The 72,089-nt window shown below is 37.6% G+C and overlaps 3 protein-coding genes and 2 long non-coding RNA genes across 6 annotated transcripts; 1 reads left to right on the forward strand and 4 right to left on the reverse strand.

The window, feature by feature from the left end:
* Positions 1-5,729: 5,729 nt before the first annotated feature.
* On the reverse strand, positions 5,730-11,575 carry LOC147486700 (transcription factor LHW-like). Of its 2 annotated transcripts, none has more exons than XM_086575159.1 (10): positions 11,134-11,575; positions 10,278-10,484; positions 9,670-9,748; positions 9,480-9,521; positions 9,331-9,390; positions 7,016-8,269; positions 6,810-6,911; positions 6,557-6,700; positions 6,012-6,137; positions 5,730-5,917 (listed from the first exon to the last, which is right to left on the reverse strand). In XM_086575159.1, exons 1-10 carry the CDS (start codon positions 11,229-11,231, stop codon positions 5,831-5,833), a joined length of 2,199 nt encoding a protein of 732 aa, XP_086431285.1. In that variant the 5' UTR covers positions 11,232-11,575; the 3' UTR covers positions 5,730-5,830. The 2 variants fall into 2 exon arrangements, with proteins under 2 accessions (XP_086431285.1, XP_086431286.1); XM_086575160.1 differs by lacking the exon at positions 11,134-11,575 and adding an exon at positions 10,555-10,924.
* Positions 11,576-17,676: 6,101 nt separating this feature from the next.
* On the reverse strand, positions 17,677-18,683 carry LOC147486701 (uncharacterized). The gene is made up of 3 exons (XR_015202039.1): positions 18,419-18,683; positions 18,224-18,328; positions 17,677-18,065 (listed from the first exon to the last, which is right to left on the reverse strand). It is a non-coding gene; the product is annotated as an uncharacterized LOC147486701 (long non-coding RNA).
* Positions 18,684-20,885: 2,202 nt separating this feature from the next.
* On the forward strand, positions 20,886-22,976 carry LOC147486702 (uncharacterized). Its single transcript, XM_086573821.1, has one exon. The coding sequence runs from the start codon at positions 20,886-20,888 to the stop codon at positions 22,974-22,976; it is 2,091 nt and encodes a 696-aa protein (XP_086429947.1).
* A 25,198-nt stretch (positions 22,977-48,174) lies between these two features.
* LOC147486703 (uncharacterized) lies at positions 48,175-48,552 on the reverse strand. Its single transcript, XM_086573822.1, has one exon. It carries the CDS (start codon positions 48,550-48,552, stop codon positions 48,175-48,177), a length of 378 nt encoding a protein of 125 aa, XP_086429948.1.
* Positions 48,553-66,569: 18,017 nt separating this feature from the next.
* On the reverse strand, positions 66,570-69,255 carry LOC147486704 (uncharacterized). Its single transcript, XR_015201867.1, has 2 exons — positions 69,036-69,255; positions 66,570-66,912 (listed from the first exon to the last, which is right to left on the reverse strand). It is a non-coding gene; the product is annotated as an uncharacterized LOC147486704 (long non-coding RNA).
* Positions 69,256-72,089: the final 2,834 nt, after the last annotated feature.

A 72,089-nucleotide genomic window follows, 5' to 3' on the forward strand; every position in this document is an offset into this window, starting at 1 on the left:
AGGTCTATTTTCTAACCATCTTTGAATTAATTCTCTACCAAAAGTTATAGTGGCAACACTTCATCAAAGAGTTCCATTGACTAATTCTTCTTTTTCTCAGATGCCAAAGTATAATTTTTGTCAGGTAATAATAAAAGTTCTTAGATTTTTTGGTTTTATTTGATTGGGCATTTTTTATTTTGATGTTTAAGTCAGTATAACTAAGATTTCATTTTATTAATGCCAATGAATTTCTTGGTTTTGTATCTCTTCAATTAATTGATATTGCCTTAGCCCTTCGAGAAATTACATATTTTAGTTTGTAGATTTACTTATCATTATTCTCATGATCAGGTACCTGTTGCCTTCTTGGGTCTGGAGAATTAATAACTCAACACCTGCCAAGCAAATAGCTACACTGAATATGAAGGTAAGAATTTTTAATCTCTTGCCTTTTAATTTTGCTATTTAATATCTTGATTTTTAACCTTATCTTTGTTGTGACAACTCGCGTCCCGCTATTGAGAGGCATTTTGTTGTTCTTATAGCCAGGTTAGTTCATCTTACCTACATCTCTCAGTCGATTTCTTTCTCGGAGTGTCCACTTCTTGCCACGAGCGATGTTGATAGCAATGACTTCTCAGATCTCCTGCTGATCCTTATACGATCCAAAAGTAGGTTGTTCTGCTACGACTTGAGGTGCAAGGAGTTAAAGAAAATTTCATTTTCACGCCTAAGCAAGGAGCATAAGCTAGGTAGGTATTACTTCTATTCAGAAAGTCCTATCAGTTAGCAATGAGGATCCTCCAATTCTTCATTTACTTTCAGTTCTAGGAATCTAGCTACTTTGAACTGGTTTCTACTTTGCATTATACATTTAACTTAAATTGATAATTGTTATCTTTATGTCTTCTCTTTAAGTTTTGAAAATAATGTTCATTCGCATTGATGGTTGATGGATTAGAGTTTGATGGATATGATTTTATTTATTTATTTTGAAGGTTAAACTAGACCCTTACTTGTTTTTATTAGTAAAAAGTTTTAGTGTACGTCCTACCAGATGCCTCCTCTTTTACAATTCTGTGTGTTTCAATATCAAGAGGAGGCACAAAGTACACTGCGTTTGATGGATATGATGATAGTAGAGCTAGCATGTGTTCTCACAAGAACCGAAGTTGCGGTATGATCAATACAAATACCTATGTATCTCTACTTCTAATTTTATAGGTAAAATGACTTTTAATTATAGTCTTTTGGGGAGCGAAAATACTAAGGTAATTAAGAAGGGTTAATTAAGCTAAGGAGGGCCTTAAATAAATCGATGTATGTATTGCCTTTGGTTTCAAAGTCAACGCCCATGGATATACTCAGAATTACTCCTAGCTATTGAAGAGTATGTACTCCAGGTTATTCATAGAGAATTAAACTTTTTTTTTTTAACAGTTGTTTATGCCTTTGTTGTAATTATTCTTCTCCTTCTTAATTATTTCTATAAGCTTCAAGAACCAGATTTTAACTGTTTATTTAATTTTCTTATCGAAAAAATAAAATAAAAGACTCCACTAGAAGAAGTCTTTCGTTGTTAAGGTTTTGGAAATGGGGACTTATGATGGGGTCATCGGTCCTGAAGTCAGAACCTCTCGAGATGAAGCCTATTTTATACAAAGTAATTCATGAAAGATATGAAGGATATCTATCTACAATAATAACACAAAGATCTTACAACTTTACTGCCTAATACTCTGTTTGGGTTACTAATTGGCAAGCTAAATTGTTTTGTTTAGATAGTATCGACCACTTGGGGTCTTCCTATAAGCTTTATCAACACAATCTTGCAACCCATTGGCCATTGCTGGAAGTGCTACTGAACATGTTGCACCAATTCTATTTGCTTTCAAAATCAATTTGGTATGCAATGCTAAAGTTTTGTACCCCCAGGAGCCAACTTAGGTAGTACAAATATTTCATATGTGTGTCCTTTTCAAAATTTTACACTTCAGTCATTTGCACTGATTGATTTATCTGTATCGCCAGGGGTTTAACAGACAAGAAAGGATGTTAGCGACGCAAATGCATTATAGGATGTGGAATGGAAGATTTATGTATCACCAAGCAGATTAGATTGTTCAACTTCTAATATGAGCTCTGTATGATTTGACTTTAATTAGGTTATTAAGTTTCGTATAGACTTCGTTTAAAGCAAGATATTCACTTAACATCTTGATAAACTATACATGGTCATTGGAATTAAAACATGACAATGTTTATATCCAATGGCATGTTTGAGTTTTTTCAACCACCTACTTATTAACAGACATCGGTCTACTATCTTCTCTAAATACTCTCTCAAATTTAGACACAGACCATGGGTCTTAGTGAGCAGTAGAATATGCCAATAGTTCTCTCTTTTGCCCTATTAAACCACTTATGTGCTTTTACATGACGTCGAGTTAAGGAAGAAGCGAAAGCATTTCATAGGAGTGAATAAAGAAAACTTGATTTCTTCAATAATATTGTGGATAGCATTGCACTGACTTTATTTACGTTGTTGGGTGGTGTCCACAAGAACACTCATGAAGGCACTAACCCATGACGAGATATTTGTTTTTGTATTGTTGGAGATCCCTGCTGGGCAACTCTCAGTTTCTCAAGTATGAGACTTATTATTTACATATATGATTTATTTCCTTTGAAGGAAACCAATATTCTTAAAAGCTAACCTATATGTTCTATAACAGCCTATATTTTGTATGTAGACAACAACATTGGTTTCACGATCCGTTTACACTCTACACCTCTGGAAACTCGCCATATCATGTATTACAGGTTTAACTACATTTGTGGCCAAACAACAGGAAACTAGAGAGCTTTGTATTAAGGTAGTTTTTTTGTTTCATTCCATCACTATCTTGATGTACTCCAATTGTACTTCTCAATTGTTCTTTTTAGTTTCTGCCTGAAATATTTTTTTAGTACATTGCTCTTCTAAACTTTATATTTTCGGTTTAATGTACAAATACAATGTAATGGGGTTTGCAGTTAGCAATTTACTGATTTACTAATTTTGTCTCCCTTCTCTCACAGGTTCAAAATGCAAGCTAATTATAGTTTGGTAAAATCATGAGCATTTGCCCGTTTCACCAAGGCTTATCTTAGACTATTAAGAAAAATTCAAGAAGCAAGAACTACTACATCAAAAGATTCTAATTGTGTTGAGATATTTTGGTTAATGTATCGATGCATACTGGAATCATATATCGTTAAAGATGCATTGTTTTGTTATTGGCATTAATTTTTAATATGATGTGTGTCACAATTCTTCTTCTCAATGAAATTGTGCAATTACATATGGATGTGTATAATAAGATTTGGTTTATTCTATCTATAAAGGAGGCTTATATAAATAACCATCTCAACCAAGAAAACTATGATTTAAAGGTGAGATGCAAACCTTTATGGCGACAAAGATATCAATATTTAGACTCATCAATGAGTAACATAATATTGATTAGTTGGTTTTTCTTATCGTGTTTAATATTTAGTGATTTTAGGTTGTTTTAAAACACATGTTCTTTAGGGAGTCGTGACCTCTTCAAAAATATGATACGATTGTTTAGTGTATGCTATGGATAATTAGTTAACAATGGTGTTTATCTACGCTATTATAAATAATTAAAATAAAATATAAAATTGTACTATCATATAATTAAAAATGTCGATGATTATTATCGGACAATACTATGTTTGTATTCTTTTGGATGATATTCAATTATTTTTTGTATGCAGTGTTATGACTCCGTACTATAGTGAGGAAATTGTCTTCTCCTTGGCCTAGCATAGTAACAGGTTATAATCCGTGTGATTCTTAGGTATTTTCACTTACCTCCGTGTATGGGATATTCTTTTGTGAAGAAAGAAGAAATTAAACAAAATTAGTATTTGTAGTGTATTTGAAAGTAGTGAATTGTTGAAATAGTTTGATTATTAACTTTTAATTGAAAAATGATCCATATCCATGTCTGCACTCTCTTTGAATGGATTAATGACTACATTATTTAGTAAACCGTACACAATCCAACTGTTATGAGTGTTATGTAGAAAAGACAATATGCAAGAATAGTTAGGTGTACATAATGATATTTATTTGTTTTGTTACCAAGTACAATTCTTAAGATTAAATTATTTTATGAGATGTGGATCACGGTTTGACAGTTGAAGAGAAGAATTACTTTGTGCATACGGGAAAGACTTGATAGCAGTTGGATATTATTAAGATAATCCAATGTAGACAACATCTAAATTGTATTATACGACCTATAACCCTTCAAATAGCTTATTCATATTTATCGTATTGGCAGACATGTAGTACTTAATGTAGTACGTCTTATTTTATTTCTTGAGAACCTACCTCTAGGTGAGCTCTATTTGACTATTGTACTCTTTTGAAATTGAAATTGAATTTGTATGTGTCTATTGCCTTACAATTATAATGGCGGTTATTCTTTCAAAATCTTTCTGTATGGACTTAAGCAGCAGGGCAATAACATCCCTTCAAGGTCACTGGCAAGGCACTATCAGGTCAAATTTCCAACTGAAGCCGGGGATTAATGGAGGTGTAAAGGCAAGGCAGTAACATCCTACCACATTTCATTCATGTTTAGATAAAAATAGCATAATAGTGTACCATTTGGAGTAATCTCAGCCAATGTAATTATACACTTTACATGTATTTTAGTTTATGAAGGAAACATGTAATTTATCATGTAAACTTGAGATTTTTTCATTTGAATTTTGTTGTAATTTTGAGAGATACACAAAAAAAATTGATTAATTTCTTTATACTATTTGTCCCTAGGTTGTGATTGCGCTTACATGAATTCACCTACAACTCACTTACTCATTCCACTTCTCAGCTATACACAATTAGTTTTTAATAATCTCTTTCAACAATATATCATCTGGAATATTATTTATATTTTTTAATGTATATAATATCCATTTCTACTTCATAATAATAATAATAATAAACTAAAAAAAATGTAGGCAAACCTAAAGTCAACTTTAAAAAATGGCATGTCCGGCCATAGGCCGGGCCAAATAGCTAGTTTGGCACAAGCCCAAAATATCGAATTTAGAGAATATTTCGGTGTACCAAAAAACTGATATATATCAGATATATCCATTTTTTTGTGACCAGTCCAAACTATCTAAAATATCGGTAAAAAATATTGTAAAATATCGGATATTTATATTAAAAAATGGTCAAAAAGTCAAATGATATATATCGTAAATATCACATATATCGATTATATCGGCGATATAAAATTTTATATCAGAAATTCCGATATATATTAGAAAAAAAAAATTCAATATTCGGTGGATATATATCGATATACCAAAAAAACAATATATATTGGATATATCGGTGATATTTTGGGCCTTGGTTTGGCACATAACAACTCCATGTCTCCATGTGTGTGATTGATTGTATCGGACAGAGAAAAAAAAGAGATTGTATCGGAAAATCAATTAAAAGTGCACAATAAAGAGACGAGAAGATCAAATAGAATCAATTCGAGGAGATTCCGGTCTCCAAATAGGTTCATTATTTATATCCCAGTTCATGAGATTCAGGCTACAGACAACCAGTTGCTGGTACTAGTGGTAGGAGTCACTTTTAATTCATCAGTACAAATTTTGATCATTTAGAGTAAACAAGATTTGGGCTACTGTTTACTGCAGTTGCACACTTGCATCGAAAATATTCTGCATTATTAAGCATGTTTCTGGTTACATTCTTTTATGCACAAGGGAAACACAACATATCTAACATTACAAGTGGCGAAAAGGATCAAATCATGACTGAGACAGAACTATTCCTCTGTAGTAGCTGCATTAAGGGCCAGAATATGTCCAGTCTGCGAAATCCTGTTGAAGCCTGACCAACATGAATGAGATTATTCAGTTATCAATAATGGGATATATATACCACGGAAAAGAAAGGAAACGAGCACAGAGAGTGTGTTTAGTACCTCAACGATGAAGTGAGCCCACGATTTATCCACACGATTTTCCATTACCCCTTTCACAATAGTCAGCTCCAAGCGCCTAATGACTTGGGCAATTTCCAAAAAAACTTCATTTTCTTCACATAGCATCTGCAATAGAAGACCAATGAGGAACTTCTGAGTATCCCTAAACTATATAGTAAATATGGTTTCCAAGTGGAAATTTGTATATCCAGTCAAGGATCAAGGCAGCAAACACGAAGTAACAGTGAATCTGAGATATGTTTTGATTGACTAAACGTCTGCATGTCTACATTGTCGACCAGGATATCTTGAATATCTTTAGCAGACTGTCCAATAAAAAATATATAACTATTTTGGATAAACCTGAAACGAGAATCATCAGCCTGTGGTAGCACAAATGTGCCACAGACAGTAATCAAGCCATCGCTAAACGCTAAGGGTTATGACGTCCGACGTCAAGGTCACTTTTCTGATTATCTGACAGTGACATTATTTTCTTTACAGAAATGCACTCATGGCTGAAAGAGACAGCACATAATACAGACCTCTATAAGCATGTGCCCTGGCTGCTCAAGGTCCTTGACGACAATTGGACAAACTTCCAATTGACTCCCCATTTCAACAGCCCAGCTTGCACCATTTTCCTTGCCCTGATCTTCAAATAACTCCAAGTTTTTTTTGTCAACAGCCTGCAGAGATTGTTGTTTTCAGATTTGGAGTTGATACGTAGTTAATAAATTACATTCCACCTAGGTGGGAAAAAAAGAAGAATGCTTCTTTAGACAGACAGCAACTTACATCTGTATATACACACTGCTTTAACTTCTCAGCTCGGTTAGTAACACTTCTTAGAAACAGCATGTGCTTTATGGTTTGATCCAACAAAGAATCAATGCTACACTGTTTCATCACAGAAGAAAAAATGTGAATTACTTGAAAGCAAAAGGCAATTTAAAAACCACAGCAGAGAACAGAGGATATACTACTATAAAACAAATATACACCTTTCCACCATTTGGGACAAGCTCTCGTAGCTCCTTAACTCGATCTTGGATCAACTGTCTGTCCCTCGGTCTTGGCTTTTGAACATCACTATTCCTGGCCTTCTTTTGGCCAATGTGACATGGCTTGGTATCCTTCCTAGATAGAATACACCCAAAACCCATTTCTTGTTCTTCGGCAATCAAATTAGCTCTCGATCTTTTCAGTGAAGATTTAGATGGACACTTTGTAAGATCTTTCCCCTGTCTGGAAACAAAACCAGTTCTTACTGAGCTCCATGGACCTGAATCATTTTCTCCCAACTGACTGCATCCGGATTGACTCTGCTGCGTTTGGCAAGAAGCAGCAATCTGTCCTGAGGAGCTTGTAGGTGATCTGATACTATTGGATCTAACTGATGCAATATCCCCAGAAGCATCACACATATATGAAACCATTGCATCCAATAGATTATCTGCATCTCCTTTGGATACCCCAGCTGATGGCTCCCTACTTCCAGTGAAATCTGTATTGCAAATTGAGCTGCTACGCACATCATCACCTGAGCCATTTGGGATCCACAGATAATCATTGCAACTTTGCTGGAGAGATGGACCAAGTGCTTTGTGTAACTCGCACTCTGTGGGAAAGTTTAAAAATCCATGCAAACTTTTCTGATCAGTCACCTGACCAGACTCCGCTTCAAATTGGTGATCCACCATCTCATAATAAGGGGAAATGTTCATACCCATGTTAGTGAGAGCAGAAAAACTATGTTCATTGAAGTTACAGTGTGAAAAAACCCGTAGATTTTCCTCTAGACCAGCAAGGTCAGGTGCATCAAGTCCCATCATATCCAAATGGTTTTCATTCCACAACTGGTTTTGATTATACGATACTGCAGTAGTATCCATGGTTAGATCTCCAAATCCAAATGCCATTATGCTATCAATATTGTTACTTTGAACCTGAAGATAATCTTGACCAATAAACTGGAATTTAACATCAGTGTTATATTTTGCGAGTTCATTTTGTGTTATTTCAACACCATCAAGTGCAATTTGATCTTTTGCCTCTCTCATTTCTGAGTGGATTGAATTCAGTACGTCAAAGCTACTGGAAGACGTTGATTTCTCCAAGAGAGAAGACCTTAGTGACAATGCTGATGGAGCTGGGAGATCTCTGCTCGGAGTTGAAAGCATGGTTGGCCCGGAATTACATTGAAAGGTGTTGAACATGTCCTTGATACGAGCCACAGTTGTCCGGTCTTCAGTGACCTGAAGTTTTTATAATTCCAAAAACATCATATATAAGACATTTAGATAGCTGATCAGACACATGTTTCTCCATTCTTTCAATTGTGAGTGAAGGAAAGTAAAAGGATTGATCAAGTGCTGTAGGCCATTACAGTACGCAAAGAGAACATATTTTACATAGTCGACACACATACTTCACAAAGGTTTAATTTATATAACGATTTCTGTCTAGAGTCCAAATTTTCGATGGTTACAATCTGATAGGATTGACTTTAATATTTACAGATTCGATGCTGTGTTTTAGTTTGACCACCTTGCTTGAATCTATATCACATGTGCTGCCTTTTTAGAACATATAAGCATTGGAAGATGCTGAGGATGGATCCTTTATATCTTCCAAATGGTTCAAATATTCCTGTAAAATGTATGTTACCTCAACCTGAAATTCTTAACCCCTTTGAAATAGAACTAAGTAATTGAAAAGTAGTGACTATTTATTTTCTCATAAGCTTGAAAACAATATTGATGATGTTAAAAATGTTAGAAATAGCCATTTGGTCCGAGGAAAAGAAAGTGTCTACCAAACATCCTATATGGCTATATGTGCTTCACAAAACCAATTTATATACAATACAACATAAGATCTGCCAAGTACTTGAGAATAAAGTATTGTTCTTGTATATGCAAAATATGAAAAGTATAATTACCATTATCGAAAAAAAGAGAAGTATAACTACCAACTTCTTCCCAGTGATGAGAATATGTATTAAAACAAATAATTGTTCTTAATTATAAATCATGAGGGTTTCAATTAGTCGCATGGATTCCAAAAATTATGTGGATATTGAATTACAACGATCAGCTGTGTTTCTTATCAGCATAGATCACCGGAGATCACATTCAGCCCCAAGCAGAGTTCGAAACATTGATAATACTTTCCATATCAGTGAAGAAGTGTTAAGTTATTGAAATGTCGCTTCCTAATTATATGATGTTCCACAAAAAGCTATATCTTAGATATTTGGAACCATGGCTCAAAATATGTATAACAATCATTTCATGCAGTTCAATTACTTGCTCACCTGTAGCAATGAACCAAGCTGCACAACTCCATGCGGAATTACAGGTACATGTAAAACAGTCTGTAAGACAAGGTATATACAGTCAATGTAATGTCCTCAAAAGCAATATAGATATATAAGGAGGGAGGGGGAAGAAAGAAAATTGTTACCTTGATACCTACTGCAATCTGGAGTTGCAAATCTTCTGGACACTGGAATTTGGGAGAAATTAATCAAACTCATCCGTTAACTATATGAAAAATTACAACAACAACAACAGCACCAACAACAACAACAACAACAACAACAACAACAACAAAAAAACTTTTAAAATTAAATAGCTTTAAATTATGTCCTCACCTCAGGAAACAACTTGGACTCAAACTCATCAGCATAAATCCAGCAATCCTTTCCTGTAGACGCGGCTCTTCCAACAAATCTATTGAAAGAAAGTAAATAGACTAAGTTCCTTTCTTTTTATTTTATTAATATATTATTTATTTATTAAAAATTTATACCAAGACAGTTAACACTCTTACAACATCCTCTGACATATTTGTTTCTAAACAACTTTGGTTTCAAGTACATTTTCCTGATCTACTTTTGCAACTAACAAAAAAAAAAAAAAATTGTTTGTTGTTTCAGAGGAATCCTTGATTCTTATCAGTTGATGCAATTAATCTTTACACCGAATCTCGACAAGTGTAAGTGCAACATATGTGATGGACATACATAATTAAATTGCAGAGTACAAAACTCCAGCAAAATGCAAAGAAAGATAATAAACTGATCAATTATCCTTGTTTGTTATATATATATATATATATATTTATCGGTTAGAACCTTGTTCAGTAGCATATATGTTTATTAATTTAACAATTTTATGAAACACGTAATTATGTATCCATTTCTGTACAGATTAACAAAGCATTCAATTTGCAGTTCTAGAAGTACAGAAAATAACATACCCTTCTCCAAGTGAGTATAGAAGACATGACATACTTGCCACTGCTAATCCGACTGGGTACCCCGCAGAGATTCCATCAGATACATCATTCTCACAGTCAAAAGAAGTAAGACCATTGGTTTCAATGTTGTGAAGAATGTCTGACATGCTTTCCACAAAATCTCTTGGTTTTGAATAATTACAGTATCCATCTTCCCAGTTCAAAAGCCTAAAATAACAGAAGCATAAGTTGTAAGAAGCACAAAGCTCTTTGTCAGGATTTCTGATTGACAGATTACCTTTGGCTTGCTTCTTTGTTCAGCAAAAATCATATTTGATTAAAGTGGTGACACAACGATAATGCAATCTGGTTCTTGTATTCCTAGCCAATATGCTAGCTAGATACACCATTGACTCAATAGATAGACCAAAGTAACAGAAGTCTCAACTTACGAGTTTTATCTATTGCTTTAGATGATAAGCCCAGAAAACCGGGAAATGTTTGCTATACTAAACTGCTTAGGATCTTAGGAGTCTTAGACTATGCATGAATTTTGTAGAATCACACTCTCACTTGATCAGTAAGCTAGGCAGGTAGCCACATTCATGCCAAATGATCAATGGAGACAGAAACTTGAACAAAAATCTATATTTGGAGTCATTGTGTATAAAACAACCTGTTGGCAAATGGTTGCAGTTCAGACAACAATAGCTTTTAGAATTATTCTTGACCAGTGTTAGGTATTTAATCATAAATATGCAATTCCCACCACAAAGTCATCAACTAGAACACTGTTGTAAGAGATAAAGTAGTGGCACTTGAGTGCTTCTACTTTATATTTGACTAAAAAAAGTAATTCAATTATCTCTAAACTTACATTCGGCTCCGGTGCTTAAGCTTCCAAAAAACAGCATATTCCCACGGCGAATCATTACAAAGACTCCTTAACAAGTGCCTCAACGGTGTAATCTCCATCTTAAAACCAATATAAACTCGATATGAATATGATCAAATTAAATCTAGCTACCTCGATAAGATCCTCGTCCAGCTTGTTCTCTTCGTAAACCAGCTCGTGGTTTTATCGGCGGTCCCGTTGACCCCAATAAAAACAGCCCATCTCTTCCCCTTCCCTCCCCCGGCCTCTCTAACTTAAACAATCTTCTTCTTCAAGTCTACACTCAAAAGTGAACTGATCTGCCATGGAATACCAAATGGAACTCAGATGATTCCATCTTAATTATAAACAAATAAACTTTGATTATTTTTTTTTTTTTATTTTTTTTTTTTTTGTGTGTGTGTCCACTAAATGCCTTCTCCACTAGTAGCCAACCCAGGCCACCTTTATATACTTTCTAGTACCCACCCCCGCTGCTTTTTCGTATTTTGTCTTCTTCCTCTTTTCCGGATTTCAAATTTGTTCATAATCGTATTTCATTGTTTCAGTTCCGGGGTCAAAAAGTTTTCTTTTTTATTATATATATATTTTGTCCAAATTCACAATGCTGGTGAACTTCTTCTATCTTCCATCTCCTTAATGATACCTGTTGGGTCTTGTAAATTGTAATAATTCAAAACAGTCTATTTTTTCCCACGTCGCTTTGAAACTTTCCTCTTCCTCCAACAACGTCTACCCCATGTGATATCATACCAATTCTTATATAAGCTGATATTAAGTCGGCCGCCGACTTAAAAATAACAAGGTAGATTTTTGGTAGGTTGTATATAAGTGATAACCAGCTCAAAATTTCATAATATTTTAACTTGACAAAAGAAGGTTTGAAAGGGATGGACACAAAGTCAGCTTCATTATATTGTACCGAATATCAACTTCACTGGAGGTCTAAACCATTGGATCATCTTTGAAACAGTACAGTGTATTTTATATATGTCTTCCATTTCATTTTCATTTGACATATGTAAACTGATCCGGCCACCACCCCCCTACCGCAACCAAAAGACATAAAAAAATGTATATGAATTGAATAAGAATAACGACAGATATTTCCTCGTTAGTATATTAGAATGAAAATGACCTTCATGAGATGGATGCAATGTACATGGCATTTAGTCCAGATGAATAAAATTAAAACAAACTTCGTTTTCAGTTAAGATTTTTGTTTTAATTTTTTATAGGACCTCCTGTCCTCTTAAGTATCTAAATATTGTTTAAAACTATCTTTTCAAGATATATTTAAGAAATCAAAGTTGAAAACTAATAACAATTAGTCATATAGCATGATAGAAAGAAAAGACGACACATAAACCAACCAACAATGCTTAGAGATGCATTTTGATTAATTTTGATGAAATGGGGAATAGAAAATAAATCTCAATAAACATTGAAATGTATTAATTATTTAGCAACAGCATGAAGATGGAATGCGATAATGATGATGAAGTTATGAGTAAGCAAAATTTTGCATCCACTCTTAACTAATAACAATTACACATCAGGTAATCGATTCCATTCTATTTACTAATCCTTAGGTGGAAGGAGTATTGGATTAAAGTTCCTGATTGTGAAATTAACATTATTGATGAATTCACAGTTTCTTTTTCTTCGAGCAATGAGCATTGAGCATTGAGCATTGAGCATTGAGCAACCAACCGTACCCAACTGGGAGGGGCTCCCTAAAACAACACAAGCTTGGACAACTCTAGTTTATCTAATAGGCCAGGTCCAAATAGGTGTGTCCCCAGCTAATCCCAGCTATCTCTAAAAGATGATGCTGCTAATAACATTTTAACTATTCACCTCATTTAACTGTTTAACCACCAAAACGATAACTAGACTACCTAGCTAATAATCAAAGGTCCAACTCCCAAGGTTCATTCTGTAAACAAATCAGGCTAGGGATTGAAACGGAAAGAAAGGTAAAACAATGCTCAACAAATTAACTCAGAAGTCAGAACTTACACCATAGGCTCCGACAACGTAGTCAGACCGTATGCAAATTAGGCCAATTGTTGCCGACATATTAGAGATGGCAGGCCTAGAATGTCGACCTACTAAAATTCTTACGTCACTGTAGAGACATGTGCAGCACTGACAAAAGCTATATTTGTTCTTCTCTTTCTTTCCTTCCTTCTTTCTTTTCTTTTGTCAAGTTCAAACTCATATTCAAAACTATTCATGTGTGAGTCACTGCCAATCTCCCAAACACGATAATAAATTTGGATATTGGCATATTTTGGGTCTTTAAGCAAATCCTAACCCTGTTAGCAATTTGAGATACGCAAAAATTTGGTATAAATTTGGTATGGGAATATTTCAAGAATGATGTAGCTACTAAAAAAATGGTACAGTCAAATATTCACTAAAAGTTTCGCAATACAGTTATACGGTGTTTAATTAATGTATGTTTTAAACGTTTTGTTACAAAAATTTGAAAGTAAAAAATTCATAATATTATGTTAAAAAATATTAATAATAGCTGTCATTCTTTACAACATAACAAACATATCTAAACAATTTAGCTATGAAAATATTGAAACCAATTGAGCGGTCTACATAAGTACCTTTATTTATTTGTTCTTGGATTGAAATTACAGTTCAAACTTCAAAATACACACACCATGACATGACAATTTAAATATTGCCCAAAAAATATAAAAACAAAGTTTTTGGATTAATTTATTATTAAAAATATAAGAATGAGACTTAAAGTAAGAGTGATGATATAAAATACATAAAAAATAACAAAAACGTTTCAAAACCAAACATCACGAATTATTCCGAATCTTTGAAACATTAGGAAGTATTATACGTATTGCCCTTTCAAAAATTCGATATTCTGCGAATTGCTAACAAGGAATCCTAGTGTATGCTATTGATTTAATAGAAACTCGCACCCTAAACCATAGCTAGTAAATTTGCGGACGGCAAAAAATCGATACGGAAATTATTCGCCAAAAATTTGAAATTTTGAATAATAATACGTTTAAAAATTCGGCAAAAAAAAAAAAAAAAAAAAAAAATAAACATACAATTCATCTTTTATACGGGTATAATACAGAAAAAATCGTATATTTTGTTGCATTAGAAGTTTAGAATATAATAATTTGTCATAATTGCTCATTAACTATACATGTATCACTCAATTTTTCATTTATATTTACTTGCTAACACTTTAGTTCTTCGATATTCTTTAAGTATGGAAGGTTCTAACTTAAGTGGATTTTCAAAACCTTCCATTTTGAAGTTGCATCATACCTTTTATAGTACGTTTTTTTTCATTTAAAAGATACGGACTTTATTATTCGGCAATTATAAGTCTGGATCATAGAATTCGAGTATTAATCCTTATGTTTGAAACGTTCGCTTTATTATTCATCTTATACATAAAAATATATAAAGCGTGTATAAAACGGGTATTAAACGAGAATTTACTAGCTATGGACTGAACTAATAAAGACACCTAATATATCTACTATATATATATATACTATGCAGTATTCCAGATCAGGTAAAAGACCAAATATATAGCAAAGTTGTTATGCCATTGAGGGTGTGCATTTCTTGATGCAAGTATGCAACACGCATCTCCTTCAGAAAAGATTGTAGAACTCGCTCTCAAGCAGCATATTTACTAACTAACATGAGATCAAACCTCGTAAAAATGTTACTAAAATTTCAGCTTATACATCGACATTTGGATAGCCAATATAGATTTTTTCGAATTTTCCTCATCAAACCCCAAAGGAACCAGCTGGAATAAGCTTATATTTTGTTCCTTGGGCAGGAGAAGTCTGCTGCAAACTGCAATGTAGTGCCAGGCAGGTTTGGTTAAAAATATGAGCATAAGAATAGAAGTGGAGGACCAGAAGTTGGAATTGAAGGAGTGGTGCCGTGGTTGATTTGAATGATTAATGTTGTGTACGGATGGGACCTAATGGGGGACCAGAAGGAGAGGAAAGAGTGGTGTTCAAGGCAAATAGTACACACTTGGAGTGACTTCACACAACTGCTACTCCTCCTACTATAGTACTACATAGTAAATCACCATTAAAGTGGTCACTTTGTAATTTTGTATACGTCATCCGATCCACAGTGGACGGTTCTGCAAATTCACTTTTCACGCACCACATTGATGCTTGCTCACTCCGGGGTCAAAATGATGGCTTCATCTGCCCTTTTGTTTAGCACCAATTTCATGGAACTTTCATATTTGAGTTTGTTTTTGTATCTCGATGCACAAGAAAACTTGTGGACTGTAATGAGGATATCGATATAGACACAAAGTTATGGATGTAAGGATGCACAAGCCAATTGTGGGAATCATAAAACTAAAGATCACTAAATGGCAGACTCAATTTTCTCCATATAAAGACTGACAGACTGTTTAAGTTGAACAAATAAGAAGAAAATATTAGAATTTAACTATTTGTTTTGGAGACGAATAGACAATAAAGATCATCCAGAAAACACGTTTCAAGAACACATTGCGTCAACGAGTGATGAAGTACATAACAGCGCTTACGGACGGAAATATGAAACGCCTCATCAAGTGAAATGAGCAACGGTGGAAACTAGAAAGGAAGGCGCATGAGAAGATGGAAGAATGTGGAATCTTTCACTTTCTATAATGGTCCATAGCAACCTTTAAACTTAAACTCTGTCTTCTTGGCTGTGTTATGAAGGTCCCTTGCGCGCAAAAATGCAGCATTCAGTTCGCTGATGTGAAAGACAACAAAAACATAGCAATCAAGGCAAGCATCTTTATTTTCCAGAGTAGGCGGACTGCACTACTACAGAATACCTACATCAAATTCCTTTTATCCCTTTTTCCTTCCACCACCGTTCCAACTTAAACGTCTTTTGGCAGAAGGGCCTCTTTTCTTCATGGAAAAGCAAACTGCGAGCATGTTCGGACGACAGATACCTCTAAACGGTTGATATAATGTTGAGAAAAATTGCAAATATATTAGTAAAAATAATAAATATAGGTAACAGCTATACTTTAAAATTTAATTGTCTATATACCAAAAATGATTAATAATTCTCTCAAATAGACATATATAACTCACTAATCAAATGTTCCCTATCTCACTAATCAAAATGGAGAGAGAAGAGAAAGCTTACCTAGGTGAAATTAGATGAGTCCGCTCAATTAAAAGTTTGAAAAAAATTAGGTCATTAATAATTAATAATTAGTAACTTAGTAAATAAAAATATAAAATAGACAAAACTAGCATCTACTTTAAATATTTATTGCATTTGCTCTCATTTTGAAAGTTTGGTAAAAAAAACTGCAAATTAGTGAACAAAATGGACAAAAATTGAAAAAATATCAAAATTTTCGTGAAAACACTTTGAAAACTTGCAAATAGAAAGTGTAGCGTGTTGGGTTTCAAATGTTTATGTGCCCACCGAAAATGAAACATTTCTCAAAATATTTGCGAAAATTTTGGAAATTTTGTTCCTTGAGTGTAACTACAACAGCCAAATGCTCTTGGGAGACAGACCACAAGCATGCTTGCAACGTCGTGATCCGATTGTATAACCTACAACAAGCTCAATTCCATGCGTTATCACCTCTACAGGAAACAAAATTTACTAAAAGAGAAGATGATGTGACGGCCCTTGTGGTCCAAAAGATTTCATGAATGATTGAGATCATTCCAATAGACTGATGGCTACCTTAAAGAAATTTTGACAGATGGGGCTAATGGACCATCAAATGCTGATCTTGATTGGCTCTGATTGCTAGCCACATTTGTGCTGTAGGCCACGAACAACCGCAACTGGTTGTATAGCATAACAAGTGTATGTCACATAACTGAATGGAAAGCACGCAAATTCCTAGCTGCAAAATAATATGCTATACCAAGAGAACAAATCTCTACACTATATGATGGAGTTTTGTGATCAAGACTGTAACCAATGAAGATGCATTCTCTGCTTCTGGCTTGAAGTTTATTTGTGCTGTAAGGTTTCAACCAAGGGAAAGCATAAGCAACCATGCATATACTTTAAAAAAAATGAATAATTTGGAGACTCTTAGTTTAAAGAGAATATGAAGTGGAGACTTGTTGTTTAGAAACTTGGTAGGTGTTCTGTTTATGAGATATACACAAGTTTGAAAGATGTTGACCCAAAATCTAGGAGGTATATTGCTTTAGGCAATAAGTGTTCTAGCCATTTCTGTAAAATGCTTATGCTTGCGCTCGGCCATGCCATTTTGTTCAGGTGTATGTGGACAAGACTATTGAGCAGAAATGCCTTGTGACTGAAGGAAGTGTTTGAGTCTTTTACTAATGTATTCACCCCCTTCATAAGATCTAAGGATTTGGATTTTGTTATTGATCGAGACGGTTTTCTACATTTGTTTTAAAAGATTGAAAAACTGTTAAAAAATCAGATTTATAAAATAGTGGAAAAATCCATGTGAATCTAGATCAATCATCAATGAATGAAACATAGTACAGAAAACCATTTGTTGAGGGAATTGGACCCCAAAGGTCAGAATGTATTAACTCCAAAGGCTTTGAGCTTATAGATTGTGATAAAGCAAAATGAAGCTTGGTCATTTTACCAAGTTTACAAGCAGTACTGGATTTATTACAAGTGTCTAATGACAACAACTGAAAATCAGAAATGATTTTATTCAAAACAAAAATAGATGAATGTCCGGCCAGTTCTTTGATGCCAGATGGATGTAGTGGCTTTGGCTCCAAGAAATGCAACATGATCGAATGTCATTGTGAGACTGAGATGAGTTTGAACAAGATGAAGAAGAGCTTGAGCTAAGCTTGAATGTCAGAGGATAGAGTCCATTCTTATGGTTCCCTTTTGCCCGAATTGTTGTCCTTGACATGAAAAGAGGATGATGTGAAATGATAGAACATTCATTATCTTTAGTGAATTTGTGGACAAATAACAAGTTTTGTGCAATAGTAGAAACATGTAAAATGTGTTTGAGATTAAATAATGAATATGGTGTATTAAATAGATTAACAAACCTTACCATCTCCCACAATGACCTTGTCATTTCCAGCATATATAATCATTTGATATAGAAAGATTACTGAACTCAGGAGGTAGATATGACGTTGTGTTGCTCCAGTGCCAGCTATCCAGTGTGACTCATTTGCAGGAGTAGAATTATTGTTTGAGATGTAAGCATTATAGTTTTGATAGTAAGGGTTGGAATAAGAGTTACCATCATAGCTTTGAGAGGGCTGTATGTGACTTAGAGCTTTGAGACTGAAGAATATTGTGCAACCATTGCTTGAGGTTTGGAAGGTGGAATTCTCCCTTGAAAAGAATAATTCATGCGATTGTAGCAATCTATTGCAACATATGTCTAGTCTTGCCATAGATTTGACAGACAGGCACTACACCAAAAAAGGCGTTTACTAACAGTTATATCCGTTATTTATATTTTTATTAACGGTTATATCCGTTAGCTCTAGGGTGTCACTCTCACTTAGGCCAAATTTAGTAACAAATATAATCGTTACTAATAATAATGTTAGTAACGGTTATATTCGTTACTAAAATTATTTGTAACAGATAGCCAACCATCAATGGCCCGATTAAATTTGTCATTTCTAACTAATGGATGTGCTATTTACTAACTATTGTTTGTAACGGAAATATCCGTTAGTAATTTATAGCCAGTAAACAAAAAAAATATATATTAAATTTCCTAGGTCAAATTGTTTCCCCTGCACATCTAGTTCTAACACATACGATTATTCTCTTATAGAGATATCACATTCGACAAACTTGATCAACAAATGAATATCCATAAACAAAACCACCAATCAATTAAACATCATCAATTAAGTATTATTTTGAGAACATAGCCACCAATCCAAATCCCAATTTACAAATCAAACTTACAAAGAATTGAATTCACCAAGACACGTGGGCTTCTTGCACATCAATGGCCCGATTAAATTTGTCATTTCTAACTAATGGATGTGCTATTTACTAACTATTGTTTGTAACGGAAATATCCGTTAGTAATTTATAGCCAGTAAACAAAAAAAATATATATTAAATTTCCTAGGTCAAATTGTTTCCCCTGCACATCTAGTTCTAACACATACGATTATTCTCTTATAGAGATATCACATTCGACAAACTTGATCAACAAAACCACCAATCAATTAAACATCATCAATTAAGTATTATTATGAGAACATAGCCACCAATCCAAATCCCAATTTACAAATCAAACTTACAAAGAATTCACCAAGACACGTGGGCTTCTTGCAACCTCCCCTTCTTCTTCTTTTCAGACACTAGAAAAGAGAGTCCTTACTCCACTCTTTGTTGGGGATACCGTCACATGACGTATAATTTTTGGAGCAAATGCATGTGGATTGCGTGTTTCAATTTGTTGTCGGGTTCCAAGAGCCATATCTTCATATTCAGGTTTGTTAATGCACCTTTGGCATGCACAGGGTTCTGTACAATATATTCCAGCAACAAAGCACCCACAATCACACTCACAAAAAAGAATCATTCAAAGGCATTAGGACATATTCCTCGACCATGGTTACTTTTTGGGGATTTCAATACTATTATGTCCCCAGATGAAAAAACATGAGGAAATAGTAACATGAATCAATGCATGTTAGATTTTAATGATTTTGTAAATGACCTTGGACTCTTTGATCTTGGCTTTAGAAGGCCTAAAGCCCTTTAGATTTTATGAGATGTGGGGGAAAGATTCAAGATGTCAGGGTGTGATAGAGGAAGGATGGTCTTCTAAAGAATATGCTCCAGGGTGTAAGTTTAACAGGAAAGTTACTAATACCAAGAAAAAGCTCATCAAGTGGAACAAAAAAGTCTTCGGAGATATATTTCATAGGATTAATAAGATAAAGAAATAGTTGGAAGAATGTATGAGCTAGCTGAGTTTGGATTGTACTGAAGGAATTTACAAGAAGAAGGCTGAATTGGAAGAGGAACTCAAAGCTTTATATGAAATGGAGGAGAGTTTTTGGAAACAAAAAGCAGGTTTTAATTGGGTCAAGGAAGGAGGAAGAAACGCAAAGTTCTTTCATTTGTCTACAGTTTTTCGAAGAAGGAAGAATAATATCTCTAGGATTAGAGATGATGACATGAGATGGAGAAATGAGAGAGATGAAGTGGGTGCCACCATTAATGGGTACTTTACCAGCCTCTACACCTTAGAAATGCCTGCACCAAATCCAAACATTCTTAACCTATTTAGTATCTTAGTTACTGATAGGGAAAACCAATTACTCACCAACCTACCCTCCCCTAAGGAAATCTGGACTATTGTCAATAGTCTAGGTAGTCTCAAAGCACCTGGCTCAGATGGGTTTTAGGGTATTTTTTTCAAGCAATATTGGTCCATTATCTCACCTGTGGTGATTGAAGCAATCCAAGACTTCTTCATCTATGGAAACTTACCTCTCACCTTAAATGAAACTTTTATCACTTTTATCCCAAAGATCACCAATCCTGAGCACATTTCCAAGTTTAGACCCATTAGTCTAAGCAACTTCATATATAAAATCATCTCTAAGATCATAGTCTGTCGACTAAAACCCCTTTTGCATAAATTCATCTCTCCATATCAAGCTGCATTCATAAAAGGTAGATCCATTGGGGATAACACTTCCATGGCAAGTGAAATTTTTCATAACATGAAGAAAATGAAGAAGAAGAAGCAGGGATGGATGACAGTAAAACTGGATATGGCCAAGGCTTTTGATAGGCTAGAGTGGTGTTTTATTGATCAGATTTTGAAGAAGCTAGGTTTCTCAAACAAAAGTAGGATGCTCATCAGTCAATGCATTTCCACAATGTCCTATAATGTTCTACTGAATGGCTCCCCTATGAAGAAAATCTTTTCCAATAGAGGGTTGAGACAGGGCGACCCTATTTCACCCTATCTCTTCATCATAGCCTCTGAAGCCCTCTCTAGGTTGATTGCTCAAGAAGAGAACCTAAGAAATATTCATGGCATCAAAGTGAAGAGAGGAGCAATACCTATAACCTACCTCCTCTATGCAGATGATTTAATCATCTTTTGCAAAGCTACTTTGGAAGAATCTGAAAAGATGAGACAACTTATTGTGAACTATTGTGAAGCATCAGGGCAGGCTGTGAACTGGGACAAATCTAGTGCTTTCTTTAGTGCAAATGTACATCCTGATCATCAGAAATTCCTTAAGCAGCTATGGGATGTGAAAATTTTCAGTGAGAATGAGAAGTATCTTGGAGTGCCTATTGTGTTGTCCTTTAAGAAAAGTGAGGAATTTGATTACTTGATAGATATGGTCCAGAAGAAGATAATTGGTTGGAAAGCCAAGGTCTTTTCACAAGCTGGAAGAGGAGTGCTAGTGAAAATTGTAGCCCAATCCATTCCAGTTTACATAATGACTACTTATCATCTTCCAATGAAAATTTGTGACAAAATTGATCAGTTGGCTAGAGAGTTCTGGTGGAATGGAGTGAAAGAGCATAAAGCAATACACACAGCCAACTGGGATAGATTATGCTCTCCAAAAGCGTGTGGTGGAGTGGGTTTTAGGAAAACAAGGTTTATGAATTCAGCTATGCTTGCCAAGCTTAGTTGGAAACTTCTTAAGAATCAAGAGTCTTTATGGGCTTCTTTCTTCAAGTCTGTATACTCTAAGTGGTGGAAACTCAAAGATATAAAAAAGATGCCAAATGAGTGCTCTTACTTCTGGAGGGGTTTGTGTAAGCATTTGCAGGTTGCTTCTGGCAACTCAGTTTGGATGGTTGGTAATGGGAAGAATGTGTCTCTGTTTAATGATCCTTGGATTATAGCCAATGGCAAACCTCTTACTCTTGAAGATTTCAAACCTCTTGATCCTAATCTATACTCACTTACTGTTAGCCACCTCATTTATCCAGGGTCTAGTACTTGGAATTTGAATAGAATTGGAGATATGTTTCCAATTCACATAAAAAATACCATCAGTTTCACTCACATTAGACCTAATGTGTTAGAAGACAACCTCATTTGGTTAGGAACTAGAAAAGGAAACTTCACAGTGAAGATAGCTTACCATAACATTTGCAGTGAATCATATTTAACCCAATCTTCCACCTTCAACCCTAGAATTGTCAAAAGCATCTGGAATATGAAAGTTGAAGCTAGTATTCAACTATTTTTGTGGAAACTTTACTTCCGCTATCTCCCATCATGTGAAAAAATCCCTACCAAAGTCTTTAAAGGTAACAAATCATGTTGTTTCTGTTACAAAACCATTGAGTCTGATTACCATCTTTTCTTTAGTTGTGATTGGATAAAGAAAGTCTGGTATGCATCAACTGCTGCTATTAGAATAGAAGCTCACAATTTCATTGACAATAAGCAATGGATAGAACTTTTATTAAACTTGCTAGCTGATGATTACATTGATCTAAAGCAAAGAGGTCTATATTGTTTAATTATGCTCTATGAGATTTGGAGACACAGGAATAGAATCAGATTTGAGCATGCTCCTCTATCTATGACTGAAATTTGGAGAAATGCTTACTCCTCCTGGAATTCACATTTAGAAGCTTTCAAGACAGAGAATGGGAGTATGCTGCAAGTTCTTATACCTACAATCAATGTAACTGACTACATGATTCATGTCCTATATGATGTTGCCTTTGATAACAACAAATGTTTGGGAGCAGTAGGAGCAATATGTAAGGACTATAATGGAAGTACACTAAGAGCAGGTTTCACCACGTTTAAAGCTAGGACTTCTCAGTAGGCAGAATTCTTAGCAGCTGAATTGGCTTGTAAGCTGATTCAACAGATAGTACCAGGAACTCCAGTTTTTTTGAGAGACAATCAAGCAGTAGTTAAAGCACTGCAGAATGATATGGAGAATATAGAATGGATCAATTTAATATAATGGAGATCCTAACTTCGGTGATTTGCAGTGGCGTTTATCGACACTCCCATTACATCTTGGTGGGTTAGGTATTTATTGTACCACTGATGTCTCTACTTTTGCTTTTGTGGCCTCCCGTTGTCAGATTTCTGAGCTTCAGAACCACATTCTTTGGAGTTGTGGGCCAGTACCTTTGGATGAGATTCTTGATGTTGCTAGCAGTGCATTCAGTCTTTGTCTACCCGATTTTGACCTCAGTTCTATGGCTGTGAATGCTATCGTCCCCTCAAAACCACAAAAAGTTTTGGCGGAAGCGTTCTATGGTAAGATTGTTGCTGGTCTTGAGAGGGAGTTTGTGTTATCTGCTCGTCAGAAAGCAGTCATTGGATGCTTGCAGTCAGAACACGCAAAAGATTTTCTACTTGCTATTCCGATGGAGGGACTTGGACAGCGTATGTCGCCGGTGGAGTATCGTTCTATTCTCCGGTACCGTCTCATGATTCCTTTGTACTCTGATGGTGGTCTATGCCCTGTTTGCAAAAAGAGTAGACTAGATGCTTTCGGGGACCATGCAGCACATTGTAGACATTTTCCAGGTTTCAAATACCGACATGATCATGTCAGAGATATTTTATGTGATGCATTTTGGAGGGCTGGGGTACAAGTGAAGAAGGAGGCTCCCGTGAATTTTCTCACGGATCCGAATGAGGGAAGATCTACACTTCGACCTGCGGATGTATTGATATACAGTTGGTCTGAGGGGAGACATGCATGTGTTGATGTAACTGGAGCCTCTCTGTTGGTAGGGCTTGGGAATGGAGTTTTTGAGGTGGGAGAAACAGCTAAGAGAGCAGCGACAGGGAAGATGGAGAAGCATGAGGAAGCTTGCACGGCTAACCAACATTGTTTCATTCCATTTAGTTTCGACACTTTCGGTTTCTTGGAACAACAGTTTGTTGAGCTTCTCAAGAGACTTCAAAAAGTTATGGATAGTAACGTTATGACAACTGGTTCTAACGAGTTTGTTTTTAAAAGAATAAGATTTGTTATTCAGAAAGGACTTGTGGCGCAGCTTGTTGCACGCTTGTCCTAATTATTTGTAAAATTCCTTATCAGTATCAATAAAATTTCCACTAAAAAAAAAAAAAAAAAACGAAGTTCCATGAACTCACTCAGCTTTCAGAGTATCTTTCAATGTAGAAAAAAAAAAAAAAAAAAGGTGCAAACTTGCGCCAAAGCTTATATGAACATCGTAATGCAAACGAGAAAGAAGAAAGATCACAAAGCCCTATAATAGTTACCCATGAGTCTCCACAAAAAAACAATCCGACCTCTAATAACAATTGCTACCTAAAGCGTGTAATAGAGGTATTAGATGTAGAAGTGGAAGGGGGAATTGTACATAGGGGATTTTAGGAGTACCTCTACACCAAGGCGACAAGCAATTGCAACTTCACTAGAAATCAGCAAGGCTACCTAACAATGTAAGGAAGAAAAGTGGAAGAAATATCACAATGCAAGTTGTTTCAGTCTAGTGGAAGAAAAGAAATTATTTTTTTCCTTTTTCAGTGTCTTACATGACACCAGGAGAGATGATAAAAAGGAGTAAAAGTAAAGGAGAGAAAATGTGCTATTATGGAGCATCTCCTGACCTTCAAATTCCTGATCGTCTTTGACACCCAAAGCATTTGCATGAATATGAGGTTTCCTCATTCTTTTCAAACAGTGCATGAGCAATCATCCGGCGTGCAACCATAGGTACATTCCACCTTTGGTGCGATTGACTCTCTTATCCCTCCATCATCTTCAGAAAAGATCCGCTCATGAGCAGCAAGATACACTGCTTCTCTTTCCTCTAGCGTAGTCCCCAAAGATGTTGGATTATTCTTTGCGGCTTAAATAAAGAGAAAAGAAAATAAAAAGAAAAGAAAAAATCAATCACACTGGTAACAAACTAAATTTTGTGAGAAGGATATCATAATCAAGAAAAGTAAGACATTAAAGTACACAATTATGACAATTCGTTAATCACTTATATAAAAGAATGCATACAATTTCCAATCCATGTGTTTACCATTCACTCTATCAAAGATACAGTACGTTGTAGAACGAAGCTATAAGTTCTACGTAATGCTTGTAGCACATGACATAAGTACGAAGTCAGCTTCGTGGACATATATTACGTCAAGTTCAATATTGTTATTTAAAACTACTGATACTAAGCACAAAGAGAAGTGGGAAATGTAGTACCTGGTAAAGCCTCTGTTCTCCTCAACAGTTGATGGGATGCAACAGGAGACTGATAGTCATTACATTGCCATAGGATATCACTGACAAGAACTGAAGGTCTACAATTCCAAACATGAATAGGAAACATTCAAGAAAAGTAATCTATGAACCAATGTTCCATTCGATTGTGGGATCAACATACATTGATGACTCAGGGGATGTCTCTAAGATTAAATGACGGTCATCTCCTTCACCAACAGATTCATGAGCCAATCTAGTACCAAAAAAACTTCACGGAGTCACTAGAATGAACTTGTGGCAGAGACAGATGGGTGAAACAAATATGATCGGCAGTATCAAATAATTACGTAAAAAGATTTAGAAATTTTAAGTCTGGATATAGCTTTCAAATATAATTATGATATGAAAATGAAGAAAGAAGTTGGGTTGTAACATAAAAAAAACTTATCCGAAAATGTCCGCCAGGCGATGCAAGAGAAGGCGATTATACGAACTCATTGGTTCCAGCTCGAAGATACCATCTAGACTGCAATAAACAATGTGATCGTAACTGACACTTTCCTTGTATTGATGTAAATACGTCGAGTCCATATTTACAACTTACAACTACATGAATTCTGAAGGTTTCACTCTTTACGGTCTCACACAACTAAAAAATGTGTATATCATAGTAATTTCAAAAGATGCTAGAGGAAATCATTGTAAGCAGACTTTAAAAATGAAAAAAAGTTAATGGAAAGAAGACATAGCTGATTCAAATAAGATAGAAATACTATATTGCAAAAGAAGCATAACTAGGAGAAAATGTTTAAATTTAAAACCATAGGGAAAGAAATGGTATGTACAACAAAGTTGGAAAAGAAGACACATTCTTTTCTTCCAAAAGAGCAGCGTTCCAAACTGAAGATGTGGATGTAATATTGTTCCCCAAAAAGACTTAACGATTGGAGAAAAATCAAAAAAGCATTTGGAGATTCTGATATTGAACTAATGAAAAGTTATTCCATATGGAAGACATAACCCACTTAAGGTGATCATTTAGATGTACATTGCCATTAACATTAAATATATTTGAACAGCATCAAATAATCACTTCACTGTTAAGAAGAAGATTTGTGTTGGGGATTATCATTTGCGGTAAAAGAGATCTCAAGGGAAAGTTAGAAAAAGAAAGAAAGTTAAAATCTCTACCCAACAAAACTAAAGCAGTCCACGTCAAGGGCTTTAATAGAATTTGGATATTTCTAGAGCATATCAATGGAGGAGAGATAGTGCATAACAAGTATGTTACAAGGAAATACTCATTTTATATTAAAATAAAAATTAAAATGATAGTTTCACACCATGTTATAATCTCATATCATGAAATGAGGTCAATTGCTAAGAAACCACATCAATAACACCATCGCTATCGTCTAACAATGTTTTCATCCAAAAATAATGCATTATGGATGTAAAACAACTATATTAAACACCATATCAAATAACATATCAAGTACAAAAAGACGGTAATTAACAAATGGAAGAGATAACAACGAAGATTAAAAAACAACAACCTTCAATAGATGATAGATTTGTGAAGCGAGATTCAACAGTAGTAGCGTCTCGACAGATTCGGAAGATGACTTTACTTTGTTCCATTTAATAAATACATGTAAAACACTATGAGTGCAATTGACCCTTTATTTTGGATGTTAGAAAGTTAAGTTTTCTGGACCCAAAAACCTAAGTTATACATAAGCACACATGAACAAACCTAGAAATAGAAGAGAAGGTAGTAAAAAAAGAAGAATAAGAGTCATAATGGATGCAGCAAAAAATGATGAACATAGAAAAGAAATGATTCCTAAACAGGCAAATATAGAACACAACAAACATGATTAATTGATGTTAATGTCAATAATAAAGTTGAGACAAACAAACCAACACATCTCTGAAGATGGATTTCACTGAAAAAAAGTGAAGCTTAGCAATGAAACTATTTTAAATTAATATCGAAATTTCTTTTGATTTTTTATTAGAGAACCAAATCCCAATCCAACAAAATATCCCAATTCGGAGCATGAATTTATTAGATTCCAATAATATCACAGTTCCCACATGAAACAAATTTATCAGAAAGATGGTCAATCAAATAAACCTAATTTGGATAGTTCAATTAAAACTCAGAAATTGGCTGGCTAGGGTTTGGATAAGAACGAGAGAGAAAATCGATCAAGAGACTGATAGAGAAAGCATACCTGGTTCATTTCCTTCTTCGTCAGCGAGGGTTAGTTTTACAGAGGAGACGGGGGATACTGTTTGATGGAGGCTTTTAACACTCGGAGAGAGACAAACAAGGGAGAAGAACCTGTTTTGTTTTATTTAGTTCTAATCTTTTATGTTAGTTCCACTTATACCCTTTTGGTGTTTATGTTAGATGATTTATATTTGTTTCCTAACGGATGTAATTGTTACCATACATTAAAATAATACATTGATAATAATTGGGAAAATAAAATTAAATATACTAACGGATAAGAGAGAACCTAACGGTTATGTCCGTTAGACAAGTTGTAATGGATATATGTGTTACAAATGAAAATTTTGCTGCGTTACAAAATGACCCTTATAGTGTAGTGAGGCCTTGAGTTCTTAGTTCCATTTTGCTGCCATTGTGAAGGAACTTGTTCTATGGTTTGGACATTAGAACTAGAATTAGATCCAGAACCTTGCATAGGGTAGAATCCTCTACCTGCAGAATTTGATCCTCTCCTTTGATTGGAATTCCTTTCTAAATCTTCTTCTGTGATAATAACCGCTTCCACGACTAGTATTGTTGTATCAGTACTATTGCAAATCCCACACGAATCTCCATGAAGATTCATGTGGGTAGACCGACTTGGCTACACACTTGGAAGGTTTCACACCAAGTCTGCTATAGATTTTGTTAATTAATTCTCCCTGTACAGAGCTCCATACACCTTTTAAGGAGTGGACTCTAGTGTCAGTACTAGTTTAGCTTGAAGGGATCTGTTCACACACATAACCTACCCAATTTTGTAACTCAAATTTTTCTATGACCTTACTAATAATTTTTTTTTTTACAAACCTCACACAACCTCTTTTCAGTGGGCATTTGTGTTTCCATCTTTTTCTGAGTTTTCATTATTATTAGAACTCAGCAAAGTAATGTTAGATACTTCCTTTCACAACTATTCCAGGACCAACTTAAACAGTGTCCGCTTGAGTTATATGAGAAGAAAAAATTGTACACAGCGGATGACTTGAGGTGATATATGTCTTCTAAATACTTTTTGATGCATGAGATCGACATGCAAATTGTGAAGCTTATATTGGCTTCATAAGAACAATATATGCTTGTTAATTGTTTCTAACTTCTAAGGCATGTATTGTAGTGAAATACATATAGGTCAAATACATTTATGAAGTCGGACGAACACAAACATAAAATTAAGATCACTCTTTCGAAAACAATAAGATAATTGATCAAGGCTGTAAAGGTGTGGTTTAGTCTGGGCTTTATTACTTGTGGATAGAGTGGAGGAGAGGGGGATATTATATTAGAAAGACCGAGTTCGTTTTGAGCGAATTGCCTATGTATCTATCTCACTTCTGAGGGGAGAGTAGAATCAGGTCTGGTATAGTTCATGTAGGGGGTGTTTATAGCTGGTGAACGTGGAGATCCATACAACACGTGTACTGATAAGCACAGATGTATGGTTGAGATTGAGAAGGAGTGTATGTATGGTGTTGGTAGGAATTTTGTAATGATGGGGAGTAGTTACAGTGGTTCATATTTTGCGGTAATAGAATGTGTAAGTATGGCTTTGGTAATGATTGCTTCTAGAAGATAGGTGATGTCATGAGATAGAACGTTCTGTGTGAGGATGTGCGAGTTGAGCTGCTTCGGAGCGATCTCATAGATCAGATGCGTGAGCTAATGATGCAAATCGCTCTGAAGGCAGTTCGGGGGATGAGGGCATGAGGTCGGTATGGTATTTCCGCTATGCTGGACACATGCCTGATATTCCTGAATGAGAATATCACTCTCTTATACAGCCCCTTCTCAGTAGGTCGTGTTGTACATTGAAGCGATTTGCTGAGAGAAAATAGTGGCACATGTTGAGCATGAGTGATGAAGCGAACTGGCATGAATGGAAATACCCACCGTACTATGGAGGTCAGTTCGTGTTGTATGACGAACTGATGTGAGATGGTATGTGGCATGTGGCTGGCACGAGAGGGAATCTGAGCAGTTGGTGAACAGAAAAATGACCGCCTCATTTTTTGGGATTTTGAAAAGACAGATCTGTAGGGGCGTGTTGTCTAGAGTATAGGGTGTAATCATGTAATGCCGCGGGAACTGAAGGATCGGCTGTATAAAACCAAACTGGAAATCTAAAAAGTCATTTTTTGTCTCTCCTCCAGCAAAAACTGCAAGCTAGGGTTCTTCAAGTTAGTGCTTCTGCCATTGTTGCTCTTCATTTTTTCTTCTATTTTAGCATTGTGTGTCCAGTAGTTAGGTCGACTTTAGCTTTTGTTGTTTAGGTTTGGTATTTGCTAAGAAAAAAGAGATGTCTGACTCTGATGATACTCGATCTAAAGAGATTCGAGAAGTGTCTTTAAGCTGTGGTGAGTATGAGGAAGATAGAGAAAAGTCAGTGAGGTGTGAGGTGTGAGAGTGAAGATGATGATGAGGATGAAGCTAGGGATGAAGAGGATGCACAATCTGATTTTATGGCTGTTGTAGCTAGCACTTCAGGTCGCAAGAGGGGGTAGATAAACGTGCTGTTAAGGCTTTCGCCGATTTGCAGGAAACTTATGAGATAAATATGAATGACCTGGAGATACACGAACTGGGAGAAAACGCCAACGTGTTCAGTGAGAGGTACAATCTGGTGAACTACGGGGTAGTAGTCTGTGAGGGGCAGCTGAGAGCTGGTATGAGGATACCGTTCTCGAAGCTGGTTTGTGAATTCTTGAACTTTTGTGGGAAAACACCTTGCCAGTTTGTGGGTACCACCGGGCGGCTGCTTAGGGTGTTCGACCTGCTAAATGTGAGTGGTGAAAATCGCATAGAGTTCGCTGATATTGCCGAGTATTTCTCTGTGAAGCGATCTCGGGCTCTTAACTTTAGTTTGCAAACACGAACGATAAAGTCTAGCGTGCTGGATGGTGTGAGTAATGAGGCTTAGGAGAGAAGGTCGTTGTTATTAGTTGGGAACTTCTGTGCTGGAGGATTTGTTGTGAACACTAGGATTTGCAACTTTTCGGGTGGGTACCAGTGTATTGTCTTATTGGTTTGATATTGTGTTTGTTGATTTTGTATTTGAATTGTTTCTTGGCTGTTTTTGCAGAGGTCATTATCAAAAAGCGAACTAAACATGGGGTGATAGAATCATTTGCAAAACTCACTCGGGCTCAGAAGCAAAAGAAACTACCTGAAGTAGTGGGCTACTTTGTAGAAAGAGGAGGTCGTGCTATCAGGGAGAAGAGGAAAAGCCAAAAGAAAAGGGCTCAGGGTCTGATTATCCGTGAAGCTTCTTGTGAATCAGTGATGGAAAGGAGGAATGACGAACTGGTGACAAGGGAAGAGAGGAATTGAAACCGTTCTGACTAGAAGCGACTCACAGGTGGTGCTGGAGCGTCTGGGGCTGGTGGGTCGAGTAGACGACCTGAAGGGAGGAGAGGTTCTGGTGGCGCTTCCTTTGACTTGGAGGAGATTGAGTTCATTCCTCGCGAGTGGAGAAGCTCGCTGAAGAGGAAGGCGATGAGGGGAGCCTAGGGCGGCTAAGCTTGCCAGGGCTGCAACACTTGTGATTGGGGGTAGCTCTAGTACTGGAGGTTCATCTGGTGGTGAGTGAGTGGGTGGTAAGGCCTCACGTAGTTCCAGTCGAGGGCTGCGCCTGACCTGAACATCTTGGATCTGGAGACCTTTGGGGTCGGTCAGAGCCAGCCACCAGTGCCTCGGGAGCACAGCTCGTCGGTGAGGTTGAATGTCCCGAGTAAGGTGAGTAGAAAATCTGCTATGGCTGATAATGACTTGGATCGCCAAGTAGTGTATGTGGATGACCAGGGGGTGCAACAAACAGTGAAGCGAACTGATTGTAGCTACAAGTCAAGTAAGATTGCGGCCTGCATGGTTGATTATATGGCTCTTGATGGTAATCGCAAGGAGCTGGATTCCAAAGACCTCGTGGAAAATCTGAGGCGAATGGATCTTACTTACTATTTGGTAAGTAACGCTCTATAAAGCTTATCTAGTAATGTTGTTCTTGAATTTCATGAGCTTACTATTGTGGTATTTCTGCTTGTGCAAATTGAAAGTAGATACCAGAAGTTGAAAAAGATCGCTTAGATTGCTAATTCAGAAAAGGAGTCTGCAATAAAACTAAAGGTGGAGCTGAGGAATATCCAGGAGGTACATGCGCTTGAGCTCAGAGAGCTTGAGGACTTGAAGAAAGAGCATCAGAACGTTTGTTTGGGGAAGATCGTGATGAGCACCGAGCTGGACGGAACGAAGTTGGAGCTTAATACTACGAGGGCAGAGCTTAATGATGCGAAGGCAGAGATTGACAGGGTGATTGGTTACACCCAGCATTGTAGAAACGTTGGTCAGCAGGCTACTGAAGCTTGAGCTGGAGGCAGAGTATAAAGCTTTCGAAGAGGAGCATGAACGCGGGGCTCCCAGTACACCGGTGGTACACATATTGGGAGATGCATGTGATGCTCCTATCTTACATGGAACTGCTTTGGAGGTTGGTGATTCCCAAATTGAAGAGGTTGCTCCTTATGTGCCTGTGGAAGTGAATGTTGTGGGTACCTCAACTGTTGCTGGTGATGAAACCATCGCGGAAGAGGACTTGGCTCCCTTGTCTACTGAAAATTTATCTGTTCTTTCTTGAAGTGGAGAGTTGTGAGTGTTTTTACTTGTTTTGATCGTGTAAGTTGTGATACAATAGAGCTAGTTTCCTAGGGTAATCTAGGCAGTTCGCCTTACTCAATAGGTTTTATTTGTTGTACTTTGAACGATCTGGCTTCCCGGATTGTTCTGGGAAGTTCATGGGGTGATGACTGGTGGCTAACCGAGTTGGATTTCCTGAGTAGACTCAGCAGCTCGGTTAGTAGACGAACTGGGGCCTGAGTTTGGTCAGGCAGTTCGTTCTTTTGCCTTTATTAAATGCATGTTTCTTATTTTTGCTCAATACCTTGATGCTTTGAATGTGATTTTGCTGCTTTTGTTGTACTTGCCTAGCTGTGTAAGCACCCCTGGTAAGAGTGGGTGAGGCTAAGTAGCCTGCGTTCTTGATTGAGCGTCCTGCTGTTTAATCGATCCTAGTGTTGTAGGTCCAAATAGTGATAGGTATGAAAGCCTAGTAACTTGGGAGGTCGGTGGAACATCTTGTGCATGTGGATCGTTTGCCATGTTGGAGCGTTCTGCAAGACCCTAGCACGTGCGTGGCACGTGTGGGAATACGAACAGTTGGAGATCCAAAAATGGTAGTTGCCAGGTGACGTGCCGTTTGGTGTTTCGATGTATTTATGAGTTGCCTTGGGAAGATATGCAATTTGAACATAAAAAGAACTGTTGTAAGGAGATTATGGCATTTGTTCTACATTTTCTTCACGTTGCCTCTCTAAGATTCTTGTGCAGGTTCCTTGATTGTTCCAGGTTAGTGCCTTCCCTTGTTTGTTCCTTCTTTCTTGTTAACTTACTAAACGTTCGGCTGTCCTTAGAATATCTGATGGCCAGGCGACATGGAGATGCGCATGGTGATGGAGGGGTGAGGGAAGCCTCTCCCTTTATGATGAATGATATTGACTTTGTGCCACGCCGGCAATGTGATCGTGATAAGTGTAAGGCGGTCACTTCTGGCTCGAAGAGACGCAAATAGTCTAAAGCTGAAGGTCGCTTTACTTCCGGTTTGCACGAGTGAACTAGAGGTATAGTGTTCAGGTCCCCTAATCGTAGGGATGGTGGCGATCTGAACATAGAGGACCGTGGCATGCTAGGTAAAGGAAAGGTATTGCTGGTGAGAACGCTGCGCCTGGGTCTTCGGATAAGCATGCTGGCGACTTGGGGAGCGAGTTCTTCTATACTGGGAAGACAGGAAAGAAACGTTTGGTGAAATATTCTGACTGCAGCTTCCACTCGGCACCCATAGCGACCTGTATTCTGGAAGAGATTGTGTTGGATGGCGATAAAGCAGAGCTTGGAGATGAAGACCTGGGGACAACTCTGAAGACCATGGACATGACATGTTGTTTGGTAAGCTCTTCATCTGGTCTGGTTTCTTGTTGCTTTGTTGTTGAATATAACATTGATGTTCGATTTGTAGTTCTTTGCTGGGTACGATAAGTTAAAGAATACCGTCCAACGTGCTGACAATGGCGAAAGCGATGTGAGCAAGGCTAAGGAAGAGCTGGTGAGCATGCGAGCTGCATGGGAGGCTGATAAGAAGAAACTAAAGGCTGTGACTAAAAATCATCGGGACACTTTAGATGAGAGGTCGGTTCTGGTCAGCTCAATGATCGATCTGCGAGAAAGGCTGGCTGTAGTGACTGAGTATGCCAAGCATTGTCAGGGCGTTTCATGAAAGGTGCAGGGCATATATGACTGCATATGTGGAGAATATGCAGCGAGGAGAGGAGACGCAGCTTGCAGCTGAAAGAGGAGTGTGATCGTGGGGCTCTTGGTATGAGTGTGCTTGTCGTACCAAGAGATGCGAGTAACGCTCCTTCAACCAGTGCTACTCCTGCTGATGATAAACACATTATTGATGATGCTTGAATATGGCTATTGTATTTTCTTATTCATTAATGTAAGTTGTGAAGTATTTTGACTACTTTTTCTATTTGCTATTTTGTAAGAGATTGCATAACAATAGAACTGGTGTCCTAGGCTTGCCTGGGCAGTTCACCTTTTATTATTGTTACCAAGATACATAATGAACTAGTTTCCATGTAAATGGCAGTTCGATTGTTTAAAAAACTTGTCATCAGACCGATCTGGATTTCTGGGTAGACCCAACAGATCGGTAGATGTATGAATTGGTTTCCTGAATATGGTCAGGCAGTTTGAATTGTGGGTGTTATGTAATGCACTTATTTTAGCTATGTCTAGGTGCTTGTTAATATTATTTTGTCAGTCCATCGTTGCAGTCTAAGGTTATAGGTCTACAACAGATACGAAATGTAAGGGTTAAGGAGCCTAGGAGCTCGATTGAGTGTGTTAACTTAAGAAAGCGTGCTGCTCACGGAGAGCATTCTTATTGAGTTGAGCCTAGAGTTGTAGGTCATCAACTAGTAAGAACTGTAGAGGCTAAGAAGCCTATGAGCTCGAGTGAGCGTGGTAGCTTAAGAAAGCGTGTTGCTCACGGAGAGCGTTCTCGCTAAGTTGAGCCTAGAGTTGTAGGTCATCAACTAGTAAGAACTGTAGAGGCTAAGAAGCCTATGAGCTCAAGTGAGCGTGATAGCTTAAGAAATTGTGTTGCTCGCGGAGAGTGTTCTCGCTAAGTTGAGCCTAGAGTTATAGGTCATCAACTAGTAAGAACTGTAGAGGCTAAGAAGCCTGTGAGCTCAAGTGAGCGTGGTAGCTTAAGAAAGCATGTTGCTCGCGGAGAGCATTCTCGCTGAGTTGAGCCTAGAGTTGTAAGTTATCAACTAGTAAGAACTGTAGAGACTAAGAAGCCTATGAACTCGAGTGAGCATGGTAGCTTAAAAAAGCGTGTTGCTTGCGGAGAGCGTTCTCGCTGAGTTGAGCCTAGAGTTGTAGGTCATAAACTAGTAAGAACTGTAGAGGCTAAAAAGTCTGTGAGCTCGAGTGAGCGTGGTAGCTTAAGAAAGCGTGTTACTGAATGTTTGAACTCATGAGAGTGTTTGTGGTTTGCACATGCTGGTGGCTCTTTCAGAGCGAGTTCCGCGTCCGTTGGCAAACTTGAACGGAGTAGGCTATAACAATAACCATAAGTAAAGTATACATAGAGTTGCAGTAAATAAAAAATATGGGTTCCAGCACATTAAACTTTTATTGATAAAATTTCTTTAACAAATAAGTGTTCCAAAGACGTGGTAATGCTTTCCCCTCTTGGGTCTTGATCCAGTATGCTCCATTGCTAACGATTTGTTCCACTATGTACGGACCCTCCCATGTTGGTGCTAGTTTAGAGTCATCTTGAGTCATTTTCAGAACTAGGTCACCAAGTTGAAAAGATCGAGGGTTGACTTGCTTATTGTATGACTTCTTTAGAGTTTGATGATAAGCTGCCACTCTGATGGTTGCTAGGTCGTGGCGTTCTTCTAGTAAGTCGACCTCTCGAGCTAGAACGGAGTCATTCTAGCCAGACTCGACAAGCTCTGACGGGGTCGTGGTGACTGTTAGCTCTGTAGGAATGACGGCCTCTGTGCCATAACATAGTGAGAACGGTGACTCGCTTATGCTAGAACGAGCTGTAGTTTTGTGAGCCCATAGAATGTTCTCTAACTGATTTGGCCATTGGCTCTTGTTCTTTTCAATCTTTTTCTTCAAATTTTCCAAGATTGCTTTGTTGCTAGCCTCTGCTTGACCATTGCTTTGGGCGTACTGGGGAGTGGAGAATGCATGAACGATCTTCCACTTTGCTAGAAACTACTTGACTATTTTTCCCTTGAACTGGGAACCATTGTCCATCACCAGTGTGTAGGGCAGGCCAAATCTGGTGATAATATATGTCCAGATGAAGTTTTTGACATGTGACTCTTTGACTTGAGCTAAGGGGACCGCTTCCACCCACTTAATGAAGTAATTAGTGGTGGCAAGGACGAATCGAAATCCGGTGCTTTTCTGTGGGATGAATGGTCCTATGATATCCATGCCCCACATGTGAAATGGCCAGGGGCTGGCGATGTTGATTAACTCGCGAGCTGGTTGGATGATATTATATGGCCAAATGTTTGGCATTTGATGCATTTTAGTACGTACTTCTTGGCGTTGATTTGCATTCGTGGCCAAAAGTAACCCTGAGAGATCGCTTTGTGAGCCAAAGAGCGACCTCTTGTATGGTTCCCGCATTCTCCCTCATGGATTTCTGCACAAATCAGCTGACCTTGTTCTGGGCTAATGCACCTTAAGTGAGGTTCGTCCGTAGACTTTCTGAATAGTTTGTTGTTTACCAAGTAGTAGCGACGTGCTTGGTATTGAACTTGTCTGGCTTTGGTACGGTCTTCTGGGGTTATGCTACGTTGGATGTATTTTATGATAGGTTGCATCCAGGTTTGACTCATCTGACTGTCAGAGAGTGGGCACAAGTCGCTGATTTCTAGGATGTGCTCATCTTGATAAGCAGGTTGGTCTGTCACTTCTATGAGTAGCTGTCTAGGGGAGCAGTTTGGTGTTTGAGTAGCCAAATAGGCTAAACTGTCTGCATGGCGATTCTCGTCACGCAGGAAGTGGTGTATGGTGGCTGTTTTAAAGGAAGGAAGTAACTGATTAACAACTTGAAGGTATTAGAAAGGTTACCTTCATGGGTAGTGTACTCTTTGCAATCTGGCGAACAACCAGTTGCGAGTCACTAAAGACTTTGAGCTCCTGGACCCCGAGCTGTAGTGTTGTTCTAAGTCCCATAATTAGGGCTTCGTACTCCGCCTCATTGTTAGAGGTCCCAAAATCGATGCGAACTGCTTTCTCAACCATAGTGTCATCTGGTGACACTAAGATGACTCCAATCCCGCTTCCTCTGGGATTGCTAAAACCATCCACAAAGAGTGACCAGGCTGACTTGTCTGGCTGCACGGTGGATAAGATCTCTATTTCTAGCTCCCAATTCAGGTCGTCAACAGCAAAGTCTGCTAGGAAGTCGGCAACGACCTGTCATTTCTGAGAAGTTCACGGGACGAACTTGATGTGATGTTCCCCGAGTTTCTCTGCCCAGACCGCCATGCGAGTTGTCTTGTTGTCTTTAAGAATGATCTTCTTCAGTGGGAGGTCGGTGAGTAACTTGAGTGGATGTGCTTGAAAATAAGGCCTGAACTTCCTTGCGGAGTATAGTGATAAGCACCCAAAAGTGTATTATGAAACCCCGTTGAGACATATAAATTTGGTTAACTATGTGTTTAATAATCATGAAATAAATATGTTTTCATACTTTTGCGGTATTCACGATAAAATGGGAAATATGGTTTAAACCTGCAATGAAGCACGAGGAACGACATGTATATGAATTCTTCAAAATCCGCACAGAAGCATCAAACTTCCGAAGCTCCTACCTCTTGAACCAAGACTCCGAATACGACAAGTGAGCTGCTTAGACAATCAGGGCGATGAACTCTACGCATAGGCGGAAAGTTGTAAAATTGCCCAAAGACCGGACCGCCACTGGACTGCACATAGGACCCACTATACGGGCCCGCAAGATTGGATGAGTCATCAATCATGGAGCATGTCAAGACAAAAATGACAAATTATTGGTGCAAAGTTGACACCTTGCATGTAATTAATTAGATTAGGTGTTAATAGTGAAAAAAAAAAGCAAGGTGTCACTTTGTTTTAATGTGGTGGATAAAAATGAAGTAAATGTGGTTTGATGTTTCACATGGGAGGAAATGAGATGTCTCTCAAATGAAGAAGAAAACAAAACAAGGGGGACACTCCATTTACCCCTTGACTTCTTTTCCTTACCTTGTATTATTTTTAGTTCCTTAGTCATTCTTATTATTTAGTTTTTAGTTTTGTAAGAAAAAGCTTGTAATAGTTTTAATGGAGGAAACCTTGGTTTTCTTCTAGGAAATAAATAAAAAGCAAGTGAGTTTAGTTAGTTTTCTTCTTCCTCTTTCTCTCTCTTTTTGTTCTTCTAACTTGTAATTCATCATCCCAAGGATCATGAGCTAACTTCCTTTTTGGGGAGTTAATCCATCTCATGTGAGGGAGAATATTCGTGGTTGGCTTGGTAGGTTGTTAGGAAGAACAACTAGACCTACATCCTATCCCAAAATGATAGATGGTGTAGTGTCTAGTTAGGAATCAAAGTAATGAGCTTAGAGATAAGTCATTGCTTGGTTCCACTTGCTAGCATGTATGAACTCTTTAATGAGCCATACATGTTAGGGATCAAGTTTTCTTCCATTAGGGCTTGTCTATGAGTCTAGGAAGAATCAAATGAACCTTTTCAAATCAACAACTAAATGTTATTTTCACATGAGGAGGATTAGCTCTCCACCTTTTCTTTAGTAAATTGTATTTTGTATTAATTGCATGATTTCAAATCTTAATGTTTTTTCTTTAATGTTTGTATAGGAAAGAAACCTAGCATTAGTAGTAAACTTACTCACTAGTTCCCTAAGAGTAACAACCAATTTGTAGTTGTCCTAGACTTTAGGTTGGTTCGAATCCTTATTCCAACTTTACGAAACGAAGATCGTGAGTAAGGAACTTTGAATTCGCTTTTGCACCAAATTAGAGAATCAATCTCTAACGTAGTAAAAAAAAGCTAATATCAAAATGGCGCCGCTGCTGTTCTAAAGACATAGGACTTGTGCTACAGATTGGAAGTTGCATCAAGGGGGAACCCCCACTCTCTTCCTTTCTTCCTTTTAGTTTCGTTCTTGCATTTTTTGTTAAATTTCATATTTTTGTCTTGCAATAGACCTGTTCGCTCACGGATTTTTTGTTGCACTTCCAGGTACCAAAATTTAGGACTGGGAAAGTATACTGCAGGCAATTATAAGACTTCTGTGAAAAGTTGAACTAATTGTGGCATATTTGACACACGTGCGCGTGGAAAGACTCGCGTCCGCAGGTGTACCCCACGTCCGCAGATGTATTTCCTTGTTTGCTTCTCCTGTTCAACCTCCACCATCCAATGATACACCCTGATCCATATCCAGGCCTAACTCTCTGAACCAGTACCTAAAATTTTTGAATATCTATTGGGATTAATCACGTCGACGATTGGAACGTCTGTTTCACTCTTTGGCGGTTTAGCGGGAAGCTACAGGAGGGTCTATTCTCTTACATACTCATTTATCCATCCAGTTTGCCTTTGTCGTTACCTATTTCTTTACTTCATCCACTATGGCGTCTTCATCAATTGCATCTTCATCAAACATGGTACCTCCCAAACTCATTCCTGAGCAATCCTTTCAGTCTATGATGGATTCCAATACCTATGGCCATCTCTTCCGTGACTACATTACAAACATCGGATGGTCTTCCCTAATTCTTCAACCTGACCAAACTTATTCTCCGAGTTTGGCTGCATACTTTTATGCTAATATGGAAGACACACCAACATTCAACCATGTGCATGGTTTCTACTTAGACGGGTTCACAATCCAAGTTGGTGACACACCTCATATCTTTTCTGAACAACAACTTGCACTAACTTTGGATCTTCCATATCATGATCCTGTTGCATCATGGCATTACATCTATCATAATTCTTACCGTGCCTTTCGGTGGCAAGCGTTTAAATGAAACTTACGGTGATGGTCTTGAGATTAAACGAGAAGGAAATGGCCATGTGGCATGGCATGACATCACCATTCCCTTAGCAAGCATGACCATGAACATGGGGACTGCGATGTTATTTGTACTCCTGAACATTATGGGAGATTAGCATTTTTCTACTGCCAATGAGGCTGCTTGCGTTGTATTCGGTGCCCTAGCTCTTGTCATACATTGTTTAACATCATAGGTTGTGTTATCTCCAACCTGAAACGAGCTCGCACTTTTTAAGATCAGTATATACTTTTACCGGTCACCGCTTGCCGAATCATGAAGACACATTTCCCACAGTTTGCAGCTACTTTTCATGACTGGGTCAAGGTAGATGCTATGTGCCCAGCAAACAGAATCATTCGTTCATTGAGGTTTCGGCAATAGAAGCGTCCCGCTCAGTACCTTAAGCATGTTCGTTGTTACCCGAAGGATGAAAATATGAAGACACATTTGAGGAATCTGGAAACGAAGACTGGGCAGAAATTTGGCAGACTATTATCTTTTGGCGTGATGCTAAGGAAATGCATTTCCTTCAAGAGGATGCTAGAACTTCACATCATGCTGGATGGTAAACTTGAGCTTGCCATTGTACATATATCTAGCTAAACCTTATGTTTGGTGTGCTATTGTTTTTCATGTTTCGTATGCTATTGTTTTTATTTCGTGTGGTATGTTTAGTGTGCTATTGAACATTTTCTTGTTTTTTCCTAATAATTATTATGTTCTCCAACCTTTACGTTCCGAAGAATCTAGCCCTAATTTTGGCGCATGGTTCTCGGTACTTTCTCTCTTTAATTATTGATACTTGAGGACTAAGCATCATTATGTTGGGGGTGCTTTAACCCTCAGTAGCAAATATTAGGCAAATTGTAACCCTATATAGTTTTTATTTTCATGTTAATAATTGTACTTAGTGACAAAGTCTTGTTTCCTTTTCAATGATGAAAATTGTCTAGAAATCTCATATTAGTATCCTAATTAGGAGTTGTTTTAAGAAACTTAAGATAATATGTATGCAATAGTTTATACATCTTTTCATGAACATTCATGTATCTTGAGTATCATCGATTGTACATAGCGGTAAGTTTCGAACCAACGGTTACTTACTTAAACTATAAATCCTATGAGAATCTAACCAAAAACCTTGACATGAGTGATTTGTGTGTGATGACACGGAGGAGTAGTTTTCCGATTAGGGAAAATCACGATCTACTTACTTGATCACCACCAACCCTAGGCTAGGCGAGAATTTAGGCCATCTTTGGATCGACATAGCTAAAAAATTCTTACTGTTACAAATTTTATGCTAGTCACTCCATCAACCTTTCATCAAACCTTTCACTTTCACCAAAAAATTCCTTACCCATTTATTAAACCAAATAAAAGAACCTACCTAAGTGATGAGTATGAGAAATAGGATGAAATGTGGAAAGAATAAAGAGAAAGACTTGTCCCAAATAAAAAGTCGGTTATTTGCTTCGGGAAAGAAAAATAGAATCATGTTCTTAAGCCGGTTAAAAAAAAAAAAAAAAAAAAAAATCCATTAGAGGCTTAAGAACAAGGTTGGAAAACTTCGATTGAAGAAGGAAAGAAAACAAAGATTTCTCTAGTGTAAATATATGAAGACCCTATTATCTCATACTTTCAGAATTTTAATTATCCATTTCCATTTTCTTGTACACTATCACCTAAGCCCCACAATACCTAATAAAGACCTCTAGCTCAATTAGGAGTAGGGTGGTGTGATAATAAGTAGTAGGCGTGATTGATCGACATCGGCTCCTCGGGACCGCATTTGAGATGTGAGGAAACGTGTGCCCACTGCACACTGGAGTTAACAAAACCTGAGAGGAAAATTTTTGAGTGAAATTGTGTTTTGACACATACCTGTGAGAACCCATTTAAGTATACTCTCCAAAGGATTTAGAAACAACCCTGCTAGTACATTTCAATGAAAAGTTCACTGCATGCATGATCATATGTAGATGTTTTAATTATTGAATACATATTAACTTGAGTTTCAAAGAAATCAATCCTCGTTCCCTGCTAAGGAGATGTATGGATATTTGAGATTAATTTAGGAAACGAGTTTCTGTCACTGAGTCGTTGTAGTATAAATGAAGTTTGTGAGTATCTTCTCTGAAAAACTCTCATGAGGCTATAACTCGTCCACTAGGGAATTCCTAGTGGTTTAAGGCCTTGTTGCATATGGTCAATGCAACCGCACTCTGCAAAACGAGAATTAGTTAGGACTACACATTTTTGGCCACTTATCTGTTTTAATGTCTCTTCTTTGCTTGAGGACAAGCAAAGTGCTATTTGGGGGTAGTGTGATAAGCACCCAAAAGTGTATTATGAAACCCCGTTGAGACATATAAATTTGGTTAACTATGTGTTTAATAATCATGAAATAAATATGTTTTCATACTTTTGCAGGTATTCGCAGTAAACATGGAAATATGGTTTAAACCTACAATAAAGCACGAGGAAACGACATGTATATGAATTCTTCAAAATCCGCCGCGAAGCATCAAACTTCCGAGCTCCTACCTCTTGAACCCGGGACTTGAATCGACAAGTGAGCTGCTTTCGGAATAATCAGGCGATGAACTCTACGCGATAGGCGGGAATTTGTAAAATTGCCCAAAGATCGGACCGCCATTGGATCTGCACATAGGACCCACTATCACGGGCCCACAAGATTGGATGAGTCATCAATCATGGAGCATGTCAAGAAAAAAATGACAAATTATTGGTGCAAAGTTGACACCTTGCATGTAATTAATTAGATTAGGTGTTAATAGTGAAAAAAAAGTGTCACTTTTTTTTAATGTGGTGGATAAAAATGAAGTAAATGTGGTTTGATGTTTCACATGGGAGGAAATGAGATGTCTCTCAAATGAAGAAGAAAACAAAACAAGGGGGACACTCCATTTACTCCCTTGACTTCTTTTCCTTACCTTGTATTATTTTAGTTCCTTAGTCATTCTTATTATTTAGTTTTTAGTTTTGTAAGAAAAAGCTTGTAATAGTTTTAATGGAGGAAACCTTGGTTTTCTTCTAGGAAATAAATAAAAAGCAAGTGAGTTTAGTTAGTTTTTCTTCTTCCACTTTCTCTCTCTTTTGTTCTTCTAACTTGTAATTCCTCATCCCAAGGATCATGAGCTAACTTCCCTTTTGGGGAGTTAATCCATCTCATGTGAGGGAGAATATTTGTGGTTGGCTTAGGAGGTTGTTAGGAAGAACAACTAGACCTACATCCTATCCCAAAATGATAGATGGTGTAGTGTCTAGTTAGGAATCAAAGTAATGAGCTTAGAGATAAGTCATTGCTTGGTTCCACTTGCTAGCATGTATGAACTCTTTAATGAGCCATACATGTTAGGGATCAAGTTTTCTTCCATTAGGGCTTGTCTATGAGTCTAGGAAGAATCAAATGAACCTTTTCAAATCAACAACTAAATGTTATTTTCACATGAGGAGGATTAGCTCTCCACCTTTTCTTTAGTAAATTGTATTTTGTATTAATTGCATGATTTCAAATCTTAATGTTTTTTCTTTAATGTTTGTATAGGAAAGAAACCTAGCATTAGTAGTAAACTTACTCACTAGTTCCATAAGAGTAACAACCAATTTGTAGTTGTCCTAGACTTTAGGTTGGTTCGAATCCTTATTCCCATTTTACGAAACGAAGATCGTGAGTAAGGAACTTTGAATTCGCTTTTGCACTAAATTAGAGAATCAATCTTTAAACGTAGTAAAAGTGTAATATCATATATCAAAGCTAGAACTGCTTTTTCAATGTAAGAGTATCTTTTTTCAGCTGGTGTTAGCGTCTTGCTTGTGAAATAGATCGGCTTTTCTAATCCTTTGTCTTCCTTGAAGAGAACTGAACTAATAGCAAAGTCGGAGACTATGAGGTAGAGCCCCAATGTTTCACCATCTGTTAGTGTTGCCAAAACTGGTGGTGTTGTCAGGTACTCTTTGAGAGTAGAGAACGCTTGCTGGCATTAGTTGCTCCATGAGAATTGTTCCCTTTTTTGAGAAGTTGCAGGAAAGGTCGACATTTGTTTGACGCCTTTGATATGAACCGGTTGAGAGCGGCCACCATTCTTGATAGCTTATGTATTTGCTTCTTTGTCTTTGGATCGGGCATTCCCAAGAACGCTCGGATTTAGTTTGGATTAGCCTCGATTCCCCGTTGTGATACCTGATATCCTAGAAATTTCCCAGAGGACGCTCCAAAGAGGCATTTTTCTAGATTCAGCTTCATCTGAGTTTGGCATAATCTGGAGAACGCCTGCTCGAGGTGAGTGAGGTGATCAACTATTTTCTTGCTCTTGACCACCATGTTGTCTATATAGACTTCCATGGTGTCTTTTAACATATCCTGGAACATGTCAGTAACGAGCCGTTGGTAGGTGGCTCCAGCGTTCTTGAGGCCGAACGGGAGGATGTTGTAGCAGTAGATCCCTTGCTCTGTGATAAGTGAGGTTTTCTCTTGATCTTCTTCTGTGAGTGGGATCTGGTTGTAGCCGCTGTATGCATCCATAAATGACAGGAGTTTGTGGCCACAAGTTTGGTCCACGAGTCGGTCGATTCTTGGCAAGGGGAACTATCCTTAGGTGTCTCTTGGTTGAGATTGGTGAAGTCAACGCAGAGGCAAATTGTACCTCTCTTTTTAGGGACTGCTACTATGTTAGCGATCCACTCTGGGTAGTCTACCTTTCTGATGAAGCCTACTTTTTTGAGTTTATCAACCTCATCATTAATTGCTTTTTGAAATCTAAGGGATAACTTCCTAGGTCGCTGACGGACTGGCCTAGCATTGGGGTTGACATTTAAATTATGACGTGTAATATTAGGATCTATACTAGGTACATCGATGTACGACCAAGCGAAGACGTCTTTATTCAATGATAAAAAGTTTACAAGCTGTGCCTTGAGAGTAGGGTCAAGGTTATCCCCCACATATAGATCATCTTTAGTTCCTAGGTTCACTCGCTCATTTTCTTCAGTTGGAACTGCTGCTTTTGAAGCTGAGGTGACCTCAGTGGAGCTGGTCGCGGGTGATGCTTTGTCGATATGAGGAATGGAGGTCTTAGCCGCAGGAGCTGGGGCGACCTCTCTGGTTACGACAACAGGGGCTAATGCAATCTCTGTGGTCATGACAACAGGGGCTGGTGCGACCTCTAGGATCCTGACTGGTGGATTGATAGGGAACGGAGCTTGGGCGACCTCTGGGGTCTTGACTGGTGGATTAACAGGTCACGAAGCTGGGGCGACCTTTGGGGTCCTGATTGGTGGATTGACTTTTTTGATAACGCCCCCAGCGTTCGCCTTTTGGCATTTTGGATTTGACCTCAGCAATTAAATCTTTGGCCATCGTGTAGCTGGTGGGCTCGCTCTTGGGTCGGATAGAAGGCCCAGTGGACTTGTTCGCTGGGAGGATCTGATTGCAGTGGTAAGCCTCGAGCTGGTTGCTGCGAAGCTCCATTATACCTTTGGGGCCGGGAAAGCGGAGTACCTGGTGGAGTGTTGATGGTATATCTTGCATTTGATAGATCCAACGACGTCCTAGGATGGCATTGTAGGATGAGTGGATGTCTAGAACGCTAAAAAATGCGTGTTGATGCTAACTTTATCCTCCCTAGATCCAACAGAGATTGGGAGTATGATGTCACCAATTGGGTCGACTTGAGAGCCATTGAATCCATAAAGAGGGGCTATTGGATCTATAAAGACCGATCTGGGAAGGTTCATCCGATCCCTTTGATGGTATGATAGAACAAGATGTCACATGAACTACCAGGGTCTATCAAGAATGTTTGAGTGTCTAGTCGCTAATTTTGACATGGACAACTAGGGCATCATTATGAGGGAGGCAAACCTTGTTGAAGTCGGCCTTCGTGAAAGTTATGTCGCCTATACTGCGACCTGAACTGTGTGGAGCAAGTACCACCTGAGAAGAGAACTGATAGACTTCCTGGAGAGCACCTATGTGTCTCCTCTTTTCTCTAGTGGATGTGACATAATTATCCTGGAACGTGATCATGTTGATCATCCTGTCATTATCTCTGTCAAATGAGTGTTAACGATGGTCATGGTGGGAACTAGTCGCTGGGGCGTCCTCTACTACGACATCGAGCTTGAGTATTGTGGTGAGAGCGAGCTGGAGATCTGCTGCGCTCTCTGTGGGCCATGAGCTTATGGCGCAGGTCGCCATCCACGATATTGGTATAATGCTTGATATGACCTGACTCGATGAGGTCTTGGAGGTAGTGCTTGAGCCCCCAGCACTCATTGGTATCATGATATTTTGCTCAATGGAAGGCACAATAGGGCTTGCCTGGTCGATCTTCTAGCTGCTGCACTTCAGGTCGGTAGTAGGCAGCTTTCTTGATCTTTTACAGTATGTAACTGGGAGATCGGGTGAGTACAGCAAACTTGTGGCTATTGTTCGTTCTGGTTCCAGACTTCTGTCCTTGTTGTCTAGGTCGTTTCTTTGTAGGTGGGGCATCACTAGAGATCACTGCCACTTCTTGTTCTTCTGTTAAGCCCGTTTCAGGCTTTCTTGCAACTTGATGTACTTGTCAACTTGAGCATACAGTTCAGATAAAGTTTCTAGACGTTCTTTCAAGAGCGATCTGGAGAGTGTGGTGTTCCGAACATGGTAGGCGTTGGAGAATGCCAATGTGACAAATGACTCTTTGAGGCCGCTTTCCATGCCCAGTAGTTCGGTTTTGAACCGACCTAAGAAGGCGCGGATGGTTTCATCTTCGCTTAGTGAGAGCTGGAAAAGTGAATCTAGATCTGCTTTTTTACGCCTGTTGTGGACGTACTGGCTAGCGAATAGATCGGTGAAATTTTTGAAGTTCTTTATCGAGTCCGGCTAGAGTGAAAAGAACCAATCGAGAGTGCCATCTTGCAGGCTGGCGGGAAACAGACGACAGTGGAGATGGTTGAACTCCTGAGCACTATAGAGTGTAAGGCTCTGAATGTAGTGAGCCATGTGTTGACCAGGGCATGTGCTGCCATCGTACATTGCGAAGTTTGGTTGGACAAAATTTGGAGGGGAAGGTTTACTAAGTACCTCAGCAGTGAAAGGGGACGCCCAATACGTCTTTAACATCTTCTGAATGATCTGAGTGGCGTCCTTCTTGACTGCGCTTTGATCTATTCTTTGTGATAGCTCGTTAATCTTCTGATTAACTTAGTTGATACCGTCCTTTGCTATAGCACCAGGTGGATTTTGCGCGTCCACTTATGCTTTCAAAGCAACATTCTCTTGCCTAAGCAGGGTGATGTGCTCATTCGAGGCTTGCCATGCTTCGTGGGCTTGAGGATTTTTGTTTATGTAAAGTGGTTTCTAAAGAAATCAAGACCACAGACGGTGCCAATGTAAAGGTGTGGTTTAGTCTAGGCTTTATTACTTGTGGATAGAGTGGAGGAGAGGGGGATATTATATTAGAAAGACCAAGTTCATTCTGAGCGAAGTGCCTACGTATCTATCTCTCACTTCTGAGGGGAGAGTAGAATCAGGTCTGGTATAGTTCATGTAGGGGGTATTTATAGCTGCTGAACATGGAGATCTATACAACACGTGTACTGAAAAGCACATATGTATGGTTGAGATTGAGAAGGAGTGTATGTATGGTGTTGGTAGGAATTCTGTACTAATGGGGAGTGGTTACGGTGGTTCGTATTTTGCAGTAATGGAATGTGTAAGTATGGCTTTGGTAATGATTGCTTTTAGAAGATAGGTGATGTCATGAGATAGAACATTTTGCGTGAGGATGTGCGAGTTGATTTGCTTCGGAGCGATCTCATAGATCGGATGCGTGAGCTAATGATGCAAGTCGCTCTGAAGGCAGTTTGGGGGACGAGGGCATGAGGTTGGTATGGTATTTCCGCAATGTTGGACACGTGCCTGATATTCCTAAATGAGAATATCACTCCCTCACAAAGGCCATATATATTAAGCAACCAAGACACTGATGATGCATTTGGCAACAAAATCCAAGTGACAATAAAATCATAAAAGAAATGTGACCGAGATTGTCGAGATTATGAATCATAATTTACTACAATAGTGATCATGAAATTAGACATACAACTAAACTCATTTGGGTTTTGCAACTTTATTTATTTTTTATTTTTTCTAAGTAAGCAAATATTGTATAGATGAAAGTAAAAACAAAAGAGAGGAGAAGGTACATGTGTATCCTATAGTCCACTGTAATAGTAGCACTATTAGGATTTTTAGTCAAATCTAAAGTAAACTTGTTGTGGAACCTCCCATGTGGTAATTCATGGTGGTTTTACATCAAAAACTAGTTGATCATTTGTCTATAAATTTGTAGCATATTTGGCCACTTTGTATGCGGAGAAGTTGCATTCCCTCCATGTAGGTGTTATCTTGCAGTACTCTAGCTTCTCCTTATATTTATCCAATCTTTGCTTCATCCCCCATGGAAGTTGTGAGCTCCCAAAAGCATGGACTGCAGCCGCCGAATCCGATTCAACCCATAACTTCTTCCAATTCCTTTGAACCGCATGTTCTGCACCTTCAAGTATAGCCAAGCAGTTAGCTATATAATTTGTGGCAAGGTCTATGTGTCTGCATACCACAACAACAAAGTGACACCTACTATCCCTAAACATAACTCCATAGCCCGAAGGGCCTGGGTTTCCTTGGGAATCATGATAAGTGCTCAAAAAGGGCATTTTAACCCTTGATTATACCTCTTGTTTAGCCATCTTAGTGGACTAATAGTGTTTGTAAGTTATGTTTTATGATTCTACAGGTGAAAGAGAGAGTTTTGTGGAATATTAGAGAAAAAGGGGTAAAACAGAGCAATTCAGAGCATTAAGGATCACATGGGAAGCTCGTGGACAATCATGGAGAAGGCCAAGGAATTGGAGCAATTAAAGATGTGACTTGGACCTATTTTAAAGCCTATTGGATGCCCAAGGCTAAAGGATTCGTTGCTTGGACCAAAGCCCGCAAAAGAGGATAGAAGGATAGAGCAGAAGAGACAAAATAGGCTTACGCGTTTGGGATGCATGGATCGAGCGTCCAGATGCATTGATCACGTCTGAGACGCATGAATAGTGCATCCAGACGCATGGATCAACACTGTAGCCAATTTCTTCTTAGTTTTGGAGACGAAGTTGGACTCTAAAAGAAGTCTATTTGTATTAGGAAACAAATGACGGTTTGGAATGCTTCTAGAGCTCATTATAACCTCTATAAATAGAGGACCTAAGTGCCTCATGTAATTTGCCAATTCACTTATATTCTTGTCTCCAGAACTTGAGGCAGAGAGAGATTAATAATAAAAGATCGGTTTTAACTAGCTGAGTCTTAATAAATTAGTCTTTCTAGTCTTATGTTCTTTGACTCTTCTTCTTCTCGTTCTTCGTGTTCTTCCTTCTTTATGGAAGGCTAATCTTCTCCTTCAAGGGAGGAGATGAAGCTGATGCTTAAGGTTTAATGATTCTTCTAGTTCATGGTGTTCTTCAATCAGGTTAGTTCTTTATGTTTTTAGTTATTAGTTCCATTGTCCACACCAGGGGATGGAAGTATAGAATAGGGTTTATGTTTTGCAATATTAATATCATGCTAGTGTTCTTTACTTTTCTTCTAGTAGTATAGTTCTTTAGAGTTAGGGAAGTATTCTTTGTGTTGCCTTAGAAGGGGTAGCTCGGGGGAGTGGTTGCCTAGGGGAAGTATTCTTTGTGTTTTGCCTTAAGTGGTGATTCATTGAATGGCATACTATTAGGAAGTACTCCTTGATGTTGCTCTTGGTAATACATTGAATGGCTGCCCGAGCTTACATAAAAGGAAAGAAGATATTAATAGCATAAACATAGGAACAACCTTAAGTAGAGTTAATTGTTAACGATGTTTAGATCCAGGGGCATCGGCACTTTTTCGATTACTAATTGTAGTCTACTTGTAAGAACAACCATGAAGCAGAAGGTCATAGATTAAAAGTATTGGTGGATTCTAATCTCTTGAATTCCCTCTCTTATAAATTCTCAATAGTTTAGTTAATTTAGTTTAGTTTAGCATTAGAATCTAAAATCTCTACAATCATAGTTTTTAATCCCTTAAACCCCCTTTCCAGTCCTGTCCTTCACACAACATACACTTAAAAGTGGAACGATATCCTACTCATTCTTTACTTATTGAGGGATAATTAGGTTTTGATACGCTTCTATTTTGTTCAACGACCATACACCATCTACATACACAAAAAAGATGCATTGTCAAATGGCGTTGCTGCCATTTTAAGTTGTTTATGTTTAATGTTTTCTTTCAAGATTAGAACTTTGGATATTGAGGTAATTTTAGCCGCATCATCCATCCTTTTGAGAAAGAAAGAAGCTTGAAGGACATCTCGAAGACAAGATCTACCATCCAGGTTAGTCGAATCTTCATTCTTTTTATTTTTCTTAGTATAGTTGCATCATATCGTAGTTTAGTTTTATTGCTTTCTAGTATAATTGCATTTAAGACCTTTTCAATAATTGAAGTTGTAAGCCAATACAGCGAAACATCAAACTCTAGTGTTTCTTGTCTGAATCTTGACAAACGGACTATCGTCTGTGGGCAGTAGTACTTAAGCAATCCAAGTGATTCACCATAACCCTAGAAGAGACAGCTTTAGACAACGGGCGAGATACTAGCTGCAAAGCCCAACCTAGTTAAAGGAAAGTAGTTTTACATTTTAGTATAACTTAGAATAATTGCATACTATTCAAGCATAGTAGGATAGTTTTTCGTTATTTTCGTATAACATTTTCTAGTGTATGCCCCGTCATCCATATCATCGTCCAGTAAGAACACAACAGTGGACAAGGTTTAACAACCGACTCACAAGAATACTTGATGAGATTGATACAATGGCCGCACGCAATGATGGAGGTGTTTTGGACACCAATAATCCTAAAGTTATCCTACCCATGCAAGCACAACAGAGGAAGAAACTAAGTGATTTCTATTCGCTAATAATTGGAGACCCACCCAGCAGTATTGTTTTTCCAGAGACAGAAGCTAACTGGTTTGAACTTAGAGCATCAGTAATCTCTATGCTTCCAAAGTTCAATGGTTCAGACAATGTTCAGCCTTATGTTCACATGAACAAATTTCTATCAGTCCTCAGAACTTTCAAGAACCAGAATATTAGGGATGAGAGTATCAAGTTAATTCTTTTTCCACTCTTACTCGAAGGTAAAGCATCCAAATGGTTAATTGCACAACCAATCAATTCAATCAACAACTGGGAGAAGTTGAGAACAAAGTTTATGAACAAGTTCTACCCACCCCAGAAGACAGATGCCATGCAGCAAGCCATCAACAATTTCAAAGGGAAGGTGACTGAAGAATATCATCAAAGCTAGGAGAAATTCAATAATCTGCTAGTCTCATGTCCACATCATGGTTATGATAAGAGCACATTGGCTCATTTTTTCTTTTGAGGACTTTCTATTATGAACAAGCAGATGATACAGTCAATGCATCAAGGTAAGTTTACATCATTGGATGGAGAGGAAGCCTACAACTTTCTCGAGAATTTAGCTGAAGACACTCAACAATGGAGTACTAGCAGCAACGAGGGCGTAGCTAGAGTGGAGGGTGCCGGCAATTTGGCAACCAAATTCAAGAAGACCCAAATCAAGCAATGCTATCGATTATGGAAAGCCTATCAACGGGGACTTGAAACTCAACAAGAAGTTTGATCGAGTTCTCTATGAATCCTCCAAAGCAAACAATTTCCAAAGCTAAACCTCAGCCAACCAAGCCTTGTTATGCCATTTGTGAGCTATGTTCTAATGAAGGCCACACTACTGACGAGTGTTCGTACTATCTTGATACTAATGCAGAGGCATGTAGTATCAACTCTTTAGGAAGAAATAACCAGTTCAATCAAGGATAGAATTATTGGAAGACACAAAATACAAATCAGAGGAATTTTCCTCCAGGATTCCAAAATCAGTCAAATTAGTACCAGAATAACCAGTATCAGTTCCAAAACCACCAGCAACCATACAGAAATCAACAGTCATACCAGAACTAGCAATACCAAGCCAACACAAACAAAGAATTAGTACCAGATCTTATGAGTGGATATATTACCCCTACGCTTCAGTCGAGCAAAGCAGTTATCCCATATATGGAGGAAGCTATTACCACCATTGTCAATGAGCTAAAACAGACAAATCAAAGAACCCATAAGTTGGAGAGTAACTTTAGTGTCATTCAAGGCCAGATAGGGCAAATCGCTGTCGCCTTGATAGAAAGATCGAAAGGAGCATTACCAAGCCAGCCGGAGCCAAATCCGAAAGGAAGAGGTGTCCTGCAGGTGGATAACCTTGAGATTACTCATGAACAAGTTAATGCTATCACCACTCTGAGGTCAGGCAAGAAAGTTGATAACAAGATTGTCTATGAACCAGGAAAAGATTCTGCGGAGCCTAAGGAAACTTATGTCCCCACCATCCCACCCAGTTCTAACACTCCAAATATATCTAGTGTTGTGCCACTGCGATGAAACTGTTGCAAAAGAAGCTGAAGGAACTATTGTGGAAGTAAGTAAGAAGAAACCATCACGAGTAACTCCACCTGTCACTCCACTATCCGTTACCAAGCCAACCGAAGCCGAAAGAAGAGAACCGATATTGAAGAATCCGCCAGCACCGTTTCTTTTGAAACTAGTGAATACCAGGAAGGATGACCAGTACAAGGAGATTTGCGATGTATTTCAGAATTTGCATATTAATATCCCATTTTTTACCACCATCAAGCAAGTTCCCTCGTATGCCAAGTTCGTGAAAGATCTAGTGAAGAAGAAAACCAACATTCTGAAAGAAGCTTTTATCACTCAAAGACGTTCATCGTTACCTCTGAGAATCTAACGGTTGTGGCCGAAAGATCCCGAAGTCCAACTGCTACATGCGAGAATGGAGATTCTTTGGAAGAGCAAGCTTTATTAGATTTGGGTGCGAGTGTGAATCTTCTCCCATATTTTGTCTACGAGAAATTAGGCTTGAAGGATCTTAAACCGACTGATGTTACTTTACAGTTGGCAGATAGATCAGTAAAGATACCTAAAGGAATCATTGAAGACGTCATAGTCAAGATCGAAGATTTCTATTATCCGGTTGATTTCATAGTACTCGACACAACACCTACATCTGGTAGGCAGATACCAATCATTCTAGGCAGACCATTCTTGGCCACTGCAAATGCACTCATCAACTGTTGAAACGGTAATATGACGTTATCCTTTGGTAATATGAGAGTCGAAACCAATATTTTCCATACGTTACAGCAACCACAGGAGGTGTGTGCTATGAACGAGGTATGCATGATTGAAGCGTTAACACATGATTATCTGACTCATTCATATCCTGCTGACGAGTTGTTGAAAGCTCAGACAGACTCAGACTATGAGGAACTTAGTGTCGAGGAAATCAATGCAATTTTGGATTCATCACCTATCATGGATGACAGCAAGTTCAAAGAAAAGTTTGAATCGTCTATGCTTGATGGACCATTTAAAGAGCTTAAGAAGGAGCCGCCTAAGCTAGAATTGAAGCCTTTGCCGTCTACACTCAAGTATGCTTTCTTGGGAGATTTGGGAACCTACCCAGTAGTCATTGCATCAGATTTGACTGAGGAGCAGGAATCCACGTTAGTAGCACTTTTAAAGGAACACAAGTCAGCTATAGGTTGGACAATTGACAATATCAAGAGGATCAGCCCTATGATAGTTCAACATAGGATTCATTTGGAAGAGGATTCCAAGACTTCTAAGCAACCACAGAGGAGGCTTAATCCAAAGATGAAGGAAGTAGTTCGAGAAGAGGTCGTCAAACTCCTTGATGGCTGGCATTATCTACCCTATTTACGATAGTCAATGGGTTAGTCCAGTTCAAGTTGTGCGAAGAAATCCAAACCACGTTTCGAATCAATGAGTTGATTCCAACCCGGATTCGCACTAGATGGACATCGATTATAGGAAGAATAAGCATCAAGGAAAGACCATTTTCCATTGCCATTCATCGATCGGATGTTAGAAAGATTAGCTGGACAAGACAAACTTTGCTTTCTTGATGGTTACTCAAGATATTTTCAAATCCATATTCACCCTGAGGACCAAGAGAAGACCACATTCACATGTCCGTTCGGAACATTCGCCTACCGTCGTATGCCTTTTGGTCTATGCAATGCACCGGCCACTTTTCAGCGATGCATGATGAGTATTTTTGATGACATGGTGGAGAAATACATGGAAGTTTTTATGGATGATTTTTCAGTTTTTGGATCATCTTTTGAGGAATGCCTACACCATCTCTCCTTAGTCCTTAAACGTTGTTCGCGATACAAACTTAGCTCAACTAGGAAAAGTGTCACTTCATGGTAAAGGAAGGGATAGTCTTTGGAACACCAAGTTTCAAAGGAAGGAATTCTAGTAGATCGGCGAAGATTGATATTATAAAGGATCTACCCAAATCGAGAACTCTTAGGTCAATTCTACCGTCGATTTATCAAGGATTTCGATGAATTGCAAGACCCATTTGTTCATCTGTTATGGAAAGATATTGTTTTGATTTTGATATTCCATGTGTTGAAGCTTTTATGAAGTTAAAGGAAGCACTCACTTCAGCACTAATCATTAAAGTGCTCCCGACCGGAGCGAGCCATTTGAGATAATGTGTGATGCATCGATTATGCTATAGGAGCCGTTCTAGGACAAAGAGACAAGAAAGTGCAGATGCAATCTATTATGCTAGCAAGACTCTAAATGGAGCTCGATTAATTATTCTACCACCGAGGAAGGAACTCTTGGGTTATTCTCTTGACAAATTCCGACAATATCGATAGGTTCAAAGGTGACCTATAATCGACCATCTTTGCCTTTAGTAAGCGGGATGCCAAGCCTAGGTTGATCCGATGGATACTACTTTTACAAGAATTTAATTTGGAGATCGGATAAGAAAGGAACAGAGAATGTCGCTGATCACCTTTCTAGATTGCTAGTGGAGAATGTGGAAGACGACTTACAAATCTATGAGACTTTCCCCGATGAACAATTGTTGATTACCATGGTATGGCCATATCGTAAATTATCTTATGACCGACAAGGTACCATCGCATTGGAGCAAGCAGGAAAAAGATTTATTCTACTCAAAGGCCATATTATTTTTTTGGGATGATCCATACTTATTCAAGAAGTGTTCGGATCAGATTATTTGAAGATGCATCCCATCGATCGAACAGAATCCATTTTATCATTCATCACACGATCGGCCTTCTATGAGGAGGACACTTTGGCCCGCATCGTCATCGAACAAGGTATTACAAAGCTGGATTCTATTAGCCTACTCTTTTTAAAGATGCAAATGTTTATTGCAAAGCATGTCCAAGATGCCAATTTTTGGGTAAGACCTGGTTCTAGTGGCCTCAACAACCGATCCTTATCTCAAATCTTTGATGTATTTAGATTTCAACCATTTCCGCATATTTTGGTCACACCTACATTCTCTTGGCTGTGGACTATGTTTCAAAATGGATTGAATCAGTTCCTACAAAGACCGCCGATCATAAAGTCATCGTGGACTTTCTGAAGAAGAACATTCTACCAAGATTTGGAACACCGAAAGCCATCATCAGTATTAACGGTTCTCACTTCTGTAACTGTGTATTTGGGAATCTTATGGCAAAGTATGGAGTAATTCACAAGCTAGCTTTACCATATCATCCTCAGACTAATGGTCAAGCAGAAGTTTCGAATAGGGAAATCAAGAGTATTCTGGAGAAGACAGTTAATCCTTCTAGGAAAGATTGGTCTCTTAGACTCCAAGATGCACTATGGGCATACAGAACAACATTCAAAACACCGATAGGGATGTCGCCCTATTGCTTGGTATATGGAAAGACGTGTCATCTACCTATTAAGTTAGAACATAAAGCCTATTGGGCAGTGAAAGAGATGAATTTCAGCCTAGATCAAGCAGGAGAAAGGAGGAAGCTTCAGATCAGTGAATTAGAGGAATTGAGAAGTGATGCTTATGATAAGTTAATGATTTACAAGGAAAAGACTAAAGGATTATATGACAGAAGAATTCTGAAGAGACAATTTGAACCTAAACAGAAGGTTCTGGTCTACAACTCTCGTTTAGAAATTTTCCCTGGAAAGTTGAGATCTAGATGGATGGGACCGTTTATAGTAAGACATGTCACACCTTTTGGAGCTATTGAAGTAGAAGACATAAAGAGAAGGACTCGTTTCAAAGTCAACGCTCATCGACTGAAGTCTTTTATGGAGTTACCTACTGGGGACGTGGAGGCCGTTTTTCTCAAGGATCCGGTTTATCAGACCACTGTTGAAGCGGAAAATTGGGGTAAGTTACCTACACACCTTAAAGCACTACAAGAAAATTGAGCTTTGGCCATAGGTACATGCAAGCTTTAGCCACGGTTATTAGCTGTTGCTAGGGTCCAACGGCCCATAGCCGTGGCCAAGTTTTTCAGTGGCGTGGGGTATTGTTTGTGTATTTGGGTTTCACTTCCCATTTTGGCCACGGTTGTGTCCATTGTTTTTTCAACCGTTAGATTAGACTTAGTTTTCAATGTCTAGTTCAGATCACATTAAACCATCGTGAAAATAAGAGGAGATGTAAAACATTTATCAAATATCAAAGGAGGGCTCCAGAAAAACTCGAAATTGAAGAAACAACAAGGTATGGTCTTCCTTCTTTCTCCTCTCTAAAATAAAATTCTCTTCTCTTCTCTCCTCTCCTCTAACAAATCTTTCCTTCCCTTTCGTCTCTTACTCCAGGACAAGTATATATTTTTTCCCTCACACACACTAGGGTCGCGTGGACCAGGTTCGATTTCTCTCTCATATTTGTTTGTTCTTAGGTTTTTTTTTAGTTGCTAATTTAGGGTTTTCTAATTTTAATTGTTGTAAGAAGCATGTGAAAGTTTAGGGTTTGGTCATTTTCAGGGTTTTAAGACCGCAATTATCAGATCTAGGGTTCAGGGAATATCAATTGTATGTTTTGCAAAATAAAAAATCGTTTTAATCTATAATTTTTGCAAAGGAGGAGTTTATAGTAATCCAGAAATTAATCAAGGGAAATTTGACTAGGATATTGTAGTATATTTTATTTTTTACTACAACCAGCTCATTTACTATACTCATTTTAGCATGATAACTATTAATTTTAAAGTCTCGTCTCTGTTAAATATTGGTTGCGCCAAGGTTGTATTGGTAATTAGTTCTTTTAGACACATTCCGATTTTGTTTCGTTTGCTTGGTTTATGGTTAATTCCGTATAATTTTGTTAAGTTGTATTATTGCGGTACACTCGATCTGTTTGTGTTTAGTATTAAATATTTGGTTTGCTTGGTGTTTAAGCACCGCTTATTGGATGTCCAGTAAGTATAATAAATGGTAGATATGGTGACATGGGTACGGGGCTGTGTGGTGTGTCGAACACCTCATTCTATTACATAAGTAGAAGGTGGCCATGGATGTATGCAAGGAAGGAGGCGGTGTCTTAAATTCTGAATGTTGGGAAAACCTTGAGTATAAGCTGGTGGTGCCTAAGCTTAGTGAGCACATTATAGCTTTACACTTTATAGCTAAGACCACTAAATCCCGAGGTATTGTTTTACTTAGTTTAAGAGCTTGAGAATATTATATCAAGGTTTATTAATTCTACATATATATATAGATAAGTGGCCGATTACTCATCTTTCTGTTGTTTTAGCACATGACGACTAATACTTTAAGTGACAAGTATAAAGCCTTGTTGGACAACACCAATGGGGATTTCTTAGAAACCCCAAGTTAGAAATCCTACACTATCCCATTCATCAAGGTACTCTTCTATCTCTTAATTTTTATTATTTTGGATACACCGACTAACCGAGAAATTAACCTCTAGATGGTTGTCCTTTTACTGGTTATTATTGTTTGCTTTTAATGCGGTTATTTGTATTCTTTGCATGTTATGAACACTGGTCCCTTTTGTTTATTGGGGGTTTTACTTCTTTTGAGATGCTTTGTGGTTTATTGATGAAGGTATCCTTTTACTTATAAAGTTATAAATGCTTAATTCTTTGTGAACTGAAGTTTGACTTCAATTCTAGAATTTCCTTTTAGCTTGATCTATACGACTATACTACTAATTTCACATGCAACTTACCATGTGGTGAACTTAACCATTCTTATGCGGAAATAACATTTGAATCATCATGGATAGGTTAACAACATTTCACCTTAAGATCTGTTCTACTAGGTTCACATTTTATACATAGGATGGTCCTTAAAAAAAAACTATAGCATTGCAAGGAAACAATTGGTGGTGGTCCTTCTTTGTGTAGTGGTGAATTGCCTTGCATCTATTGGGTTTATTTTATAAAATTTCAGTATCAAGTTAGCTTATTTGATTCAACTATTATGAGTTTTTCCATTTAGTTTTGTTTATCTACAAAGTTTAGGGAAGTCACTCGGAGGGTTGTATGAACTACAACTTTGGTTAGTTTGATAATTACTAACACTTTAGTCGTTGTTTAGTTTCAGCTCAAAATGGTAGGAGGAACAATCTGAATGCACGTCCATGTGCTTGACACACATGCTGTTCTTTAAAGGAAAATAGTTATTCTAGGTATTTTTATTTATGGATTCGTTGACATTGAGGACGCCATTTGAATGAGTGAATGCGCCCTTTCGTTTAGCTATTTTGATTTTGGCTTTTAATGTTATGAACAAAAATGTTCTGGTTTGATGCTTGTGAGGTTCACAAAAATGGAAGTTGAAGCGCACAACACGTCTGGCGTTTAATTTTTATTGGATTAGTATGTTCTCTTTCTCTTCTGCTATACTATATTTTTAAGTGTGATTTTTCATTTCTGCTAATTATTTGTTTTTTTGTTTAATTGGTTCATTTATGGGGAATCAACATGGTGTGTTATGTGTTTACTGAAATCAACTCAAATCCTTGGTGTGGAATAAGTTCTTGGAATAATTCTTTTGGGAGTGTTGGTCCAAATATATATGGGTTCAGCAACATAGATTCTAAGATACATTTAGACACATCTGCTGACCTTTTAAAGTACTAATTTTGTTAGACACATCTGCCCACCCCTTGTACACATTAGAACTCACCCACTTTGCAAATCTGCTATGGACTTAATAGAAATCATAGAAATGTATTGACTGGGATATTGGCATCGCTACTTTGTTTGTTGAATCTGATTCAACACCTTAGCAGCTAATGAGCTTTCTTTTGATCCTTTGCTCTTGTGTGTGGGATGAATTCAAATTGTTATGGGATCTTTTAGTGCAGCTAATAATACTAGCCAAGGAATCTGGTCTAAAGCTTGTGCTTCTTTAAATCGAATGCAACTTGTACCGGAGCCATGCACTACAAGTAAGAAAATGAATAAAAACCAAGCACTCAATCTGGTTTGGTGCAGTTAGATTGATAAGGAGCACTTAAATTGTTTTTCTTCATTCGGAATTTTCAGTTGTGCATATTCAGTGGTGCATATGTATTTTTTTTATGCTTAGTAGTACATTAGTGGTGTTGTATTCTCTTGATGTGAAGCAATTCGGATGAGTTATGTATTTTCCAAATGCATGATATCTCTTGTGGCTGTGTTAAGTTTGGTGGCACCCTGACACTAGTGCTGCCTAAAGCTCACATTTACACTTAGGAATCCAGAAAAGCAAATAGGTACAATGGTATGCATTATAGTATGATGCATGTGTTTGGGATTTTTCATTCATTCTTAGGTTATAATGATGTTAGTATAGTTAACTTACTACTAGAACTAACCTTTCTAGTAAATTGCAAGTGAACGCATGATAGCAGATCTATTGGATATTTTGACCTACCCAATTCAAATGAGCTAGAACCCACCAAAGGCAATACCAGACCTTGGTTGATGTTGTAACTGCCTAGGTGAACTATAAGATGAAGAGTATGTACCTTTGAACAATACCTGCTAGTATGGTATTGTAACAGAACTTGGATTGAAGAACTTGGATTGAATTCTGCACATTCATTTCCTCTCTCTCAACCGAAACTATAAATAAGGATGGCTTTTACAGTTTTCATATTCCATGATTTTGGCTTTTATTATATCTCATTTGGATTGACTCACCTAGGCCGTTTGAAATATAAGTTGAGCAAAGAAGTTGGTGTCAACCACTAATTACAATTATGATTTTGGCAATGGTTACAACACGTAATGGTTAGTGATTTTTTCCTTGTATTTGAATTTCTATATTACACAATTTTCTATGAGAATATATGTAGTTCAAGTTCTAATGTTTGCTTTTATATGGCTGTAGATATATTTTCAAAGCCTACTCTCTAAGGCAGGATACATGATGAGGTACAGAGAAGCGAACCAAAATATGTAGATTTTGATCAGAAGTAGTAGATGCATTGTGTATTTATGGCTGGAAACATAGTCCAACGAGTTTAGGTGTCGTTTATGGTGATGCTTTCATATTTTTTGGGAGTCATTCTTAATAGTATATTTCCAATTTCTTATATTTGTTCTTTATGCAAGTTTCGATTGCTAATGGGTTCTATGATATGTACAATACATATTGTGTATGAAACCCATGTTTAATTGTTGAGAATTATTGCTCTAGTGGGTTTTCTTAGATTGTTATATGAACAGCAAGCGTGATAAAAAAGTGTGGGACCAATTTTTTTAAAAATAATTTAAAACATTTGCCACGGCCTTAAACCGTGGCCAAACAATACACTCAGTTGGCAAAAAATAAATACCCACGGTTCATGTAAGGATTCACCACGGACATCAACTGCGGCAAAATGATTATTTACCACGGCTCTTAGGGCGGTTCAAAACAGTAGGAAAAAGACAAGCTTTGGCCACAGCCATTAGCCATGGCAAAAGGTTAGCCACAGGCGCATTGGCTACGGTCGTGCAACGGTTAATGGCCGTGGCGAATACTCAATATTCTTGTAGTGAAGATTGCATTCTATGTCTTGCTGAACCTGTTACTCTGTCTAGTTTAAGTTTTTTGCATGAGGAAGCCAAGCGTCGTAAGCTTGACTCCTTAGGATCTCATTAGTATAAGTGCCACCGATAGCCGGGCCCTCAGATTTTCATAACTTTATCCTTTCTTGAGGAGTTGTTTTGAGTCTAAGTCTCATAACTATAGTAGACCGAGTATAAAATGTCTACAGGAAGTAAGCATATTGTTGAGAGATCAGTTTTGAGGTGGGAATACTAGTATTGAGGATCTGACTATAAAAGACTTAAAAGTCTTGAGAATCTGACTTTAAAAGACTCGTATTATGTCTTGGGGATCCGACATAAAAAAAACCTAAAAAAAAAAAAAAAAATTGTTTATATGGGTTTGGGCCGAATCAGTTCACATTTTAGCCTAACTCATTCTCTTCCCCACACCACCTAAAAACCCTAAACTAGAATAGCTACCACCACCACCACCAATTGCCGGAAATCAGTTGAGGAATCATCCCCCAAGAATTCCAAACCTCACCACTCAACTGTACATCTGGGACACATCAATTTTACCTACCCCTTTAAGTCCGGCATCGCGAACCAAACCAATTTTTTTGATTTTTTGCATTTTGGCACCACCACTTCATCCCATTTTCATATATATCGTTCACAACACAGCATAAGCTACCCACCATTGCCATTTTCCAAAGATACCATCAAATTTCACACCCTGCCAAAATCAAAATTTTGAACTTGACTTGTGCGTCTGGGACGCATAGGATTGCACTGCTATTTGCGTCCAAACGCATCAGCTCAACCAGTGAACAGTAATTACAGTTTTTTCCGTTTTAGTTGTCGTTGTTCATTTTCGTTTGTTTGATTATTATTGAAGCCTTAAAAGAGATACATCCGGAGTTGAAGTTTGGGAATTTGTTCGAGAAAGAGGGTCTCTTGACACACTTTGGAAATGCCATCTCGACGCTGAGTTGGGATGTGTTTTTGTATGACGAGAGCGACTCGTATGATGAGGGTCTGGTTAGACAGTTTTTCGGTGCTATAGACCATTTCATACTAGAGACGAGTGAGCTTGTGTTGAAATTTGAGATAGATGAGTTTAAGTTGACGAGGGAGATGCTCCAGGAGTTCACCCAGATTCCGATATACGAGGGGGATGAGACACTTGTACTAGGAGGATTGAAGGATTACCATGGACGTCTTGGCCCACATGCAGAGGTTAATCAAGCAGGCCAGATGAAGACCACGTCACTGTAGAAGAACCAGCAGCTAGCATACAGATGGCTTTGTCACAACGTAGTAGGCACGGTGAGTGAGAACACTTTATACCAGCCCGGTCTACACTTTCTTTGGATGTTGATGACTAGGGACGTTAGAATCTGTATGTGTAGATTTATTCTTAGAAGACTAGGGAATATGAAGACAAAGAAGGTGGATCATTCTAAGATAGTGCTCCCGGTCATAGCCACAAAGATCATGGAAGGCTTAGGATTTAGATCAGCTGCTCGGATGAGACTCGAGAGCTATGATCCTAAGAGTATTTTGGCTACGAGGACCGCAGGAGAATAGAGCTCCAAGTACTTAGATGTGCAGGGACAGCCGATGTACCCTGTAGCTGCACCACACCCTACTGAGTATGATTTTAGAAACATAGCACCCTATCAAGCTATAGAGGATCAGAACATGAGGGCTGCTATGATATATATGCAGAGGGGGATGCAGACGTTGTTTGAATAGCAAAGGACTACTGAAGCAAATACCACCCATACACTTTCGGGACTGACGAGGTCAGTAGATACCCTGGCTGTTAGTGTTAACGAGATTAAAGAGCGGGTAGTTAGGCTGGAGAGTCGACTAAGAGGCGGACGAGCAGATAGAGGACGTCGTAATGTCAGAGGCCGCCACGAGTAGTTTTGAGCACTGTTTGCTCGGTAGGATTAGTTTCTTTAATAATCCTGTATTTGTTTTGTTTCTTGAAATAATTGTATTTGATTTTCTCTATTTTGTGAGCTTAACCTTTATATGACAGAGAAAGATCAAAATATTAATATTCGGCATCAATGGTAATATCCTACCTTTTTCTCATCCATTTCATTTACTTCTTTATACATTGAGGTCAATGCATGCATAAGTAGGGGGAGGGTGTACTTGAGAAATGAATTTCGAAAATTAGTTTTCAAAAACAAAAATATTTTTGTTTCTATATCAGCAGCATGAGAAAAATGAATTTTAATGATGAGTCAGGGATATATATTATATACTGCTTAGTGTTGAGTTTGATAGATAGTTGATATTATTGATTTCATTACCACTTAGACTATTTATTATGCTCGGACATAGTTCTTGTTGAGAGAATTCTTTATCAAGGCACCACCATAATACTTGATCAATTTTGTGTACTTTTGCTAGAAGAGAGATTTAAACCCCTAGTAAACTGGAAGTAGAATTTTTAGACTTAGCTCGTGAGACTTGAGCTTTATACCCATTCTTTGGAGAGTTCTTACGAAAAATCCGAGTCTTAGTGACTCAACATCTTTCAGTTCTTTATGTCGTTGTAATATAGTCTCATTATTTGTTGATTTGGTTAATCACGAAGTGACATAAACTGGGGAGATAGCCATTAGGTCTTGTAGTCTATTCAAAAGCAGAGTATCATAATCGATAAGTCAAGTAGTGAACCCATTCAATTTCTTTATCCCACCTAGTAGGACCATCATGTTAAACCCTTTTGAGCCTTTACAATAAGCCATTTTCTTTCATAAAACCATTTACGCATCCCTTTACCCAACTCCGACAAAGGAGTATAGCCAAAATCTTTATCAGCCATACCCATATATTTTTGAGAATACGAGGGGCACAAAGCGGAAAAAATAGCACAAAAGGAAGATTACAAGGAAATACCAGAGAGATACAATGAAGACCATCATTCTGTTCTAAGTGAAAGAAGTTAGTGGAAAACAAGTATATCCAGTACTAATTAAGGATATACCACTGAGCTAAAAAAAAAAAAAAAAAAAAAATGAATGGATGGAAAAGCTAAGACAAAGGAAGAATTTTCTCTGCAATACAGAATTTGAAGAAATCTTCCAAATAATGAAGCAAAACCCTTAATGTTTTTTAGAAACAACCTTTGAATCCTTTTTACCTTTCCTTCATAAACCAATACCCAAGCCAAGTTACAACCCATGACTTATCACTACAGTATGGTACGAAGTCTAGAATAGGTGAGAGGATGCTAAAGTGAAAGACCCGACACTTCATATGTCATTGACATTCTTTCCAGGAGACTACTTTTATTCAGAAGTCTGTTTTTCAAGGTAGTATGTGGGATGTTCATATTCATTATTCTTTTCCCCACAGACATGAGGTAAAATAGTATACCATCTTCTAAAAGATTCTTTTCTGAGAGTATAACCGGTGAGGATTGAAAGTCGAGATTATTTGTCTAAAGGTAAACTAGGGATTCCGTTTCTTGGATAGGAGAGTATAGGAGATTGACTTAGTACAAACATAAGCCTTGATTGAGAATTTTGTCAATTTTTACTATCTCCCATCATAATCTATGAGTTTTTGCAGCAATGTAGTTAGCAATGGAGACCGTCTGTTGGAGTAAGCACTAAGTGGGTAAGAAATTTCTCTCTCTGAAAATTACTATAATTCTTGAACATGCTATTGATTGATTTTGTGGGTATATCACCTGAAAACCCCCACGAGACTATAACTCGTCCTTTTTTAGGAACTTAAAGGTTTAAAGCCTTATTGCATATGATAAATGCAATCGCGATGCCTGTGAAAGTGAGTTAGGATTTTATTTTTATTATTAGGATGTGATTTTGATCACTTATCTCTTTTTATCTTATTTGCTAAGAGACTAGCAAAAGGCTAGTTGGGAGTTGTGATAAGTGCTCAAAAAGGGCATTTTAACCCTCGATTATACCTCTTGTTTAGCCATCTTAGTGGACTAATAGTGTTTGTAAGTTATGTTTTATGATTCTACAGGTAAAAGAGAGAGTTTTGTGGAATATTAGAGAAAAAGGGGTAAAACAGAGCAATTCATAGCATTAAGGATCACATGGGAAGCCCGTGGACAATCATGGAGAAGGCCAAGGAATTGGAGCTATTAAAGATGCGATATGGACCTATTTTAAAGCCTATTTGGAAGCCCAAGGCTAAATGATTCGTTGCTTGGACCAAAGCCTGCAAAAGAGGATAGAAGGATAGAGCAGAAGAGACAAAATAGGCTTACGCGTCTGGGACACATGGATCGAGCATCCAGACGCATTGATCGTGTCTGAGACGCATGGATCGACACTGTAGCCAATTTCTTCTTAGTTTTGGAGACGAAGTTGGACTCTAAAAGAAGTCTATTTGTATTAGGAAAAACAAATGACGGTTTGGAATGCTTCTAGAGCTCATTGTAACCTCTATAAATAGAGGACCTAAGTGCCTCATGTAATTTGCCAATTCACTTATATTCTTGTCTCCTTAACTTCAAAGTGAGAGAGATTAATAATAAAATATCGGTTTTAACTAGGCCGAGTCTTAATAAATTAGTTTTTCTAGTCTTATGTTCTTTGACTCTTCTTCTTCTCGCTCTTTAGTGTTCTTCCTTCTTTATGGAAGGTTAATCTTCTCCTTAAAGGGAGGAGATGAAGCCGATGCTTAAGGTTTAATGATTCTTCCGGTTCATGGTGTTTTCAATCGGGTTAGTTCTTTATGTTTTAGTTATTAGTTCCATTGCCCACACCGGGGATGGAAGTATAGAATAGGGTTTATGTTTTGCAATATTAATATCATGCTAGTGTTCTTTATTTTTTTTTCTAGTAGTATAGTTCTTTAGAGTTAGGAAGTATTCTTTGTGTTTGCCTTAGAAGGGGGTAGCACAGGAGGAGGGCTGCCTAGGGGAAGTATTCTTTGTGCTTGCCTTAAGTGGTGATTCATTGAATGGCACTCTATTAGGAAGTACTCCTTGATGTTGCTCTTGGTAATACATTGAATGGCTGCCTGAGCTTACATAAAAGGAAAGAAGATATTAATAGCATAAACATAGGAACAACCTTAAGTAGAGTTAATTGTTAACGATGTTTCGTCCAAGAGGGCATCGGCAGTTGCTCGATTGCCTAATTGTAGTCTAATTGTAAGAACATCCATGAAGTAGAAGGTCATAGATTAAAAGTATTGGTGGATTCTAATCTCTTGAATTCCCTCTCTTATAAATTCTCAATAGTTTAGTTAATTTAGTTTAGTTTAATTAGCATTAGAATCTAAAATCTCTACAATCATAATTTTTAATCCTTTAAACCCCCCTTTCCAGTCCTGTCCTTCACATAACATACACTTAAAAGTGGAACGATATCCTACTTATCCTTTACTTATTGAGGATAATTAGGTTTTGATACGCTTCTGTTTTGTTCAATTACCATACACCATCTACATACACAAAAAAGAGGCATTGTCAAAGCACCATCCACATTCATTTTAATAACATCCCCATAGCTTGAAGGGCCTGGGTTTCCTTGCGAAGCAGCTTTATCTTCTTCTTGTTTACATTTTGTCTTTCATGTGAAACCGCCAATGTCACACCCCAAATTTCCAGACAATAAAAAAAACATTGATATTCAATCATCTGGAAACCCAGGATGAAACGAAAACCTAATACTCTGTTATCAAACACGATATAAAAAAAATTGAAATCAAATGAAAACAAAAGGAACAACTCTTCATTCACAAATAAAAATATTACAATCATTTCAAGTTGGAAGACAGGTTAGTTCCATTTTCTCAAAATGGCATGTAGTTTCTTCCCAAGTAAGATTTCAATCCCAATATACATTTCCAAAAAACTCATATAACGGTACTCATCATTCCCATTTTTCCAAATTAACTCATAATATAAATACCACTTACCTTCCACTTATTAAATGCACATATAATAACATATTTAAATATGAGTTTGATACACTTTACCTTTACATGCCAGCACGTCATCTTAGGGTAGGATATTTACGTCCCTACATACAAGATTAACGAATCTTACCCTCCTGCAAAAACAAAGTTAGACATCACAATAAAGGGATTTATCTCAACCAGTTAAATTTCCATTCATAATCAAAACTTCATTTAAGACATTGAAGTCTAATTGATACCACATAGTTCGTCCTGCATATTAGGAAATACCACTTATCATTACACTATCAGGTCATTCATGACAGATTCAATGAATACCTGATTGAGTTATTCCCGCCACATTCAAGGAATACCTGCCACATTCAACGAATACCCCTCATAACACTAACATGTCATTCATGACACATTCAATGAATACCTTGAGTCATTCCCGCCACATTCAAGGAATATCCATCATAACACTAATAGGTCATTCATGACACATTCAATGAATACATTTTTAAACAATCACTATCCCGTATATCACGTACCCAATTTAATACTAATATTGTACACATATAGTTATCACTAAAACTAATATATAATATGGTGGCTGCACCTTTACATAAGGCTGTCTACGTATCCAATCTTTCAAGATTAGAATCAAGCCTTACGTAGCTCTTAACCAATAAATATCAATATCCTTATATGTACCTTTAAAGAAAACAACAATTTATACTATATATAATCACATACAATAAGTTTCAAATACTCCCACAATCATATACGTAAAGTTTCATACCCAGAGATGCACTATGAACCTTTAAATCCAAAAAACTAAAAATGGATATTTCTCTACTTTTGATTCTCCAAAAACGATCTTATGAACCATGTTGGTTCCAAATAAAATTATAGTCTAAAAGTAGGCTACAAATATTATATAAAACACCCAAAAAAAGTTTTAAGAGACTCTTAGATCATTACTAGACATATTTCCCAAAACAGGTTCATGCACCTAAAGGATAACACGGTAGTTTTCTAGCCAACTTGTCAATGCTATAGTTTTTCATACATTCAACCAAATGACATGTAACTTAATTATTTAGAAACTAAGGTTTGTAGACTTACTTTTTCATGTATAACTTGAAGTCTCAACCTCAGTCCATCTAGAAGAAAACTTAGGTCGAAAACGGTAGAAATCTTAATTTTCAACAAACTAGATTTCTGATGGACTATCTTCCGAATGACACAACGCTTTCCACAGGTATCCAAATGTATCAAGACTTTTTGCATTAAAAAGCTAACACATAGAACTTACTTTCTTATGTTTTACAAAAATACTCAATCGCATTCTAAATATACGAAAATGAGGTTCGAACACAGTGCTTAGAAACTGATTTCTGATGCACTATTTTCTGTCAATCAAACTTCCAGACATCATAATTAATTCCACAGGTCTCGGAATGCGATTAGGCCAATTGGAATAGAAAGCAGACTTCTAGATCTTATTTTTTTATGTTTTCATAAAAATCTAGTTCAAACTATAACTGAATCAAAATTGAGTTCAAAATCAGACCAGCGACAACACTCCGTATTTAATCATGAAATAAAGAAAAAAAATATTCATGTATCTCAGTCAAACATCTCCACTTTTGACCACATATCCTTCAATTGAATAGTAATTTACTTCACCTGTAGCTATATCATGTGTAAAATTAAATAGTACCAAGTAGCCACATATCTAATATAATAAAAGAAAAAGTACCTGAAGCTAATATCATATAAACAGTACCCACATGATAACATGACCACATAAAAAATGGCAAAGGTCGCAACACTTTTCTTGTAGTGGCTGAATCGTTGTTTAGTGTTGGTTGTACAACTCTTTTATTTATAGTCTCGAACTCTCGGTTATTAACTTATTATCAGCGGATTTGTAGTATCAGAAGAGGGTTTGAAAGGACAATGCACAACTTCGCTTTGGTATAAAAAGTTATGATAGTACACCTCTAAGATTCTAAGTCAATGAATGACCAACAGTCCAACAGTTAGTATCTACATATGCATATATGGATATACCCCACAAAACACATATTGTATGTAAACAGAATGGAAACGCAATAGAAATTCAGTAACACGGTATGATCGATCAAACTAACAATACTTGGTTTCATCTTAAGGTTCCAATAAATCAAAGAACTAAATTACTAATAGAAAAATATATATTAATCAATATCAAGGTTTTAAAGAAATATGGTTTATAGTTTAGACTACTCACTGATCGAAACCGCGAAAGCGTTAGTATACGGAGCAAACTCAAAACCGGGAACTAACTAGCGTCAAGTGAGTCTTCTTCTCCCACCCTTTCTTTTTACTCTCAAACACTCTCAAGCATTCGGGCTCTATCTCTCTCTCCCTTTGTTTTTCTTTTTTGTACGTCTCTCATTTTTTTTTTTTTTGTATTTCAAAACCCCAAAAATAGGAAAAGGTTTAACCGTAACCACTCTCTCTCTCCTCTGTTTTCTCTATTTCTATTTAATCTTTATCCCCTCTCTTTTTTAAAAAAATTACTATTATAACCCCATTAATAATACTCATTTTTTTAATAGCAAAAAAAAAATACGGGATATTATAACCAATAGGCGCCGACAGTTGTCATTGGAGACGAAAACATGTTTGATATAAGTTTTCTACGCTCAAAATATGGCCATAATATCTCTTAATGGTCTTACTGTGGCTTCACTATGAACATAGTCGAGGTGCGTGTAAGCTGTCCGGACACCCGGCACCCGGTTAAAAAAAAAAGAAAAAGAACATAGTCATTGTCCTTAAATCTCATCACAACCAAAAGAAATTCTTTTTTAGACAATGATTCTTAACTTGAATTGGAAATGGATTAGATGTGATTCAGGTGTAAAGATAATTTGATTGCACTGGCAATGATGCATCAAGCTAGCGTGGGCTTATAGCAGCAGATGAAGAATGATAGAGGTGATGGTGAAAGGGTGGATAACGAGAAGAACAAAGAGAGAAATAAGATGAAAATTTGACCTAGCAAGTGACGACCTACAACTACGACCGTCACCATCTGAAAAATGACACCAAGATCATGCTCTAGTCCTATTGATGAGAAGTTTTGTGATTGCAAATTGTTCAACATACTCCCAATAGGCTCATCTACAAAGCAACATCTTATTACTTCAAACTGATAAGAAGTAAACTTCTAAAATGACTTACACTTGCCTCAGTTGTAAAATAGTATATCATAAGTAGATATGTTAAACCACATTTTTGCTATATTTTGTGAAGTTAATAAATCTTGATTCACTTTTCCATTCATGTGAGTAAAGAATTGAAAAATATACGATGTTCTTGTAAGTAGTATTGTTGTAAGCAGGATAGTATTGTTATTTTCTTTTGTTAATACTGTAATTACTTTATTGCTTTTTTAGAGTTCCTCTTATATTTGAATAAATAGAAAGTGACGTGAAGAAACTCACACGCTTAATTTTTTCTCCTAAATTAGCTTCTACAGTTCTGTCATGTTCTCATCGTACTATACCCCTAACTTAAGTCATAAAAGGAATGAACCTCTCAAACGAAATAATTAAAGAATGTATAGATCTTTCCTTTTCTTTTCTTTTATGCAACTGACAAAAGCTCTTGGACAAATACTAGATAGCATATGTCATACCACCACTTTCCTTTCTATGAGATTGCAGTGTTTTCTTTCTTTCTTTCTTTCTCTTATGTTTGTTAGGTGATCCCAAGCTCAGTATGGGCTTCTAACACGGTTGCAGTCAAGAAAACTTTAAAGACTATTTCGTAGTCATCATTCAATAAGTTTTAAATGAGCTTTTTCCAGCATTCAAAATTTGATAACACGGTAGCGAAATATACTCATCTTATTTCTGAAAACAATTTAAGTTATATAGAAGACCAGTAAGAGGACATACAACACAAGCTAGGACCATTGTAGCTGCAAAGAGTGATCCTCCAAATTCATCTTGTAATCCAGTAGCAGCAGCAAGGGCAGTAACTGTGGCAGAGTGAGAAGACTACGACATCCCGCCAGATCCAATAAGTCGCTTTACTTCCCAACATCTTTCCTTATACCTGTAGATCTACCAAAGTTTACAACTCTTAGGATAAAACTAGAAACATAAAAGCAATGTAGAAAGAAAATCACAGGGGTGGCAGTTTCATGTATTAACACTCTTCTTCTATGCACACACACATGATATAGCCAGCGAAACTAATGACTCGAACACTAACCTATATGAGGTGGGTGAAGCCAGTGGTGAGATTTCAAGTCGGCATGTTGTTGGTGGACAATCTGAAGTTTCTTCTGACACTTGTAGTAGCTCAAGCCTAGCTATATATAATGAATTTGAAACAGTTCTGGTAACTCCTAGCCCTGTCCACAACAGATTTGAAGTCTTGTCAGAGGGCGTTCAAATTCTGCAAAATACTAAATGGGCGGATATTGTAGAGGATGAGAATGGCCAACTAGGTAACTGGGAGGTTCAGAAGAAGAAGAATTACAGGCCTGGGTGGCAGAAGCAGCACTTGCCTGCTCCTTGCACTAGGGCAAAGGCAACCCACAAATACTCTAAATGAATATAGCATTCTGGAATGCTAGAGAGGTAAGAAGAAGTCATCCTTTTTCTTACATAGTAGATATTATTAAGTCTCATAAACCAGATATTATTGGTCTGCTGAACCTTTAATTCTCCCACCGAACAGTACTCCTTTGGTATTTACTGGGTTAGGGTACAGTACAATGTTTTTGCACAATAACACTGTGGATAGGATTGGAAATATATGGGTAATGTGGAAGGATGGTCTTGCAATGAATTTGGTGAACCTTTCTCATCAACAAATCACTGTTCAAATCAATCAAACTCTTATTAGTTTTGTACATGCTAGCTTTGCCTATGGCAGGCGACGAATGTTATGGGATGAATTAAATAGAATAAATGTTGGGAATCTTGCCTGGGCTATTGTAGGTGATTTCAATGTGGTTACTGCACTATCTGAAAGAAAGGGTGGGGGACTTCCTTGCCGAGTTGCTGTGAATGAGTTTGTGAAGTTCATAAATGACAATGCTCTCTTGACTATACTACTTTGGGCTATGAATTCCCCACTGCAATAAGAGGCTTGGGGCAAGCAAGAATGTTGCAGAAAAATAGACAGAATTTTAGTTAATCAAGAATGGTTGTAGGTATTGCCTAACCGAGTAGCAAGATTCTTAAAAGAAAGTTCTCGACCACTCTCCTGTTGTTGGATGGAGTCCTTTTATTCGGCCACATAACATTCCTTTCGATTTCAT

This window comes from Coptis chinensis, chromosome 7 (genome assembly GCF_015680905.1).
Source record: "Coptis chinensis isolate HL-2020 chromosome 7, ASM1568090v1, whole genome shotgun sequence".
Lineage (NCBI taxonomy): Eukaryota > Viridiplantae > Streptophyta > Magnoliopsida > Ranunculales > Ranunculaceae > Coptis > Coptis chinensis.

Bases quoted from the DNA above. Each gene is read 5' to 3' on its own strand.
- LOC147486702 (XM_086573821.1), top strand. From the start codon at position 20,886: ATGAAGAAAATGAAGAAGAAGAAGCAGGGATGGATGACAGTAAAACTG.
- LOC147486703 (XM_086573822.1), bottom strand. From the start codon at position 48,552: ATGCCCTTTTTGAGCACTTATCATGATTCCCAAGGAAACCCAGGCCCT.
- LOC147486700 (XM_086575159.1), bottom strand. From the start codon at position 11,231: ATGGAGATTACACCGTTGAGGCACTTGTTAAGGAGTCTTTGTAATGAT. The intron at 9,391-9,479 runs GTAACAATTTTC...CTTGTCTTACAG, and splicing joins AGATTGCAGTAGGTATCAAG to ACTGTTTTACATGTACCTGT. The intron at 5,918-6,011 runs GTACTAAACACA...CATGTTGGTCAG, and splicing joins GGGCTCACTTCATCGTTGAG to GCTTCAACAGGATTTCGCAG.